At 31.5% G+C, this 72,089-nt stretch overlaps 3 protein-coding genes across 9 annotated transcripts; 2 read left to right on the forward strand and 1 right to left on the reverse strand.

Annotated features, from left to right (window-relative positions):
- The first annotated feature begins 6,732 nt into the window (after positions 1-6,732).
- On the forward strand, positions 6,733-10,367 carry LOC105785917 (protein kinase STUNTED). Of its 3 annotated transcripts, none has more exons than XM_012612117.2 (10): positions 6,733-7,428; positions 7,515-7,588; positions 7,680-7,798; positions 7,894-8,009; positions 8,107-8,667; positions 8,763-9,014; positions 9,101-9,264; positions 9,345-9,572; positions 9,657-9,806; positions 9,880-10,367. In XM_012612117.2, exons 1-10 carry the CDS (start codon positions 7,290-7,292, stop codon positions 10,129-10,131), a joined length of 2,055 nt encoding a protein of 684 aa, XP_012467571.1. In that variant the 5' UTR covers positions 6,733-7,289; the 3' UTR covers positions 10,132-10,367. The 3 variants fall into 3 exon arrangements, with proteins under 3 accessions (XP_012467571.1, XP_012467572.1, XP_052490034.1); XM_012612118.2 differs by having other exon boundaries at positions 6,736-7,428; positions 8,766-9,014; XM_052634074.1 differs by lacking the exons at positions 6,733-7,428; positions 7,515-7,588 and having other exon boundaries at positions 7,784-7,798; positions 7,881-8,009.
- A 323-nt stretch (positions 10,368-10,690) lies between these two features.
- Positions 10,691-15,764, forward strand: LOC105785918 (basic leucine zipper 23). Of its 5 annotated transcripts, none has more exons than XR_008198124.1 (5): positions 10,701-10,792; positions 11,012-11,035; positions 11,217-12,045; positions 12,756-12,844; positions 13,179-15,764. XR_008198124.1 is itself a non-coding variant. In XM_012612121.2 (3 exons), exons 2-3 carry the CDS (start codon positions 11,286-11,288, stop codon positions 12,767-12,769), a joined length of 774 nt encoding a protein of 257 aa, XP_012467575.1. In that variant the 5' UTR covers positions 10,799-11,035; positions 11,217-11,285; the 3' UTR covers positions 12,770-13,106. The 5 variants fall into 5 exon arrangements, 1 of the variants encoding a protein (XP_012467575.1); XR_008198122.1 differs by lacking the exon at positions 10,701-10,792 and having other exon boundaries at positions 10,799-11,035; positions 13,179-13,453; positions 13,821-15,764; XR_008198126.1 differs by lacking the exon at positions 11,012-11,035 and having other exon boundaries at positions 10,691-10,792.
- A 45,640-nt stretch (positions 15,765-61,404) lies between these two features.
- Positions 61,405-63,004, reverse strand: LOC105785919 (heavy metal-associated isoprenylated plant protein 26). Its single transcript, XM_012612122.2, has 2 exons — positions 62,692-63,004; positions 61,405-62,002 (listed from the first exon to the last, which is right to left on the reverse strand). The coding sequence occupies exons 1-2, from the start codon at positions 62,767-62,769 to the stop codon at positions 61,619-61,621; spliced, it is 462 nt and encodes a 153-aa protein (XP_012467576.1). The 5' UTR covers positions 62,770-63,004; the 3' UTR covers positions 61,405-61,618.
- Positions 63,005-72,089: the final 9,085 nt, after the last annotated feature.

The raw sequence follows: 72,089 nt of genomic DNA on the forward strand, positions 1-72,089 counted from the left end.
ATAATCCAATATAAAGCTAGAAATGTACCAATCTACATAAATAATGTAAGATTTGTGATACCCAAAATATTGGTAATTGGTAAAAATATTATAATGTAAGATTGATTGTTTTTAAAATTAATCTTATTTTAGATTTTTATCATATTTGTTTTTTTATACAATGCCTACAATTATTTACAGTCTCTCCCAATCCTTAAATAGGAGAATAACGTATTTTAGTACACTCGAACCCACGTCCTCCATAATCTTAATATTAGCCCTATAAAAATAAGACATTGACAGCCTCCGGACGTACTAATGTCTAGAGTATGAATACTACAACTAAAGATATGGAATTGAGGCGGTGTCCGCAAGTATACGAGTCAAGTTGTGATATAGTTTTTACAACCAAGTAAGTGAATACTCCGAGGATCGTACCCAAGGGAGGCGAGTACTAAATTAAAGTTAATCTAAACACAAATAGAATTAATTAGTAATTAAATAAATTATATTACGAGTAAATATAAATAAGAGATTTCTTTTTTGTTTTTATAAATAAAGAATTTAAAAGAACTAAAATCTAAACTCAATCAAATCTAAAAATAGGGGACTAGCTCACTTCGATGGTCATAACTAATTCCTATTTAGAGTTTTTATTCAATCAACTAGTCGTTACCCTAACAGGATCTCTCGGTCTTCCACTAAATTAATGAGTCGACAATAACTACTTATCTCTTAACCTCAAAACCTCACAGTCTAAACCGGTTCGAGGCTAAGGTATTCACGGATAGGCCATACCAAATTTGGGTTAATTCCCTAAGGTCGTCAAGCCTAAGGTTTAAGTTCTTCCTCTCCCAAACAGTTGGTCTGCTAAGAAAACCCTACATAGCAATTAGTTAATCACACCTCCACTCACTAATCCTCCATAAGAAGATTAGTTCCTTGTGGAATCCATAAACATGATGAACTTGATAATAAAGATATGTATGAAAAATAAATCAAGAATAAGGTTTAGAGAATCTTGATTGTATTCAATTGATGAAGTGCAGAAATCCTCAAACGTTTAATTGCGTTTACGAACCAAGTTCTCTAAAGAACGAAAAGAACTGAAAAGAAATTTAAAGCCTAAAATAAAAGAAAATTGAAAACTAAATTACAAGTAAAAACTGAGAATAGGAAAATTGTTCCTAAACAAGTGTTTGAAGAGCCTATTTATAGAGTTAGGGTTGGTTGTCATCCTCAATCGTAAGTTAGTTGACATTTTCGTGTTAATATCTATTATGCAGACCAAAATGCCCATCACTTGTAATTGTTCTCGTACAGGGCCAGTGTCGCGACACTAAAGGCAGTATGCTTGGTTTAGGTTTGGCTTCAGAGGTATGTCGTGACATCCTATGGCTGTGTTGCGACACCAAAGGCAAACTTGAAATTCTTGTATTCTGCTCCTTATGTTGTGACATTGAACTTCTCGAGTTGCAATACAGTGACCAACCTTGAGTTCCTATGCCTTTGAATGGTATCCTGTACACTCACTAAGCACGTTAGCTCACCCTTAGGCCTCATTCGACATCTAAAGTCATAAAAATACTCAAGATACACTTTTTATTTAATTCAAAGCAAAGATAGAAAATTTAACTAAAACAAAATAAAAATGCGTGTATTCAATCTTTTTAAATATGAAAATTAGTTTAATCTGTTATATCATATTATAGTAGGTCAAACACTTATTGTTCAAACTTTAGAGACGATAACATAAACCATAAAACGAACATAAAAAAATATAAAAAAGAATAGGAGACTTATCCAAATAAATTCACCCGATTTCTGACCAACCCGCCGGCTAAACAACTTTCCCAACACTTAAATTTTATTGTACATTGTCTTCACCTTACGACCCTGGATCTTATATCAACAAAAGTAAACATGAATTAAATAAGCATGGATGAATGTTTACTTTCTGATTTTATAGACATATATGTATTCTTATTTTCTACTTCATTCCTTTCGTCTTCTTCTTTCCATGGAGCCACCATGGTTGTCGGCCATGACTTTTCTCTTTTTTGCATATCATTATTAATATTATTATTACAATATCTTATAAAGAATCCTTGAGGACCGATACCTTGTTCGTGGTCTTCGCTTTCCACCTTTTCTTTTAGCCACCATTGTTAACAAAAATGGTTGTAAAGTCACTTTCTCTCTCAAATGCATCTTAATTTCTATATGTTTTGCTATTCAATTTAGTATTAAGAAATTTAAGTTCAGATTTTCTGAATGAAGAAAATAATTTTAAAAGTATTATCCAAAACACAATTCAATTTTAAATTTAATTCTGATACGTATAATAATTTTAGATAAAGAAAAGAAAGAGAAGAAAAGAACACAAAGCATAAAAAGGAACATTTTATGGTAGGACGCTAGCATAGCACCGTCATTCTTTTTCTTCTTAATACAACTTTGCAAATAATTGATTAAATTATTAAACCCCAATAAGATAACCATTCATTATTTTAAAATGGTGTGATCGAAAAATTAAAAATAATTGCGATTGTGAGAATCCACATTTAGACAAAATTTAAAATTTAACGCAACAAAAATAATATATATATATATTTCATATTAATTTAATATTTTAGAGAATAATCCATTACTTTGTGTCATTATTTTTCGATTAATTTCATTGATATGTAAAGTTATTATAAAAGAAAGGAGCAATAAAAATACTAATCATTAAAATAAAGTCAAGGTGTAGCCCTAAAATGAAAAAATTTCTATTTAAGCTCTTTAAAATTTTAAAATAATAAAGATAAATTTACACTTTAACCCCTAAAATAATAAAAATTGATTTAATCATTTTAAAATTATAAATATATAGGCTATTAAATAACGAAACTACGTAAAATTACAATTTAATTTCGATTCAAAATTTTTTCTTGAATAAAGCCCGAATAAATATGTAGCGAAGAAAAGGTATGAATACTAGATTAAAAGTTTAGTTAAATCATATGAAGAAAAATCTAACTCGATCAAAATTTTATATAAAAATATGAATATCACACATCATTAAACACGAGCACAACCTAATGAATTTGATATAACATCAACAATGCTTTTCTTGAAAGTCTATTAACTCATAAAATTTTACTCAATTAGAAAAGAATAATAGAACAAAAGACATGAAACCAATAAAGAATAACATCTACGTATATTGTAATTCATGAATTTTCAAATTTATGAATAACCACAAATCATGAATCTAAAAATAATATTTTCATGTTTAAATAGTATATAAATAGTAGTATATAGAGTAAAGTCGATCTTATAGAGATTGAGATATCTAAAATTGTCGTTCGGTTTAACCAGGTTATACGCCTAGGCAATTGTGCTCACAAAATGAGACGGTCCGTGTACAAAGAAGGAGATTTTAAATCCAATAAAAGTAAAAATACTAGAAATAACTTAAATTGAAATAACAGTAAAAATAAACAGAAACATAGCTAAATTGAATAAACTAATGGGATGAAATTCTAGCTTTAGGCTTGATTTTTGCTTCGGTTTCAAATTGATCCTTGATAATGAATCTTTTCCTTCAATCGATGAGTCAGCTATAATGATCGAGGACATCTCATACCAACAATCATTCTGTGTATAAATTAATTACGGGAACGCCCAACAACTAGCACTTATTGAACGAGCAACCATGAAACACGAGTCCATGATTTAATTTTCCAGTAGCCTTGCGAACTAGAAGGACCCAACTCGAACCAATGGGCTCAAATGCAGTGGTCGTTTAAATCTGATTGCTATTTTCCTTAACGGATCCAACCAACCACTTAATTGGACACGTCAATGTGTTCCTCGATAGTTCAAATGCAACATAAATCTTTTTAACTTGGCGTCAATACAACTTTATGAAACGACGATATCTAACTTCTAAACTAGAGAAATAACAAATACCAAAATAAAAGGTTTTTAAATGAGATTTCGAAAGCCACAGCTCAGATCTCATTACATATGAAAAGCAAGAAAAATAAATATGTTAATTAGTCACATTATCATTAATTTATGCATTGAAAATATTGATCCCTTAAAAACATTGGGTTTTTTACTAAACTAGGCTAAAATTTTTTTTTTGTACTGAAATAGGGTGTCAGAAAAATTATTTACGAAAATGGGTTACTTTTTTCATTGGTGCCTATCTCAGAGGCGCCAATGAATAAAAAACTATTAAATTTTTTTTCTTTTTTTTGAATAAAATATTATTTTTTTATTTTTTTTAAAATTTAAATAAAAATACGGGTCAAAATACGTCAACGGGTCAAAGGGGAAAATGGGTCGGGTGGCGCCTCATAGGCAGGCACCATTAAAAGTGCCTCATATGTAGGCGCCAATGGTAATTTTGTACGTATATTGTAACTTTTTGTGTGAATATTATAATTTTGTATGAATATTGTAATTATTTTATAATTTATTTTGTATTTATAGTTATTGATTAGTATTTTGTATGAATATTGTAATTTTGAATGAATATTGTAATTATTTTATAATTAATTTTGTATTTATAGTTTTGGATTAGTATTTTGTATGAATATTGTAATTTTTGTATGAATATTGTAATTTTGTATGAATATTGTAATTTTGTATAATTAATTTGTTAGTAATTTAAGATTATGCTATAAATTTTGTGTTTGTAATTATTTAAAATTTAATTTATTAGTAATTTAGGATTAAACTATAAATTGTTGTGTTTAGTTTAGTATTTGGTGAGTTTAACATAAAAGTTTATAAAAAATTAAAAATCATTTTATTAAAAGTTTAATTATAACTGACTTTTTTAATTATATAGTTGTTGTTAACTCATTTAATTTTTATATTATGTAACTTTTATTTGATTTTGTATTTATTTAACAGTATTTATTGATTTTTTGAAACAAATTTTTATATAAAATAATACCATTGGCGCCTCTCAGATAGGCACCACCATTGGCGCCTCTGAGATAGGCGCCAATACTATATATTATACGGGTCATATACTGACCCGGGAAAATATTTAATTATATTTTATAAATAAAAAAATTTAATATAAAATATTCATTGGCGCCTATCTAATAGGCGCCATTAAAAAAGAAAAAAAATTTAATATTTTTTTATTCATTGGCGCCTCTGAGATAGGCTCCAATGAAAAAAGTACCCCATTTTCGTAAATAAGTTTTCTGACACCCCATTTCAGTACATAAAATTTTTTTTAGCCTAGTTTAGTAAAAAACCCTTGCTTTTGTTTAAAGGACTTGTTTGTTTATTTTTTAAAAAGTTAAGGACTGCCCAAGTACTTTTTTACCTTTTAAGAAAATGACTTTTATGTTTTTTATCCAAAATATAACTACTTTTTAAAAGAATTTGTTTCACCTTAGCACCATGGATATAAAATCTTGGTAAAATTTTAATAAAGCAGATTTGCAGACGCATGAACTGGTAAGATAATGTAGACGTGGAATATTGTAGGGGGTTAGCCGGTGGATCCACACGTGTGATTGAAATGACAGCTGAACTAATAAAAGTTTAGAGGAGGAAAAAGGCCAATGGTATTTTCGAAATAAAAAATATGAATTAAATGGATTTTGTTTAATATGCTTATGTACAAAGTGGTTCTTTTTAATTTCCAATTTGCATTTTAAATTATTTTTTTAATTTTTGGTGTTACTTTTTTTGACAATTTAAAAAAGCATAAGGGCCAAGAAAATGAAGAATTAAATGGAGAAAAGAACATGTGATTTCACTTCATCTCACGTTGAAGATGTGAGTTGCCTTACCTTAAGTACAAAAATAGTAAGAGTCAAATCAACCTTTTGTATTTTTTTATTTACTATTATAACCTTTAAATAATAAAATAAAATTCATAATAAAGGAGAACCAAATCTGTAATTTACTTTTCTGAATAGCCCCTACAAATTTCGCTTTTTTCCTAATATTTACTTTCATTTATCATATTTTAATAAATTCACACATCACAGGGATCTCAAGCCCCAAGGTCAAAAACCACTTTCACATTAAAGATGAATAATCTTCAACGATCTTGAGAAGCAAAAAGAGCGTAGATGATTGCAATTGTCTATAAAATGTTGATAAACCCACGTGTATTTGATGATTAATGTAAGAAACACAAAATGAAAAAAGTAGTTAAATTAATGAAAATTAATTAAAGATGAATAAGTATATCCAAGAGATGATAAGATATATTTTTGACCCAAGCATGATGAGATTTAATCAAACAGATATTAAACTAAAATTCAAATTTGACCCAGAATCTACTATAATTTACAATTAAAGAAATTTAAACTTCCTTCCTTTAAGCTAACAATTACAAAATTAGCCGTTTGGCTTTAAAAATCAAAAACTAAATTAATTTTTTTATCTTTATAAAAAAAATAGAAAAACACGAGTCAATAGGATAAACCAGTGCCCAAAAGGGGTAGTACTCCTCAACCCGCAATAGCCGGTAAAAGCTTCGCTTCTGTCACTTCATTTCTCCCCCAAAACGACCTGAGACCATGGGTTTCGCGCGAAATTTGCCGGTTCTTTAACGAACTTAATTTTTTAATTAATTAATTATTTTTATATAACAAAAATGGAGTCCCTATTTTTCCTCTTTTAATTCAGCACTGAAATTCGTTGCCCACTCTTCGCGGGAATTCCCTTTTTTTTTTTTTTTGGTACTTTGCCGACACTTTTATCTCAAGGGTTTCTTCACTCATGAGCCATTTCCTAAAAAAAATTTTAAAAAATAAAAATCACAAATTTTTATTTTAAAAATAAAGTAGATTGAATATCTTTATCATCACCCCAACATTTTGTTTTTAAATTTTTTATTGCTCAATAATTTATATACACAAAAGTGTATTGAAACTGGTTGTAGCAGGTAGAGGGGGTGATGTTCTTTGGCGGCAATATAATTTTACAAAAAAAACCCGTTTTGGATTAAAAAAAAAAAACGTATACGTACAAAATTGGCGCACTGAATTCAATTGTCTTCTTCTGTTTATCTTTATTCTTTAATTCAAAGATTTTGGTAGATTTGTTTAGTCTATAAACAATCTGGGTTTCTTTTTTTTTTCTTTGAGTTTGGGTTTTCAAATCCAAATATGGTAATGGGGTTTCATTTATGATCACAAAGGGTTAAGTGCCTAGTGTTGTTGGGGTATTTTTAGATTTCTTTTTATGAACTAGAATGAAGATGGTGATGGTGGTTTCTATATGGAAGGACTAAATTGAATATTTCAGAAAGCTGGTAAGGTTCTAGATTTTCAGAAAACATGCCTTCTGATAAGAAGAAAAATGTATTGGTTGGGATTCGATTAGATAGTGAAAGCAGGGATTTGCTTAGTTGGGCTCTTGGAAAAGTTGCTGAACCTGGTGATTGTGTTGTAGCAATACATGTTACCCGGAATTCAGGTAAGGCATTTTTGATTTCTTGACAGCGAACTTTGATGTTTTGTACGAGGAATTTTTTGTGTATTCTAATCTGAATTTCAATGTAGATCATGCTTTGGGACAGAAATTGTTATTAGAGGGTTATTTAGAAGCATATGAAGGCCTGTGTTCTATAAAGAAGGTTGCTTTCATTACCAGTAGTTCTGGCATTTATGAATTTTCACATACCATGAATTAAAAAATTGATATTGATCATTATACATGGCTTGCAGGTTGATCTTAAAGGCCAGATTCATAAAGGAAATTCGATACGAAAGGTTTTAATTCGAGAAGCAATAAACTATGGTGCTGTAGCTCTAGTTGTGGGTATAGACAAGAGGAGTCCTCTTGGGTAAGTCAGCAGTTAACAGACTCAAAATCATTTTGGTTGTTCAAAATTGGTGTGATTCTTTGTCTGATTACTCAAAAAACAGACATCATTTTCAGGGGTTGGACTTCCACGGCTAGATACTGCACGAAGCGGCTGCCAACAACCACCAATGTTGTGGCCATCAACAAGGGAAAAATCGTTTTCGAAAGGTCCAACAAGAATGAACTATCAGGTTTGGTTCTACCTATCCTAGGAATAATAGAGAACTGGTTTCTGTTTTCTACTATGGTCTTTAGAAGTAATAGATGATGTATATGGGATTATGTCAGGTCTTAAAGGTGATCCAAGACCGAGTCTTTATCTGACCGAAAAGCTTGGTGCCAGAGAATGCCAATCAGAATATGGTGATTCTGAAGTAGGTTCTGAGATATCCAGTTTTGAAGGGATTCAAAGCTCCAAAGACGGATCAAGAACCAGTAGTGAAGATTCGAAGATTGAAATATTGAATGTTATTCATGAAGGGAAGAGAATCCCTTCGCGGTCCATTTCTCTTTTTGCAGGAGATAATATGGACTATAAGCCTGGTTGGCCCCTCCTCCTGAGGGCTAGTTCAGCACCACCACAAGCGAAGCATGCCAGGAGCATGTCGGTCGTGAAATGGGTAATGAACTTACCAAGTCGGTCTCCGCATGATCATTCTCCTCGAGGTTCAACAATCAAGGAAATAGAGCTGAATCAACTTGGAGATGACAATGATGGGAATGAGACCAATTCATCTATGCAATATGAGTTGCAAAAATGCTTGGAGGTGCTCCTGAATACGAATTCATCGGATTGCAGATGGTTTAGTTACGGAATTCTAAAAGCTGCAACTGATCAATTCTCCACAGGTTTTCATCCCAAACGTGCCTTGCAACCAGTGATGTATTCTTTATTACTTTATGTGTTTTTCTTTTATTTACTTTTCCAAGATTCTGTTTCATAGCAGAGAACTTGATTGGGGAAGGAGGGAGCAACCGCGTCTATAAAGGGATCCTTCCGGATAACAAAGCAGTGGCTGTGAAGATTCTGGAGTCATCAAAAGAGGCATGCAAGGATTTCGCAAACGAAATCGAAATAATCTCCTCACTGAAGCATAAACACATCATGCCTCTAATAGGTATCTGCATTAAAGGTCGTGATCTTATATCCGTCTACGATTTCTCGTCCAAGGGAAGCTTAGAAGAAATTCTGCATGGTACAACACTACAGCTTCGACAAGATCTGTGTTTTTTCCCATAAAAGTTGTCGTAAACCACTGATCCATGCTAACATATATTGTAGGGAAGAACAAAGGAAAACACGCCTTGCCATGGGAGCTCAGATATAATGTTGCTGTCGGGATTGCTGAAGGCCTAGATTACCTACATAATGAGCTTTCTCGACCTGTTATTCATAGGGATATCAAGTCTTCAAATATTCTTCTTTCAGATGGGTTCGAACCAAAGGTAACCCTGATGATACGTTATTCGAAAACAAAACATATCATAAATCAATCACATGATCATCATTTCTTTGGATGTGACAGTTATCTGACTTTGGGTTAGCAATATGGGGACCAACTGATTCGTCATTTCTGATTCAAGCTGATGTTGTTGGAACATTTGGGTATTTAGCTCCTGAATATTTTATGTACGGTAAACTTAGCGACAAGATTGACGTCTACGCTTTCGGTGTTGTTCTACTCGAGTTGCTATCGGGAAAAAGACCGATAAGCTTTGAGAATCTAAAAGGCCAGCAAAGCTTGGTCATGTGGGTAAGTGTCTTCTCCGAAACAAAGAGTTCCTTTCACTTGTACATCAACTATCAAACATACCATTAAGTACTTCAAAATTTGCAGGCAAAGCCTATAATAGAGAGTGGAGATGTGAAAGGCATATTGGACCCCAATTTGAATGGGAACATCAATGAGACTCAAATGCTTAGGATGGTTCGAGCTGCGACACTTTGCATCACACGTTCAGGTCGACTTCGGCCGACGATGAGACAGGTAATGAAGCCTTTGCATCTAGGTTATCAAATAACATTTACAAGTTGCATTGATCCTTAATAAATATGTGTAGATACTAGAGCTGTTAAGAGGGGAAAAAGAACTAGAAAAATGGGGAGAGACACCAAATGAGGAAATGGAAAGCCAAGAACAGCATGATGATGATGAAGTTTATCCAAATTCAAGGCCAGAGTTACATTTAAGTGTGGCAATGCTTGATGTTGATGAGGATTGTACATCATTTAGTAGCATGGAGCAAAGCAGTAACTTTTCTACTGATGAATATTTAAAAGAAAGATGGAGCAGATCATCAAGCTTCAATTAGATTCTCTTTTTTTTTGTTTGTTTGTTTGTTTGTATCGTTGGCATCTTTTGAAGTTGTTTAAAATCAAAGTTTGCCTCAAAAACCCAAATTTAGGATTTGTTTGTAATGTACAGTGAAGAGAGAAGAAAGAAAAAAGAAAATAGCAGCAGCCCCCTCTGTTTTTAGAGGTGTAATTTGGAGATGTTGATTCTTGTCAAAATAATGATATTGATTGAACCTGCTTAAAGTTGTCAAAAGGTTTTAGGATACTGTTTATACAAAAATGGGACCCAATTATATTTTTATGCTTTAATGGAATATATTCCTAGTAATTTAAATTAGAATAAAATCTAGATTTTATAGAATTAAATATAAATTTTAAAACAAATAAATATTAACATCTAAATCAATGTAACAAAATATTTGTAATTTGGGCCCAATAACTTAATGTTGATTCTAGTTAGGGCAAAACCAATTCTTTTTCATGATCTTGACCCATAATTATCAAAAAACAAAGAATTTTCTTTAGCTCATAAACAACAACAATACACCATAGCATCTGAAAAGACAGCATCTTTAAAAAAATTATTTTACAGTGAAGTAGCTTAAGTACCTATAAATTGAAATCCTTTGCAACTAAAGCGGATCTCTACTCTTTTTTTTCTTGTCTACTTTGTTTCTGGTACGTCCATTTTAAGAATCTTCAAAATGCCATAAAGGATGATGAATTTGCCATTTTTAATGACCTTATATTAAAAGTAGAGAATTTCTTCTTTTTTTCTTTTTCATAAAAAAAATAAATTTCTCTCTTGTAGAATCTTATATGATAACAATGTTCTTTTCCTGATTCTTTGTTCTTTTGGTTTCCTGTTGAACCTTAAATTGTATCGACTCGTTCAAGTTGCTGCGGTTTTCTTTTTCCCGAGTAAGACTTTTCTTCTTTTGTTGTTGGTGATAATTGTTTGCAATTTTCTCTTTACATTCTGCAATGATTGCTTCGGGAAAAAATTGTTTTGGGTTGTTACTGAATTGCTAATTTGGTTTACATAAAATCTTAATTTGCTACTTAGTGTTGCTAATTGAGCACGATTTATTATCTGGGTCAGGTTCAAAATCGTGAATTGATCTCTCCTTCACTAGAGAGTGTTTCCCCTTGGATTCTCGGGGGGATTTCAATGGACGACGGGGAGCTTGATTATTCGAACCAAGAAGTGTTTTCTGTCAATAACATGGGTGACATTCCTAGCAGTTGTTCAATGGACAGTTTTTTCGATGAATTACTCAATGATTCTCATGCATGTACCCATACACATACTTGCAACCCACCTGGACCTGATAACTCTCATACACACACCTGTTTTCATTTTCATACCAAGATTGTGCCTGCCTCAAGTGAAGATAAGGCTGCTATTGATGGCACCGCTGTGTCTGGGGAGAATAAATCGAAGAAACGTCCGTTAGGTAATCGAGAAGCTGTCAGGAAGTATAGGGAGAAGGTTAAGGCACGAGCTGCCTCTTTGGAGGACGAGGTTGTGAGACTGAGGGCATTGAACCAACAGCTTGTGAAAAGATTACAGGGTCAGGCTGCATTGGAGGCTGAGGTTGCAAGGCTAAAGTGTTTGCTTGTAGATATTAGAGGAAGAATCGAAGGGGAAATTGGGCCGTTTCCTTATCAGAAACCAGCAACTAATGTTAACATGATGAATGTGCCTGGTGCTTATGTGATGAATCCCTGCAATGTGCAATGCAATGATCAGATGTATTGCCTTCATCCTGGACTCGAAGATAAAACAGGAGAAGCCGCAGCACTGAATGGACAAGGATTTAATGGTTGTGACTTTGACAATATTCAGTGCTTGGCGAATCAGAACTCTACAGGTGGGATTGGAATTGCAGGGTTGAATGGCAATTATTCTGGCACAAAAAGGAGGAAAGGTAAAAGTTTAGGAGTCTTTCTTTTGATTTTTTCACATAATTTATGTCGATATTGGAATGTAAATCTCTGATTTGATTTATCTATTATGACTAGTATGTTGGCTTGGCTGTAGTTATTTAGTTCACTAGTTTCTGGCTTGGAACTCTACAAGGTGTAGTTATGTGCTTCTTTTACCTTGTTAGGACTGCTAATAACTAGTTTTTTCTCGTGTGTGTGTGTGTGTGTCTATTATGAAGTTATTCCATTTACTGCTTTGCTGCTACAACAATAAGGGTTCTTGATTGTTCTAAGTATACAAACCATCTGTAATTCTAGTTAGTAATCCATATTAACTATCGCAGTTTACGATGATTACTAGAAGAGTGACAGAGGATTTACGTGAAAAATAAGGACCAACATGAGTGGTGCGACATTATTTGAATATTTAGGTGCTGTTTTATAATCACATGAATTGTTAGAAAGTTAGAAAGTGGTGGTGACTTAGCTATGTTTAAAGTACTGAACATTTCCAAGTCCTTATGGTGTATGAACCATGCTTAGAGAGAGCCCTTTACACTGATGCTGGAACTTGTTCTTGCAATTGTCTGAATATTATGACCTATTTCTGACTGCTTTGAACTGAATATAGCTGTATAATGCGTAAACTCTGCTTTTGAATGTGTTGTGGCTGTGGTACTGATTTTTATTTTCCTGCGAGGTGTTCATTCAGCTACAGCTGGCTGAAAACTGTATGGAAGAGGGGTACATGTTTATGTTCCAACAAGCAATTTTCTTGGGATGCGTAGCCTCTTCCCCCAGGTTGCATTGCTTTTTTTTTTTTAATTTCCCATCTTTTGTTCTTTTTTTGGTTTTTTAGCATCTTCTTAGTTTATGCCAACATGCTTGGGAAGCTGAAACTTTTGGATTTATAATATGTAGCATTTATGAGTAGCGGTTTCTTACCAAGTATAATGCCATATCCCATCTTCTTGCCCACAATGTATGATATTCATCAGTAATATACTGTCACTGATGCTAAGCTTTGCAGACTTCATTACAAATTTATTAGTAATTGTGTGTAGTAGTGTTTTTCTTTCTTTATAAGTTCTAGTTCTTTCTAAGGTACATGAACTCTCTTATTGCTGAATGACAGAATTAGGGGAGATGGAATAACTTTGATGTTTTGGATAGTGTGAGCCCTTACCAGGTGAGTTACAAAGTTTCACTCCTTGCACTCAGGTTGTGGTTCACATTGGAAGCTACAAATTAGCTTGCAATGCTTTCAGCCATTCCTATTCCGGTTTTGCATGGCATCGACAAAAGCACATGAAGTTTGCTTTTGTCATTCCTATTGTTTAGGAAGGCCAGAGATGCAAAGTGGCCGTCTTTTGACCGAGATTTCTATCGTCAGATGTCTGATGAAAACTCGTAAGTTGTATAAAACATTTCTATGATATTCTCTTAAACTGATAATTAACCCCTGAGATTAACTGATTGCCTGCAATTGAAACAAAAAAGGAAAGGGAAATGTGGGTATATATGATAAGTTCAGAACATATGATGGCGTGAAAAAGTAAATAGCTAATGCTTACTAATAAGAAGAAAAATGATATGAATGTGTGACCTTTTTATCTTAATGCTGGTTTTCATCATTATCAAAGATTGTTATAGAAATATGGATGTCATTATCTTTGTGAAAACATTATTGTTTATCATGATTAAAAAAACCAGTTACGGTGTGAACGCTATAAGGACTGTTGACCCCTTTCGTGTGTGTGTGCATGTTTTTGGCAAGTTGGTGGATGGATGAAGTTTGGAAAGACGGGAAAAGGTATTGCAATCAGTTACAAGTTTACTTAATTTTGAAGAATGTGAAATGAAAAGTGATTTTGACAATTTTTAGTGTTCTTAAAACTAAATTACAATTCATGTATATTTGGATTGTTTTTGTTCATTTCGGAAAATATTTTATTCTGTTAAATAAATTGACTAGCTTTTTTTTTTTTAAAAAAACTGATGCGATTATATATATCTTGGCATCTTTTGTATAATATTATATTTTTCCTTTTCATTTATTTTTCTTAAAATATGCAAAAAGTTTGTCTAACTACACAAAAAAGAGAGTCAATGTGTATATGTTAAGTCTTTACAAAGATATACAAGACATGCTAATTTATTTGACAAAATTAACCTAAAAGTAGGGCATTTTTACGTTAATATTATTAAAAAAAATTTAATACTAAAATGGTATATCAATATAATTATATATAAATTTCATGGTATGTTTAGGGGTGGTGCCTTTCTCATAGGCGGCATCACCATTTTTTTAAATAAATTTTATTTTTTATTTTTTATTAAAAAATATTATTTTATTAGTGGTGTCATGTACATATGCGGCACCACTTGTAGAAATTGTTCGGGTCTAGTACACGACCCGTGTACAAATACAAAAATGGTATAAAAGGGGTGGTACTTATCTGATAGGCGGCACTTGTGACCCATATCTGGTAGGCAGCACTAGTGGTCCAATTTTAGGGCTATGTAATGGTCCCAGTGAAGATGAGATGAGAATAAGAGTTTTAAAAAAATAACAGAAGAGAAGGAAAGAGAAAGGGAGAAGAAAGAAAGAAAGAAAGAAAAAGAAAAAAAATGATAATGTATTTTTATTTTTATTTTTATTTTTAAAATAGAATGGATTATGATGAGGATAAATTATTTTGTTAGTATTGTGTAGTTTGTTTATTGTTATTTTTATGTTGTTTTTAATTTATTTTAAAGTTATTTTGTTAGTTACTATTATAAATTATTTGTTTAGTTTAATGTTTATTGTGATTTGTTAGGTTATGAATATAAATTTTATTAATTTTGTTAATAAGTCTTGTGATTAGGTTAATTGTTTGTTTAGGGTTAATTGTGATTTGTTAGATTACGAATGTAATATTTAATATTTTTAATTTATATGAAATTTATTTTGTTAGTAACTATTATAAATTAATTATTAGTTAGTGATGACATTAGAGGAAACTAGATAAAAGATGAAAATCGAGAAAAAAAAATTATTTTCTGTTATAGATATTGGAAGAAATGACAATAAACTTGATATTGTTTGATGAGATAACAACTTCAGCACAAAAGGGAGAAAGTTGATAAGATGATGAGAGAATTACAAGATTACAGAATGAAACCAGGAGAAGACATCGTTCAACACTTTGTTACCGTAAATCAAAAGATGCAAGAAGTGTTATGGAAGGGACATTAATAGAACGGGAGTATCAAATCATTTTAGACCAACTTTGGAAGACATTGGTACCACAAACCTATTGGAATATACTTATATACTTTGTGAAGTTTAGAATCTCTTATGGAGTAAGGAAAATAGCGAAACAAAGTGTAGGTTCATGAAAGTTGACTGGGAAGCAAAATGTATTTGACATGCCATGGATGGATAAATTAGTTGTTAGGAAATTATCAAGAGAATTTATAAATTCAATACTCGTTATAAAGGTTAAAGAGAAGAAGATCCTAAGGAATTTTCAAATTGGATTGTAGAAGATGAATTTGAAGAGAATTCAGAATTTAATATAGAGAATTTCCTGAATGAAGATACAGAATCGGAGATGGAAGAAAACGTAGAAATGAGTTTAAGTGGTTAAATGTAAGGATAAATGTTAGAGAGTAGAGAAAGTGAAAAAAATGAGTAAATATGGTTGTACATGTACGAAATGAGAACTGAAAAAGTCTGAGCTTATGAATGAAAAATTTTGTATATTGTTATTTTTTTGGTATCTTTTTATTCATTAAATTTTTTATGTAAGTATTTTTTTGCTATTCGAAATTGTTTTGAAAATTTTTATTTGTTTTTTTAATAGATTTAGTATTGGAGATGGATAATCAGTTTTTCGTATGTGTTTATTTCGATGGAGTAATTTTGACAACAACCGCGAGATGTATATTTGAATGTCACTAATAAATAGTAATGAGATTTAATAGAAAAGTCTCGTTTGATGATATAAAAGAAATGATTAGTGCAAAAATTGTTAGATGTTGTCGGAGAAGGATCTCGAAACTTCTCTACAAGTTTTCAGTTTCAACAGATCTCATAAAATCCACTGAAATGAAACTTGTAGACGTGGAGACAATGGTCGCTCTTTATTGTGGGAATCGGAGCAACCAAAATGCACTGATTCAGTTATTTGCTAAGTTAGCTGGTGTGGAGCCAACTAAAGATCCCACTCTATTAGGTGAAGAACATGGAGCTCAAGAGTCATGTATGGTGATTCCGATATTGTACGTTGATAGTCAATCAACTGTACGCGGTATCGACATTGATCTTAATGTTGCACCCGAGACTAATGTGGTTGGTGATGATGAATACAATAATAGTGGTCCTTCTGATCACGAGGTCGATAGTGATAGTGATTTTGATGTGGACAAGGTCCAGAATGATATTGACGATAAATGTGTGAATGACGATGGAAACGTTAACACGCTTTCAGTTGGGAACCGGATTCATCGTATTGTGATACACAATAATCCTAGGGCACATATGTCGCAAATAGAGATGCGGTGCAAGCAGCTGAGTTCCCAGAGTACCTTGAAATACTACCTACTCACCGGCTGGCCATAGATTCTGATCCTGAGGAGTTGTTCATGGGCTAGAGGTTCGAAAGTAAGAAAAAATACGTATTTGCCATTAAGCGGTGTAGGATAAATATATCAATAGACTATAAAGTTACTGTGTCTAAGCCGACATTATATATTGGGGAATGTTGAAGGTCGGCAAAAGGCTGCAATTGGCTGGTATGAGTTGTATTTATCCAGAAGTTGTAGATGTGAGAAATACGAAAAATTGTTGGGCCTTACACATGCACTTCAACACGTATAACAGAAGATCATCAAAAACTTGATTCCAAAACTATCCGTACGTGCATCATGCCAATGGTGAATGACATGCCGACTATTAAAGTTTCAGTAGTGATTGTCGAAATGCAGACACGATTCTAGTATCGAGTATCATATTGGAAGGCATGAATAGCTAAATAGATGGAATTGGAGCAATTGTACGGAGATTTCGATGCGTCGTACAATAAGGTACACAAATGGATAGCTGCTATGCGAGAGTAAGTACCGGAGACTGTCATTAAGTTGCAGACATGACTTTATTATAGCCCAGATGACCAACTACAACTGGGAAAAAGAATTTTCTAACAGATGTTCTGGATGTTTGGTCCATGCGTGCGCGCATTTCCCTACTGCAAGTTGTTTGTGCAAGTAGGTGGAACCTGACTATACAAAAAATATACACAAATCCTACTTCTTGCGGTTGCTCAAGACGGGAACAAGAATGTGCTCCCAATAGCGTTTGCCATCATAGATAAGGAGAACATGGAATCGTGGAAATTCTTCCTTACGGACCTGCGGAGGTATGTTATTAGTAATGATAATATTTGCATCATCTTCGATAGAGGGAAATGATTAATTGTTGTCATTAGGCGTTCCGGTGTACCATAGAGATCTATTTACTACATTCGGCACATTGCTGCTAACTTCCACCGATATTATAAGAATGCAGACTAGCGGAGACAAGTTGTGAGAATGGGTAAAGGACAATAGGCTCAAAGTTTCGACGAGGGTTTTCGTTATGATCATATGACCACTAACTTGGTAGAGGGGGTTAACTCTGTGTTGATGAAAACACGACATCTTTCGATTTCATCTATCTTCTCGACTACGTTCTACAGGTTGGTTACCTTGATGCCAAGAATGGGGCAGCAAACTGTCAGATGGAGAGGTCGATGAATGTAGAAGTATATTCATGACGTAATGAAATGCTTCAAGTTATAGAGACCATCTATCGTCGACCTAGTATACCACCTAGGTCCTACGGAGTTGATCTCCGAAACAGACGGTGTGATTGCAAGAGGTTCCAGACACTTCATTATCCCTGTGCACATATCGTGGCAGCTTGTGCTAAAGTCTCCCTTAATGTTGAACAATTTGTCGATGAGGTGTACACCTTTGAGTGCACGTTGCGTGTTTGGGAGAATGAGTTGCCCGTCCTGCCTGACCTGTCGAGGTGCCTTCGACGACTTTCGAGCTTGTCCCAGACAGAGGGTTGCGTAGAAATCTGAAAGGTCGTCTGCAATCATTCATATCCATAATGAAATGGACATTAGGGAGAAGTCCGACAAGAAGCTGTGTGGTGTATGCATATTAGTTGGTCATAATTGAAATAAATGCCTACACCAAAACTGCTATATTGGACAATCGTCACGATCGGGAAGGAATTGAGATGTTCACCAACCCCTATTAATCAGAGTAAATGCCCGCATTAATTACATTCACTATATGTAGAGAGGATTAGATCTAAAATTTGTTTAAAATTTATTGCAATTAATCCAATTTGAATTACAAAGTTAGTCTAAAGTTTGTTGCGTTTATATTTTTACAGAATTAAATAAGCCCTTCAACTCACTATATTGTGTTTAAATAAGCCCTTAACCTATTTTTGTAGTAAAATAAGCCTTTAACTTATGATTTTTACTCATAAAATCTCTTTATTTTAATATTAAAGTAAATATATTTTACCTAAATTAAAGCTATTTAAAAAATATAAATTAATTAGCATTTTATGTTGATATAAATTTGATGAGAATAGTTTATTAAATAAATAAAATAAAATTTGATGAAAAATCATGCGCCTCAAACGCCATCAATGAACTTGAGCTCGAAGGAGTGAAGTACTGCGGTGGATATAGGTCGGGAGGAGTGGAGTACTAAGGTGGATACGAGCTGAGAGGAGTGGAGTACTGTGATGGTAGTGGGCTGAAGATATCAAACTCTAAATGATATCTATGACCTGATGAGCCCAGGAAATAGTCATCGCCCTCAAGTCTAGATAAAAACTATCCTCAAAGTGTAGCTTCTGCTCTGGCTCGGGTGCAGGAGGCGGATGTAGAAGAGGGTGAGAGGGTTGCCTAAGTCATGTCATGTGCGGGGGACTACTATCGACTGCCCACCAAACAAAAATGGTTTTCTCATCTCAGAGTACCACTGTTTGTATTCTAACGAGGGCTACAGATCTAAAGCACGATCCATCTGAGGTACCCGCCCCAACCGATTGTTCCACATTACAATATATTCTTCATGCACTTTCGTCTAACCATTTCCATGTTTCCCTTTTGTTAATCTCGTAGATGTCCCCAACTGTATTGGCAGTGTCGGGATATATTATATGCAACTGAACTGCCGGAGTACTCGATCACTATGATACCACTCCATTGTCTGGAAATTGATAACGAGTGCATTAATGCACCATAGGTTTGAGTGAATATGGGCAAACGAGGGAATAACCACTATAATTTTTGGGACAGAATACGACATCCAAATGAACTGCACAATTAATAGCATGGTTATATCATGAATATTGGAAAAACTAACCCCCTCTCCAGCATGGTTCTTAATCATCAGATGATATATCAAAACCGTGTATAACCTCCCGATACTTAGATTAGTGCTCCATCAACGAAAACAAATTTTTAGAATAATATCATCTAAAAAAAGTCAACTAATTGTTATAATGAGTAAAAATTCATCTCCTATTCACGAGTGGAAATACATATGATTGGTGACTAATTGATGCCAAGAATGACATCCAGTAAAGCGCCCAAGACTGCAGCAATATGAGGCATCCGCCTATGTCTACTGCAGAAGGATTTGTCGTCTGACAAAGTTCGCGATACAACATAGTTATCACTGCGGACCCCCAACTATACGAATGAATGTTATGCAAATCAGATAATAGGGGCAAGTACATCAAGTAGACCTTGTTGTCGTTTGCATCCGACATGAGTACACCCCCTATAATGTGCATAATGTAATCTCAAACAACGTGCATCACCTCTCATTCACTGGCAGTACTCGGTAAATGCTCGAAATTGGCCTTTAGCCATGAAAACCTCAAACTTGTAAATTTTTCCTCACTGGGCAAGCGTCCAAGTAAGTTATAGCAAAAGACGATCGGCCTAGAGATCAAACTTACGCCCGTGACTGCATTCCTATCGATGGGGAGATCGAGCTACAGTGCAACATCCTATAGAGTGATGGTGCACTCCCTACACAACAAATGAAATGTGTGGGTCTTCGGACACCATTACTCGACCAAAACGGATATTAAGTCGTATCGCAGATCAAAGGTCCAGATCAATGCCGCTGATCCGAATCTGGCTAACTCCAAGTATGACATTAGGCGCTCATCTGACAGAAAACCTACACTATTTACATGATCCCTCAATGCGCGGTATGGATCCTGACATTATTAAATTGGTAAAATAGTTAATATAATCTAATTTAATTCCGTAAATGACGTGAGTAATAAATAACAATTTTATTACCATATCATTAATAGTACTTGATATGTGATCATCATTATTAATTAAAGAACCCATTTGTTGCAAATCGCAATTAAAAAATGAATTCATTTAGTTAGTTACAAAAAGCACAGTAAATAATTTGGAATTTGATAAACAAAAAACACAAGTGAAAACATAGTAAATACGTGAGTAACAAAGAACACGATAAAAACACAATAAAAATAGTAAATACGTGAGTAACAAAGAACACAATAAAAACACAATAAAAATATCTCATAAAAACATACTAATCGACAAAAATAAAATAGAAACACACATGTTTAGTTTCTTTCAAACAACCTATAAAATTATATAAAACAAATTTAATCATAAATAAAATTTACATTATAACAAATCACAATACACATTAAACTGTACAAATAATTTATAGCCTAATCATAAATTACTAACAAAATAACTTTAAAATAATTTAAAAAAACAAAAAAAATTCATAAAAATCACAATAAATACTAAACTAAACACAAACAATTTATAATCTAATCATAAATTACTAACAAAATAAATTTAAAATAATTTAAAAATAGAAAAATTTACATTTATAACAAGTCACAATAAACACTAAACTAAATACAAAAATTTATAATCTAATCATAAATTGCTAACAAAATAACTTTAAAATAATTTTAAAAACAAAAAATACATTCATAAAAGATCACAATAAACACTAAACTAAATACAAACAATTTATAACCTAATCATAAATTACTAACAAAACAACATTCAAATAATTAAGAAAACAAAAATAAATTTACATTAATAAAAATCACAATAAACATTAAACTAAAGACACAAACAATTTATAACCTAACCATAAATTACTAACAAAATGACTATAAAATAATTTAAAAATATAAAAAATTACATTCATAAAAATCACGAACACTAAACTAAACACAAACAATTTATAATCTAACCATAAATTACTAACAAAATAACTATAAAATAACTAAATTTTTTACATTAATAAAAATTCACAAAACGCTAAACTAAACACAAACAATTTAGAACCTAATCATAAATTACTAACAAAAAACTTTAAAATAATTTTAAAATATAAAAAATTTAAATTCATAACAAAGCACAAATCACTAAACTAAATACAAAAAAAAACTAATCCCTTTAAATTAAAAAAACACTAATTACTAAAATGATACATACATACATACATACATACATACATACATACATACATACATACATACATACATACATACATACATACATACATACATTCATTCATTCATTCTTTCTTTCTTTATTTCTTCTCCTTCCTCTCTTTTCTTTCCCTCTTTTTTTTCACTACTGACCAGCAATGGAGGGGATCAGTGATCTGCACCAGATCTGCTTTGTCGAGAACCTTGGTGCCGCCAGTCCAATAGGCGTCACCTGGGCGGGCTGGTCACGAGTCAACTTTGACCCTTATTTTGACCGTATAAAAGGGGTATAAAGTGGTGCCGTCTATGTACATGCCACCATTATTAAAATATTAATTTTAAAAAAAAATAAAAAAAAATATTTAAAAAAATGGTGGTGCCACCTATGAGAAAGACACCACCCCTAAACATACCATTTTCGTATATAATTATAGTGACATACTATTTTGATATTACTTTTTTTATAATATTAAGGTAGAAAAGCCTAAAAGTAAACTAGAATTGATGAAATTATAGTAAAAGAGAATGAGTTCCAAACACACAGCTTACTACTTTTAAAAGTGCTAATGTGCATATGGAGTTTGAAAAGTAAAAATATTTAAATGCCCTTATTCAATCTTCCATCTACCCCAACTAATAATTTCTTCAGGAATCAAAAGTACTCTTTAAATTATAAACATTATGTTATATATTTTTTGTATGCATTGTTATTATATTACTAAGAGTAATTGTTATCATATTATAATAATATTTAAAATTAAATATTGCAAATAATTTATGTTAATTATTTAAAAGATATTTAAAACCCATATTTCATTATATTAAATCATTTAAATTAATTATTTATATACTTTCCAACGTAACACCGTAATTTTTTTCAACAATATCAAACACTTAACAAATTATATATTTTCATAACACTTTTTAAATACAATTTTTTTTCAACTGTAACAATAATACCAAACTCACCCTGATCCACAAAAACGCATGCTACAAGAACCATAGAATTTGGCCTAAAACTTATGTTTCACTTCAGCTCAAATCTCAGTTTCAATATATTCGGATCCACTTAGTTTAACTTTTACATTTTTAACTAGTTTTTAGTATTTTATTTTTTAACAATTACATTGAAAATAAAATCTAATTTTGTTATTTAACTTAATTAATAACTTAAAATTTATACTTGCATATAAATATGGGGTGGGATCTACTTCCATAACTTTAAATTTATATTCTTATGTAATCTTTTATATGATTAATATTTTAAGAATTTAATTGTCATATTTTATGCTCCATTCATGCAAATCATATAAAATTTTATGATCTTGATCTTATGTATAAGCAATGATTTTAAGATCTTTAGAATAATATGATTTTCACAAATTTAAGAATTATGAAATTGGAGTTGATCATTGGGTTTGTTGAAAAAGAATATTAGATAAATTGCTTCCCCCTCTTAACCATTTCCCTTATATTACACAAACCTAAGCGAGGGAGGCTATATTTTTTAAAGTGAGTTTTTATGTGTAACCTTAATAGATGAAGGGAGAATCAATTTATAATGATCAACCTTTAACCTCGTACGTATATCAAGTAACCGGATAAACGGGTAGAATTTTAACTTCTATTAAACTAAAACTTTTATTCTCCTTAAATTAGGCTACACTATTTTAGACTTAATTGGGTCCACAAATAAAGCTAAAAAAAACTCTTACTAACCATAATGCATGTAAAGTTTATAAAAATTAAAATTTTTAACTATTTATTTTATGAAAAAATTTAACCCTATAAATGTAATATTATTGTGTAATTGAGATATATCTACATATATACAATAAAATTTTTATTTGATACACTGACAATATATAATTCTATACCATGTGAATTGTCATTGAAAATGAAGTGTTATATATATATATATATATATATATATATATATATATATATATAATTGAGGTGACATTTTCTAGTTCACTAACAGTGTATAAAATTGTACACTATTAGTGCATACAATATAAAGTTAATCTAATCTAATATTATTTGTATTAAAGAGCTAGAAATTAATCTATAAATATATACACAAAATACTTTAAAATGTTGATAAATTCAAAATTATACATCAAAATATATTAGTATTAATACAAGTAAGAAAATAAAAACATAGTAAGAACATTTGTGGTATGGCATTATAATTTAGATGGAATCCACCTCAACCCTCAATTATCATAATAAAAACAATATGTCCAATCAGTACAATAATGATATCTTTTCACAAATGAAACTATATAAAAGTCCGTTATGCTTGTAAATTAATGGTAAATTTACTACTGAATTTTGTGTTTAAAATTTTTTTATTAATTTTCATATCCAAATTTATTTTGGAAATAAAATAATATTTGAAATTAATAAACACGAATATTTTATAAAAATGAAATTCAAAATTTCACATCTTTCTTCCCTTAAATAAAAATTTTAAGTTAATTTATTAATTTTAATATTATAGATCAACTTATTATTACCCATTAAAATAAAATATTTTTCTTGTTAATTTTTTCAAATAAAATCAAAATAAATTATAACAACAAATTTCAACATTCACCTATAACATAGTATTAAATTAGTTTTATATTTATTAATAAAATAAATTAAATAATTTTGTAGTAAAAATTATTTATTTTATATTTAATACATATACTAAGATAGAGAAGTACAATTTAGAAAATACTTAACCTTAAATACATTTAAAAATAATGTAATTAGAGTACAAATAACTTAATCAAATAAAAATTTAACAAAAAAAAAACGCCATACATATAGTGAACAATTATATTGTTTGAATATATTATATTACAAACAACTAACATAATTATGTTAAAAAATGAGTTTTAGGATTTGTCAAAGTTATTATTTTTAGTATAAAATATAAAGATGAAAAACTACATAAATTAAAAATCGTTTTTATTTTTAAAATGTAAAAATAATCCGAAACCGTTTATAAAATGCAAGTTTAAAAATTATGGTTACTTAGAAATGAATCAAATTTTATTATTTTATTTTATTTATAATTAATTTTAATTTTTACGATATAAAATAAAAAATTTATATTTGAAATACTGAAAATAATTTAAAAGTTATTGAAAACTTATTATTATTTAGAAATGTTTATGAAAAAAGCTTTAAAATATTGTCAAATAATATTTAAAATTCATAAACCAAAGCTCATTTTGTCAAAACAAGTCTAAAAATTCAAAACCAAAATTAATATAAAAAAAATCGAGAAACGAATCGAGCAGAACTGAATTATGATGGACAATTCAAAAATCTAAAATCCGATTGAACCGAATCATTCTCACCCCTAGCCTATATAGGGTATAGTAAATAAATTTTAACAAATAAATGTAGAAAAGGAATGTGACATGTTGTTGGATTAAAATCCTCAATTATGGGCACATATGCATAATGTATAGTGCTATTATGAAGTGTCATACAAAATTAAGTGACCAATTATGTTATATAAGTGTCATAGGTATTAGAGTGTCATGGAAATAAAGTGTAGATACCGTAAGTTGTATTTATAACTTGATGAGGGGCCAAATTATAAATACCCAAAATTGATTTAATAATCAGTTATTTTAAAAAGAGGTAGTGGTCCCCAAGAAATAGATATAAAATTCATATTTCTTTTCATCCCCATTAGAGATAAATATACAAAAGAGAAAACCTATTTTCTTGGAAGAAAAAAAAAAAAACCCTTTTGGGCAATCTCCAATAATGGATTCAGGTATGCTTCTGCATATAGTTTTGTTCTTAATGATTTGACATGATAGTTCTTGATTTATATCAGATTCTTTTGGTTCTATCAAGTGGTATCCGAACATCGCCATGTTGAATCATTGAGAATGAATTGATTTTCTATTATTTTTAGATTAATCCATTCTCAAGAGTTTATGGATTTGATATATGGATTTAGTGTTTTGGTTGTACACACATTAAATCTTTAGAATTTAGGTTAAAATTTTAGGGTTGGATTTTCTTTTTTTAATTAGTTGATTTGGAATTAATTGATACGTGTATATATGATGGTTTTATTTTTTTGATAATTCGTGATTGAAAAAATACGATTATTGATAGATGGTTTGAAACGCCCTCAATCCGAACCGATTTGCCGAATTCAGATATCAAGTGTTACATTTTCCATTACAGGCTTTTACTAACTTATAAAATTTTACAACTCAATTGAATAATCTTCTAATTGAATTTGCATCTGGGGCACAGTATATAATTACATTGACCATGATGGGCTTTCCTTGATGATAGTATGACTTAGTTACATATGAAGGTGCTCATGGGTCAGGCTGGGCCCAACCAAAATTTTAGGTGAAATGGTAACAAAAAAGTGAAAAAAAAAACAAGAAGAAAATAGCAACAAAACAGTAGAAAAACTTTTTTTTTGCATATTCTTACCTAAGGCTCGACCTGTTTTCTAAATAGTCATTTTTTTCCAAACCCATTTTTCGAGCCTATATTTTAACCCAAACCCTCTTATTTTTTCGGGTAGGCCTTCAAGCTGGGTGGCCCGACCCATTAACAGGTCTAGCTACATAGTTCTAATCATTTACTTCTAGGTGCTATCACTGGCTCGATCGTACTACTAACATGGTCTGTATACAACAGTAAGCTTTATAAATGAATCTCTTAGTTGTTTACATTATTCCCATTAGATTTGATTACACCAACCCAAGCTCGTTTTGTATGCAAATGGCCCAACTTGCCACACCCTTGGTGTAGCCCTAGTGTCGTCCCTCCTGGAGTGGCTTTAAATCAGTTGACCTATGACATAAAAAACACAAAGGTAAGTTCATGAGAACTTAGTGAGTAAACCCTCTTTTACTTGTCTTGTTCGAGAATTCCATTTTCTATCTCCTTGTTCCCATTTTTCAATATGACTCAGGCGGATACCTCTAAGGTTTCATTTGTTATGCCATAGGTGTCACGCCTCACTCTGAGATAATAACTTGCTTTTCATAACTTCGATATCTCATTCACGTTCTTCGTTTTGTCCTTTTATGATTCCTTAACCGTTCTTATTACAGAGGGCCTTATAAACATAATACCTTTGGTTCGCCACTCATGCTAGCGCACTGTTCTTACTTTAATACTATAAGGGGTTCACCTTAACACCTCATACATAACTTTTCTTTCAGAGTTCTCTGTACACATGGTTTCCTACAAGGGTGTGCCGTAACCATTGTCTCTCAGAATGCCTTATAAGTCGTTTTATCAGAATCCGTCATGAGTTCTTTTCTTTCATTTAGGATCTGCTACACATGCATTCCCTTATATGATCACCACAAAGGTTGTTCTTTAGACTACACCACGTAGGCATTCTTTTTCAGAGATAGCCACAAAGGCTTCTATGTCTAGAGATGTTCCACAGAGGCATTTCCTTCCAGAGGTTCGTTGCATAAGCTTACCTTTCCTAAGCTTTGCCACAAAGACGTTCCTTAACATTCAGTACTCATCACAAAGGCTTTCTTGTCTAAAGCTTTGCCACAAAATCTTTCCTTCTCTTGGTAATTTAGGCGATAGGGATTTGCTAAGACTCACACTTAGTGAGGTTTGCCCCTCATCTTCCTAGAACACATAGAGAATCACATTAAGTAATAACTTTCATTAAGTTTTTCCATATAATGTCATAACCCACCAACTACGGCCTTACATGATATGGTCTTCTTTCAGTGGCCATGGACTTGTCCTTTCAAAGATTCATGTTTTTAGTCCCAATGGACCTCTTTGACGACTTCGAAGACAAACACAAACTCATCATACATTTACCCATCTATAACACCCCAAAACCCGGCCTAGAAGTTTCGACCGAATCCCGTAGGTCACATTGGCCACCGAAATGACTCAAAATGAAACACAATTTTAAGTACAAAAAATTTCTATCAAAAATATTTTTTTGTTTCATGTGTAACGAAAATCTGATATAAACTTAACTTACATGATAAAAAAATGATTTTAATTATCGTTAAAATTTAAAATGGATATTTTCTAAATAATTTTGAATACATTTCAGATATAACGAATTGTCTCTAAAAATTTAAAGAAAACATCGTTATAGCTAAAAGACCCGTCGTTTGAATGTGATTCAAAATTTTTAGATTTGACATTTCAAAATTGGAGCGTTTAAAACATCACAGTCTCAAAAATTCATATTATTTCCATTTCCGTAAAAACCATGCATGAACTTCCAAAATTTAGGTTCAGTGTAAAACCCGTTGTTTCTAAAGTCCAGTTTAAATAATACTTTACGTGGGTCCAAAATAAAATTTATACCACAGTTCATATAAAATATTTGCAGTCCAAAACAATTCAATTATTAAGAATTGAAGTGTAACGACCCGGAAGTCAATGAAATCGGAAACGATGGTTTCAGAATATTGTTTCCTATGATAGGATCAGTGAATATTATTTATTAATATTTGCGAGGAGATTATAGTATTATATTGAAGTTTGGTCTAATAATTTTAATTATTGGAAAGTTAGACAAGATACAAGTATATCAGTTCTAAAGTTGATGGTTTTGGAAATTGAGGTATCGGGACCTCGTTTCCCTAAACCGGACTCGAAAATATTTAATAAAAATATTTACAGAGTTATATTAGAAGTGAATTAAATTTTTGGTTATGTAATTTTGAAGAAAGAGTGTTTAATTAAAATAAATGGACTAAATCAAATAAGTGATAAAAGTAAGAATTAATACTAAATTATAAGGTGAATCTATATTGAAGGAAAATGTATAAGATGATAGTTATATTATATTTATTATTTTATTAATAAAATAAAGGAAAATGTTAATAGAGGGATATTAAATAAAATAAAGAGAAGAAGGTTAGTGGGGGAGATGAGGGCTTTTCTTCTTTCTTGTTGCTTCCGAAAACCATGGAAAGCTTTGGAAAAAGCTTTGCTATTTTGTTACTAACTTTGAATGCATATCAAGAAAGTAGTAGATCGATTATCAACCTTGGAAAAGAAAAAATCGCCAAGTAGTCATCTCCGAACCTTAGCTCTGTCATAATTTGGTAAGTTCGTAGTCTTTGAACTCAAACTCAATTTATTTAATTTAAATACTTAATTATTACTATGATATCTTAATTATATTTGCATATATGCAAATGAATAAATTATGAGATAATAAATTGTGTATTATATATATATATATGAAATGTGACATTATGAAATGAATCAATAAGTAATTAGAATTTAAGTCGATAGTATGGGAATGTTATATATGGAGATGTAATGTTGAATGATGAGATTGAAGTTGAATAATGTTGGTTAATGTATGGAGTTAAATAAAATCTCGTGTTTACATGCTACGTAAGTTCGTAGTCTTGAAACTCGAACGTCATTTACTTAATTTAATTAGTTAATTGTTAATTATTATTTAAGTATGTTTTTATTTGTGTTTGGTTAAGCTTTACTGAATGGATATTGACAAAATCATAAATAGATAGAAAGTGACTTTATGGAATAAATTAATGAATGATTAATAGATAATTGAAGTGAATATGATATTGAGTTGATTAATAGATAATTGAAGTGAATGTGATATTGAGTTATGAAATGCGATATGGAGATTATGAAATGTCATTTTATAGACTTACGAATGAGTAATTGATATTGTCGGTTCATCCGACTAGCGTTGGGCGCAATCATCGCTGTTCATCCAACTAGAGCTGGGCTCACAATTATAATCGTTGATATACTCAGCTAGCACTAGGTGCAAATATCATTGGTTTATCCAACTAGAGCTGGGCTCACTATTTATATCGTCAGTTTATCCGACTAGCGCTGGGCGCAAATATCATTGGTTTATCCAACCAGAGTTGGGCTCATTGATTATTCGTTGGTATATCTGACTAGCACTGGGCGCAACTTCCGTCAATTTATCTGACTAGTGGTGGGCACACATTTTTCGGTTTATCCGACTAGCGCTGGGCGCAAACACTTTTGGGGATTATCCGTTAGGCACCGAGTGTCATGTACCAAATGGACTATACAACAAGGTGTTATGAATCATCTAAGAAGGATGGTTAAAGGTATTACTAAAGATGATTATATTTACTTATGTATATACATTTATTCATTTGAAGATATGATATATTCTTGTGTTAGATTATTAAAGTTGTGAAATAAATTCAAATGCTTTAGATATACTTGTGTTTATTCAAATAAGTGACGTTGCTTAATGTGGATTACTTTGTGCCTTAATATAAGTAAATTGTTGATTGATCTATGCAATGCTATTCATATAGCAAGTGATGTGAATTGAGATATATGTTCAACCCAACTAAAGGTGAATACTTGTGAAAATTGAGTATACTATGAAATAAAGTGATGAAAGGCATGAAATTGAAATTGTGATATCTTGTAATTTTATGTTTAGATAGTAGCATGATGATATAATTCAATTTGAGCATTCATGTATCATATCATGTCTTAAAATGTTTGGATTATAGAAATATTATTGAATTTTACTCAACGTGCAATTTTGTTTTCCGTTTGCAGGTTAGTTACCCTCTTCTGATTGCCGACTCAGCATCCAACAACAACAATCCCGATCTCAATTGTGGTGATATTTTATTTTGTAATGACATGTACCTAGGATGTCTTTGGTTGTTAGTTATTTTGTGAATGTAATGTAAATTGAGTTATTAGTATATGTTTATGTTTGAAGCTAAATGTTAGTATGCGTTTTGACCAAAGGCTTGATATGTGTATGAAACTTAAAGCTTTGTGTCTTAAGTAGCTTTATGTTAGGCTAAATTGAGTGATTTTGGCACATTTTAGATCCACACGGCCAGACACACAGGCGTGTGACTTGGCCGTGTTAGACACATGGCTAGCACACGGGCATGCGAGGCCATTTCGAAGGGTACACGGTCTGGCACACGGGAGTGTGACATGGCCGTTTGACCCAAGTCAGTGAGTTACACTAGCACGAACACGGACTGGGACACGACCGTATGTCCCTAGTTCGAATACCCACACGACCTTAGACACGGGCGTGTGTCTTGGTCGTGTAATTTACACGGCCTAGCCACACGACCGTGTGAATCCTGTAGTAAAATTTTTTGCAAATTCTTCTTTAACTTTTCAAATGATTTCTATTAGTCCCCGTGTGAACCCTGTAGTAAAAATTTTTGCAAATTCTTCTTTAACTTTTCAAATGATTTCTATTAGTCCCAAAGTGTTTTTAAGCGAACTTTAAAGCTCAATTTAGGGATAATTTGCATAATTATGATTGAATTAGAATATGCTTATGATTACTTATGAATTGATTGTTAAATGCTTTGATTGGTTGGTAATATTCCGTAACCATACTCTAGCGTCGGATACGAGTTTGAGGTGTTACATTAAGTGGTATCAGAGCTACAGGTTTAGCCGATTATCGGACCAAATCAAACTATGAATTGAGTCTAGAGGTACATGCCATTGTCAAGTTAGAGTCGGGATTTAGATGCTGATCGTTAATTATTGTCTTATATTCGAAAATGTCTGATGAGTTGAGCTATGTTGTAGAGCAGAAATTAACAAAATAATTGTTTTGTAATAAGCGAATGTGGAAAGAAAGTAGCAGCATGATACCAATGTGGATCCCTAAAATATTTAGCTCGAGGTTACTCAAAAAATAATATGAATGTTCCTGCTATTATTCAAAAATATATCCTTGCAACTAGAGGTCGAGGAATTATTATTGATGAATTAGTAGTACAGGAACCCGGTACGTATATTTTTATGATTTAAGATCAATTTATGATGTCCATGTGATTGTGGAGTAAGATGAGTTATTATTATCGTATAAAATGAATTGTGATTATGGGTGATGAATATTGAGAAATAGACTGAAATGAATAAAATAGAAATTTCTTGATTCAATTAATAGTTGAGGATTAATTGGAAATTGAGATGTCGCATATGTGTTATTTGATAAATTAGTAACTTGATGATAAAGGAAGAATAAAATAATGTGAATTGATCTAGACATAATGAATCGAAAAATGGCTACCCTATTAACTTTTTCGGTATAGTTGAATATAGTCATATGCCTTAGGACCTAAATGCTACATGAAAGTCATCGTTTTCGGGCAAACCAGGGTGATGAATCTAGGTACCTGTACTGAGTCTGAATCTAAAAAAAATACATGAAACGACCAATTGGTGATGAAATGAAAGTAGCGAAATGTGAAACATAACATATTGTGATTTAAGCCGAAAACGAGCCCCAATGGCTATTTGAATACGAGTAAGTTTTTAGACTCGAAAACTGTTAAAATGTTATTATGGAGTTGAATATATATGTGTGTGAAATGTATATTAAATGATGAATTATTGCTTGTGATTTAAATGGTAGGTTTAATTATGTATATGATAAATAAAAAGTAGTACGATTTAACCGATATATGGTACTCAATGTTAAATTGAGTTGAAATATGTTATGTACTATATTGGGATAGTGAATAGATGAAATTGAGATTGATTAGATATGGATTGAGCTTATAATGGAATTGAAAATTAGTCGGTTTATCCGATGATGCACTCATGTGCCAGTATGATTATTTCTGTTCTAGATTGGGATACGAGTTGGTTAATTTAAGTATCTGGCTTAACTACTAAAAAGATTAATAAAATAATAACATGTGATTAGGTTAAATGAAATATGAATTGGGTTAGTACCGTGATTGATCATTTGAAGATAAATTACAATATATGAATATCAATAATATGCGAAAGACCATACGATGTAATCAAACTAGCTCGAGGACCGATAATGAAAGATAGCAATTGAATTTATTCCATTCAGAAATAAAATTTTAGTACTCAACCTCCTTCTAAGTAAATTTCAGGGACGAAATTTTTTAAAGGAGGGGATAATTGTAACGACCCGAAAGTCAATGAAGTCGGAAACGGTGGTTTCAAAATAATGTTTCATATGATAGGATCAGTGAATATTATTTATTAATATTTATGAGGAGATTATAGTATTATATTGAAGTTTGGTCTAATAATTTTAATTATTGGAAAGTTAGACAAGATACAAGTGTATTAGTTCTAAAGTCGATGGTTTTAGAAATTGAGGTATCGGGACCTCGTTTCCCTAAATCGGACTCGTAAATATTTAATAAAAATATTTGCAGAGTTATATTAGAAGTGAATTAAATTTTTGGTTATGTAATTTTGAAGAAAAAACGTTTAATTAAAATAAAGGGACTAAATCAAATAAGTGATAAAAGTAAGAATTAATACTAAATTATAAGGTGAATCTATATTGAAGGACTTATTAAATAAATAGACCGTAGTTTTTATAGATTTTGATAGTGGAAAAGTATGAGTATCATCATGTATAAGATGATAGTTATATGATATTTATTATTTTATTAATAAAACAAAGGAAAATGTTAATAAAGGGATATTAAATAAAATAAAGAAAAGAAGGTTAGTGGGGGAGAGGAGTGTTTTTCTTCATTCTTGTTGCTGCCGAAAACCATGGAAAGCTTCGGAGAAAGCTTTGCTATTTTGTTACTAACTTTGAATGCATATCAAGAAAATAGTAGATCGGGTATCAACCGTGGAAAACAAAAGATCGTTAAGTAGTCATCTCTGAATCATAGCTCTGTCATAATTTGGTAAGTTCGTAGTCTTTGAACTCGAACTCTATTTATTTAATTTAAATACTTAATTATTAGTTTGATATCTTAATTATATTTACATATATGCAAATGAAGAAGTTATGAGATGAGAAATTGTGTATTATATATATATGAAATGTGACGTTATGAAATGAATCAATAAGTAATTAGAATTTAAGTCGATAGTATGGGAATGTTATATATGGAGATGTAATGTTGAATGATGAGATTGAAGTTTAATAATGTTGGTTAATGTATGGAGTTAAATAAAATCTTGTGTTTACATGCTACGTAAGTTCGTAGTCTTGAAACTCAAACGTCATTTACTTAATTTAATTACTTAATTGTTAATTATTATTTAAGTATGTTTTTATTTGTGTTTGGTTAAGCTCTATTGAATGTATATTGAAAAAATCATAAATAGATAGAATGTGACATTATGGAATAAATTAATGAATGATTAATAGATAATTGAAGTGAATATGATATTGAGTTGATTAATAGATAATGGAAGTGAATGTGATATTGAGTTATGAAATGTGATTTTATGAACTTGCGAATGAGTAATTGATATTGTTAGTTCATCCGACTAGTGCTGAGCACAATCATCGTTGGTTCATCCAACTAGAGCTAGGCTCACAATTATAATCGTCGGAATACCTGACTAGAACTGGGTGCAAATATCGTTGGTTTATCCAACTAAAGCTGAGCTCACTATTTATATTCTTCACTTAGATAATTAAAGTTGTGAAATAAATTCAAATGCTTTAGATATACTTGTGTTTATTCAAATAAGTGAAGTTGCTTCATGTGGATTGGTTTGTGCCATAATATAAGTAAATTGTTGATTGATCTATGCAAAACTATTCATATAGCAAGTGATGTGAATTGAGATATATGTTCAAACCAACTAAAGGTGAATACTTGTGAAAGTTGAGTATAGTATGAAATTGAAATTGTGATATCTTGTAATTGTATGTTTAGATAGTAGTATGATGATATAATTCAATTTGAACATTCATGTATCATATCATGTCTTAAAATGTTTGTATTATAGAAATATCACTGAGTTTTACTCAGTGTGCGATTTTGTTTTCCATGCGCAGGTTAGGTACTCTCTTTTGATCGCCGACTCAGCATCCAACAACAACAATCCCGATCTCAAGTGTGGTGATGTTTAATTTTGTAATGGCATGTACCTAGGATGTCTTTGGTTGTTAGTTGTTTTGTGAATGTGATGTAAATTGAGTTATAAGTATATGTTTATGTCTAAAGCTAAATGTTAGTATGCGTTTTGACCAAAGGCTTGATATGTGTATGAAACATAAAGCTTGGTGTCTTAAGTAGCATTATGTTAGGCTAAATTTACTGATTTTGGCACATTTTAGATCCATACGGCCAGACACACGGACTTGTGACTTGGTCGTATGAGACACACGGCTAGCACACGGGCGTGCGAGGTTATTTCAAAGGGTACACGGCCTGGCACACGGGCGTGTGGCATGGCCGTATAACCCAAGTTAGTGAGTTACACGGGCACGGACATGGGCTGGGACACGGCCGTGTGTCCCTACTTCGAATGCCTACACGGCCTTAGACATGGGCGTGTGTCTTGGCTGTGTGATTTACACGGCCTAGCCACACGCCCGTGTGAACCTTGTAGTCAAAATTTTTGCAAATTCTTCTTTATGTTTTCAAATGATTTGTATTAGTCCCAAAGTGTTTTTAAGGGAACTTTAAAGCTCAATTTAGGGACAATTCGCATAATTATGATTGAATTAGAATGCTTATGATTTCTTATGAATTGGTTGTTAAATGCTTTGATTGGTTGGTAATATTTCGTAACCCCACTCCGGCGTCGGATACGGGTTTGTGGTGTTACATGAAGAAAAAATTTATTAGATTAATTTAAAACTTATGAATCCGAGACCTCCGACTGCGAAGTCTAGCTTCAAAACACAAAAATTACCTAAAAGGAAGAAAAACTAAGGGGATTAGCTATACAAGCTCAGTGTAAGTCCAAAACATAAGCAAATGGCAAAAGATGGAGTAACGCAACGAATATTCCAAAAAAGAATATGTTTACAAATAACATACGAAAATCTCAAATTAGTAATCCAATATACAGTTTTTTTACATTAACAACAGAACACAATTATATTATTCTCAAATTCCCTTAGAGAAACATATACTTAGTTATGTAATGAATGCAACGAACCAAAATCCCACCCAACCAACCAAACACCACTCCAACCACCTTGTACACTACAATTGGGCTATGATATACCCATCCACTCTACACACCACATATGCTTTGGTAAGCCCATCCACCTTACACAGCATGATACAGAACTAAGCCACTCAAATGATAATATGCAGCTGAGTTGACATATGTATATACATTGTGGTATTACCGTTATAACAAAATTTTGCAGTTAAACTGCCAGATCAAACTTCTTTCTCTCCATAACCAAATCCCAAAATTTTAATGCAAATGCAAAAATGCACACTGCATGCAGACAAACATGCAGAACAGAAATACACATATTCAGTCGATCAAATTCAGAATCCGTTATAATTGTATTCAATTACTCGGTAACATCTCAAATTCATTTATCACATCACATTAACACTTAAACAAATAGTTAAATTTAATCATATAATCACAAATACACACACGAGTCCAAGCTGAAACAGAGTCCTAAACACACTTACAGAGGCCTCAACTGGCGTTGGATTACATAGGAACTAAAACGAGTTAATTTATAAACAAATAATAAAAACTGCAAAAACAAGGCCACACAGACGTGTGACTCTGAAACCACACCAAAAATGGCTGTAAATGGTGAAATCTAGCATAAATTCAATCTCTAAATAATTTAGTTTCAAAAACACATCTTAGAACGCGATTCCAACACTAGAAACCAGTCGATTCGACTAAACTCAACTAATTTGAAACTCAATTTTGAAAACGCACAATAAATTTAATAATTCCAATCGAAAACCAACAAAGAAACCAAAGCAAACAATTTAAATCACAAAAGAGACTATACTTACTCTAATTTGTTTCAACACTACGACAAGAGAATAAATCGAAGAACTACCACTAGGGTGAGTAAAGCAATAGAGAAAATAAAAGCAGAAAACCAAAAACACATTTACAAATGGGATAAATAAATGGATGCATAAACAAGAAAAAATCCCAAAAATCCAAATTGACAGAATAACACTAAAACTGTTGTGAGAAGGAGAGAAAGAATGCGAGAGAAAGAAAGTAAGTGGAATGCGAGAGAAAGAAAGTAAGTGGGGAAAAACATGGAAATAAATTTTGGGATATATATATTTTTATTTTTAATTTAAAACTTAACTAACAAATAAATAAAAATAAGGAATTAATAATTTAGTTAATATCTCACAAAACCAATCAAATTTATTTATTATTACTATTAAACTAGATTTCAAAACAAAATAATCAATATCCAACTTGTCAAAACCCCTTCCAAAATTTAACTACCAAAAATACAAAAAAAAATCCCTCATTGCATACACATGGACTCGAACCCAAGACAAAGGTAAGCTACCAAAGAGTTAGGCATTAAACCAACATACTTATTTTTCTCCTAAAGCGTGAAAACAAACTTAACAGTCCCACTGAACCACTGATCCAATCGACTAACCTGAATAATTTTAACCCCAATTTTGGGGCGTTACAACTCACTCCTCCTTAAAAAATTTTGTCAAACAGTCAACTTCAACTATTTCTACAGAACATGAAGACTCATCAAGGTCATTTACAAACCCCTATTTCCATCATTTTTTACACTTAAAATCCCCTATATAGAGCCTTATGTCCTTATCATTACCCGAACCTACTATTTTACAACATAGCGTAGAGGTCATGGACCTTATTTTGGCATGAAGCCCTCATAGGTGGAGATCTAGATTAGCACCTCAACTTTCGTGAAGGAATGAAGCACTCCAGATTGCTTCAGATCTAGACCAATAAAATACTTCCTGAAGAAGGAGGAAAAACTCCCCTTCTTTCCATTCCTAATTACCTAATATACAACCTTTATCCCTATAAGAACTTGACATGTGTCAAAGTCCTAATCTATCTGCCATATGGGTGGTTTACAACTGTAAGAAAATGTGTACAACAATCCACAGTTATATGTATAAATAAATGTTTTTGGGTTAAACCCATCGTTCGTTCCTAACCATCTTATTAGAATATAACCAACACCTTAACTAGCCAAACTTGGCTTATAACACCTTTTGACGATATTGTAACACCCTAAACTCGTATCCATCACTAGAGTAGGGTTATGGAGTATTACCAACTAATAGAAAAATTTAACATACATATCATCAATGCATCATTCAAATCAAAGTTTAAAACATACCAAAATCACTCTATTTAACCTAGTTTATAACCACTTATACATCAATAGAAAATTTGACATACACCTAACCATCTTAGGTTCAAATCAACATGCCCAATTATAGCTCCAACACAACATATGATCATATACATACCAAATCAACATTATACTCAAACTTAACTTAGGTAAATCATCAAAATGATCAAATCATTTAAGCAAACATTACTTTTAAGTAATGCATAAAACTTCAAACATGTATTTACAATAATTTAATCTTATAAATTCATATTCCCCAGGACTTACTAACAAAAGGAACATTATCACCAAATTTTTTTCCTAGGTACATGCCAAAAAGAAACACAAAAGACAACATCACCAGCATTGAGTATTGGATACTTGAAGGATGCTGAGTTTGGTTCTACTATCTATCTAACCTACAAACATACAAATCAAATTACATTCAATAGATTTCATTTATTTAGCTAAGAACAATCGACAATAATATAAAATTTTAACTTAACCAAATGAAACTTCAATTATTTCGATAACTCAAGTAACCTTGTTGTATGATCTATTAGCTATGTGGCACCCGGTGCCTAGCGGATAAACGGTAGAGGAGTTTGCGCCTAGCGTTAGTTGGGTTAACTGACAATATTGAAAGTGAGCCCTGATAAACCAACAATGTTTGCGCCCAGCGCTAGTTGAATATACCGACAATTGAAAGTGAGCCCAGCTCTAGTTGGATAAATCGACAATGTTTGCGCCCAGCGCTAGTCGGATATACCAACGATAATAAAAGTGAGTCTAGCTCTAGTTGGATGAAACAACGGTGTTTGCGCCCAGCGTTAATCGGATAAACCGATAGTTGTATGCCTAGCACTAGTCAGACAAGCTGACAAAGATTGCGCCCAGCGCTAGTCGAATATATCGACAAAAATCCACAGTGAGCCTAGCTCTAGTCGAATATATCGACGATTGTACAATTATTTACTTCCACAATTTCCTCATTCATTTTCCTTAACATTAAATCGATAATATACATACATTTTATATCAATAGCTAATTTAGCATTAATTAATTAAATAGTAATTAGAAAAATTAAGTTCGAGTCCACGAACTTACTGGAATTATGCTTGTGAACAATTATTCAGTAGCTTTCTCTTTTTCACGATTGGCAACGGAAGCTCTCGTATCTTGATCTAGAAATATTAATTTAATTAAATCAATTACTCAACAATTATAGTTACACATTTAACCATTAACAATTGTTATTCAATCAACTTAACCCTTGCCACAAATATAACTAGACATCCGATTTCTACAATAATGTCCTCATACAACCGAGTATATTTATATACTTATGTATATATATATATATATATCTAATTCTCAACAATCCTTATACTCTTGGAATTTATCACTCATTACCATGCCATCTAAAAATTTAACAGCAGCTACATGCTTAACCATTAATCCCAATCAAATCATCATACAATCACATTAAAATGACAATTGAAATTAACATCTCTACTTCATTTAATTTTGTTTTTCCAGCTCATAAACATTCAAAGCAAAACAGCCTTTGCATGCCAAATTTCTCCCAACAACATTAAACTCAATCTCACTATTCAATATATTACCAATGTGCAAATTATAAGATTATCCTTAACAAGTTTTTTTTTTCCTAAAACATCCATGCATTTAAGCTCACCATTAAATCCAAAAGAAAATTTAAACTACATCTATGGCATTATCCACTACTTCCAAAAATTCTCCATTCTAGCACAAAGATTAGCTAAATTAATCTATTCCCAACTCAAAAATATAACAAAAATGAAACTCCATTTGAGAAATACTTACATGCATTCAAAGATAGCAAATAAAATAACCAAGCTTTTCCCTTTTGCCTTCTATGGTTTTTCGGCAGTGACGAGGAAGAAGAAAAACAGCTCCCCCCACTCAATTACTTTTCTTTATTATTTTCTTTTTCCTATAATCATTAATATTTTCTTTTGCTTTTATTTATTTCTCTTACATATAATAATTATCCTATTATAATTATTAATGATATCACCTATATATATATTATTCTCATACTCATCCACTAACCCCATATGACTAAAAAAATGGACTATTTCATTAAATAGTCCTTGCAACTATTTCTTTTCTTATTAAACCATCTCTTTTATTTTTTATAATTTATTATATATTCTAATTACCAATTGTTTCAATAATTTATATATATATTTAGTATATATATACCATCATAAACTTCCACTATGAAAACCTATATAACTAATGGCCTATTTATTGAATAAGTCCTTTAATCAAGTCCTACTTTGCCATTTAATAATAACTATTATTTCTTTCTCATAATTAATTTAGTCCCTAACAATTACACTTATCAATTTAATATTTAATTAACTTCTAAAGTAACTCCTGAAATTATAATATTAATATTTTAAACTCGATACGCGAAGGCAGGGCCCCGGAAGTATATTTTCCGACACCTCTGACTTACGGGACGTTACAGATATCCCGATTTTCTCGTAATTTCTTAACACTTCTAGAGATGTCTCAATTTTTGAGACATTTTCACTCGTTACCCCAATGTTAACGGTTCGCCTAATATATCTGCCAAAGTATCATTTGGCGGATAGGACTACACTACTACTTACTTCTGATTCGTTCGCCTAACCAAGACTTCGCCTAATGGTGCACCCGTAGACTTCAACCTTTTGGTTAGGTCCAATACTTAACTTACTCAAAACCTATTCCGGAAATTCTTACTCCTAAAAGAACACTCAAGCACTATGGCTTCGCCGGGCAGGATGCTACATGGTTTATAACTTTAATCGTTTTGTTGGATTAAAAGAAAATCAAAACTGCCAAAGCCACTTGTTGATCTTGATTGTCTTAGGGTTAACGTTCTTATTTCACATAAAAGAAGATACGCATAGAATTATTATTTTGATAATGGATGAGTATTATCCTTATATTAATATCCATAGGATTATTACTCTGCTAACTTTTCATGGCTGGAGTTCGAATGAATTCGTTGATATTTAGTAAATTTAATTGTGTTGTTTTGGTATTTGTTTATTAAAATATATATTATTTTGTATTTTGGTATGTAAATTTAGACAAGCTTGCAAAAGGTTAATTGAAATTTCAAATTCCTATGTTTTTTAGTTGAATCCACGTTAAACTCTTGGGTAAAGCATTAATACCATTTTTTTCTTTTTAATTCTTTATATTTGATTAAATTATGATGATATGATTTATGGTATGAGTTGTGGGATATTCAACTATGATTTTGCATTTTGAGATATTTGGTTTAATGGTTTTAATTTTTGGTGAAAAAGAGTTTTAGTTGCATAGGGTTTTAGTTTTATTAAATAAAATTAGTTAAAGATTAAGGTTTTTTATTTTTTTATTACAACAATAAGAAAACATTATTTTAGGTTATTTCGAAATAGTAGCACAATAAAAAGAATCTTAGTTTTGACTTTTGACAGTTATGGAATATTAAATATTTTAAATAAATAAATTTAGATTATGACTTTGGGTTATACTTAAGGATGTCTAATATTTTAAATAGACTAGTTGAAACAAAATGCTACCAAAGTGACCTCTTTTGGCGTAGATTTGTTTATTCAAAATATTAAGATAATTATATGTATTTGTGATTCGTACGTTTATTGATTGACCCAAAGATAAGTTAATATTTAGCAGAATTTCAATGACATTTGTGGTGATAAATGTCTGACAATCTATGAAGTATGGGCATATACACGCAATACAGGTACGACACAATGAGGACACGACGACACGGTAATTTTTATAAATTGAGGACACGAATACTGCAGGATACGATAATAAAAAAATATTTTAAATATTTTTATTTTTTTCATGTTAAAATACGTAATGTAAATGAAAATATTGATATTTTTCATTAATATATAATCAATACTTTTCCATTAAGCTCTCTTGCAATTACATAAAGTATGGCAAAACATAGTAAGACCTTTTCCAAGTTCATTACACAAAACATGTCATATCAAATCCCTAAGAAGGCTTGTACAAAAAGAAGAAAAAGGAAAGCAATTTTCTAGTTCAATTCATAGTATTAGCATTTTCCATATCTTCTTGTTCATTAGCAAAAATTATCATCTCCATATCCGATTCATCAAGAGATAAGCTAGCAACTTCAAGAGCTCCAACTCCTTCAAATGAGTCAAATACATCACCTCCAATATCCCACATATTGTTCTCTCCTTCTTTATAATGAATAATATTTCTTGAAAGTGATCGAAGATTAGTATGCACAAATACTAAATCTTCGGTACGTTGAGGATTAATCTTGTTTCTCCTCAAGGAATGGATAAACGAATATGTATTTCAATTCCTCTCACACCAAGAAGATGAAGAAGGTTGTCCAAGAAGTTTCAAAGCTAAGTTTTGGAGTAAAGGTATTGAAGCCTCATGAACTAACCTCCAAGACTTGGGATCCAAAAACCATCTATCTTATAGTGAATCAAATGAACCAAAAGCATCTAGTGCTCCTGAAAATCTTACAAACTCTTGGAAAGCCATCTTCCTTTCTTCAGTAGAAGGAAAATATCTTCTAAAGCATTTATTCCTTTCATTTGATACTTCTACATTTTTTAATTGATAATAAATAAAACAAGCATAAAAGAATAAAACAAGGAATATATGTTATCTAAGTTTACCTTGGATTTAAAGAATGAGCCATACAATGAAGTGTTGTACTACTTTTAGTCCATCGATCAATAATAATATTATATACCATTTCATAAAAGATTGATCTCTCGTCTCCTTTCTTCCTTTCATGCCTATAAATGCTTGTCTTCACTTTTTCAATCATTTTATCCCACATCTCATAAACCAAGTGATGAATAAGCCTAACCGTGTCGATAATTCAAAGCATATCATATATAGGTCCCGTAAAAGAAAGGATATAATCAACCCTATCCCACCAAAAGTCATCCAAATTTTTTTCCTTCACTAAAGAGGCTTTGGAAATGTCATCTTCTATATAAGTAGGTTATTCATCACTAATAACCATATTTTGGAGACCTCATTTAATAAGCTTGAGACTTTTTAACATCACAATCATAGAAGCAAATAGAGTATCCGTAAGGACAAGTAATTTCAAAGGTACAAAAAAAATAAATATTGCCAACCTCATAAAGTGATTCATTATGAAATTTCTTATAAAGATGCATCATCACCAACATTATTTATCCAACACAAAATATCATATGTAACCTCATTATTTTCGGTGTTTTTTGTAGCACATATATTTTTAAGAGCAAGATTAAGAGTATGTGCCACACAAGATGTCCAAAAGATATGAGAATGTTGTCTCTACTAATGGTCTCGCGGCTTTACAGACCGGTGCATTGTCAGTTATCACTTGAACAACATTTTGTGCCCCAACCTCACTTATTACATCTTTAACTAAAGTTGCCACATAAACTTATCCTTGTACTCCTTTTCACAATTGACGGCTTTCAAGAAAACAACTCCACCTTCAGAAATAGCCATAAAGTTAATCAATAGTCGTCTTTGTGCATTCGTCCATCCATCACATACAAGACTAATACCTTTTTCCCTCAACATTCCCTTTATAGGTTGTAACAACCTATATGTGTTTACTCGTTCTTTTTGCAACAATGTAGTCCTTAAAGCATTATACCCCTAAGGTATGTAACTCGAAATTGAATTCTTGCTAGCTAAGGTGAATCCATTCACATAATGAGGGCTCCTAGATAGATGAAAAGGCAATCCACCTAAATAAAATATTTGAGCAATTTCACTATCTAAATTCTCTCGAGCAGTAAGGTTTAACGATTGTTTTAAAAGGCCTTTTCTTCTTTCAGAACCTAAACTATGCACTTGAAGTGAGGTTATGTTTGGCCCAAAGGAAGATGCTAGTATTTGAGAACTAGGTGACAATGAGACTATTTTTTGTTGCAACTTGAGTTTCGCATCTTCAATTATTTTTTTGCATTTCAGCAAGATGTTGTAGTGTTACTTTAGGACACACTCGAATTCATTGCCCATTTAGTTTCAACAAATGTGTTTTAACCCTAGAGTATGAGCCCTTAAATGTATCATTGTAAAAATTACACACAAAACTAACATTCCCACCTCCTTTAACAGCTTTTGGTAATTTAGTAACATATCTCCAGAGAGGAGTGTTACTAATATAATCTTGAGAGATACTAGTATTAGTAACATTATTTGATGAGCCAACATTTCCACTACCACTTTGAGATGTCATAATTAAAAACCTAAAGTATTAACAAAATAAAAAAATCAATGTATACTACAAGAGTGATCATCACAAATAAATTATTTAACATAAAAATATAAAAAAAAAAAAAAGAAGTAACTAAACAAATTAAATAATGCAACCCATTCAAACTTATCCCAAAAAATGTAACCCATTCAAATCATAAACAAAATAAAATATTAGACTTACCTTCAATTGCTTCAAACTTCCATATTCGTTGAAAGTAGGAAAATGGAATAAGAGCGACAATGTTTAAAATATTTGTTGAAATGTGGAAATGGAAACATCAAAGGTAGCAAAGTAAGCAAAAAGCTTGAAAGCTTCTCAAATAATCTATTTTTTTAATTTTTATTTTATTTTTTTGATTGGCTATTTAATGTTTTAACTTTTAAGTCTTTCCAACGTTTACATAGGCTGATAATAAAACTTAACATTTCATTAATAGGAAACCCTAAATTTTACATTTCTTCTTTACATCATCTTCTTCCTGTCGCTGACTCTTTATTTGCTACTTTTGAAAGCCAAAATTTCAGCCGTTGTCCATCAACTACCATCTACTTTTCCTGCGTCTGTCACATATCTATTTTTACATACTCGAGTTGTGACCGTGTCGGGACCATGTCTGACCTTTTCTTTTTTGATATTTTTCAGTGTGTTCTGTACGTATCCGGACGTGTTCGATGAGTGTTCGTGTTGGACACACATACGATACCAATATGAGGAGGGATGAGCTGCTTCCGTGCTTCTTAGGTGACAATTATAAGGTACTTTATGTGAGTAATATGTAAGTTCAAGGATTGATTTATTGTTTGACATAATTTATTGTCAGTGTTTGATTGCTACAACAAGAGTATCGCTTAATGTTAATATTAATGTCCAAATACTTGATATTAATGTTCTATTTGGTATCTTAATATGGAATTAGTCATTATTTTGAATTTTTGTTTACTTATGAAAATTGATGTGAACTTTTTTATTATTTAATTTTGTTCTATATTCAACTAGTTTATTTTTGCTACCACAATATTGTTGGGAAATGTGCTCATATTGTAGTAAACATGTAACTATTTTCTATTTATTTGAACAATGAATAAATAAATAAATAAAGTTAATTTTACATTTCACTATTATGTCTTTTGTATTTTTGTCTTTTATATTTTGCATGCATAGCAAAATTATGATAAGTAAATATTAGCTCATTGATTGTCTAAAGTTCAAATTGAAGATAAGTGGCATTGTAAAGAACATTTACATTGCGAGAAAGATAACTTACTTCAGTAGATAATTTAAATGAGTCTGTGATCCCATAAAAGAATCAAAAAGAGCATTTGATTCAAATACTGAGAATGATTATTATGTCGTCTACAATTCCAATTTGGGAGATGGCTAGTCTTGGCTATCAGAGCAGTTGACTTCACGAGTAGAGAAATAGATGTATTCATTGGTAGAATGATACATTGAACTGGACCCAAGATGAATTGTTTATGAATCCGTTTGTGAATTAATTCACTAGTGACGTTCATTGTGTGATTTACCTAAATCCTGAGTTAGTCACTGACCATGCGTATGCAACTCATGTGCTTTGATATAAGTGAAAGCTTATGCTCTAAAGATGATCGAGCCCATAGCCGGTATGTTGGGTACATGACTTGTGTATGGCATGGCTTTACTAGCAACAGTTGCATTCATAGCTCAATTAAAGAGTTAATGATATCCTTTCATTGTCATTATGTGGATTGATAAATATGGAACATGGTTACGGGTTGTTTGTTCTCGAACGAGTAATTTATCACAGTCATTTGTTGACAGTAATCATATTAATCATTAAGAAGACATAATGGTGACAATGAGATAAAATAGGATTGTATTGGGTGAACGAATTTAACTTAGAGGAATCAGGAATATCATACGAGGGTAACATATACATGACGAGGTCATTAGACAAAGAAGTTAAATGAATTGCTTTCGTAAAGTGTATACAATAAGGCCTTTTCAATCATGGTACTTTTTGTGGATTGACTCCATGATAAGTCAATGCGAATTATTGGAACGATACTTGTGGACATCATTGGAATCAGTAGAGTCTAATTGTATATGTCAGATTGGTCCTTCTACTAGCTCAAAAAAAGCTCAATCAGACTGCATTTGAATCAGAAGAAAATTCTACGACTTTGGGAATAATTTAATTGAGTCGATTTATTCAATGTGGAATTAAATTAGGTGGTCGTTAGAATTTTTCAAGTAGAGAATTTGATTAAAGAAATTTCTTGAAAAATTAATTTGGAAAATCTAAGTATTTTTGGAAAAATTAATTTTGATCAAGTAAAATTAAATTAATCAAATAAATTAAAATTAATATAATATTTTTGGAAGTTAATTTTCAGGTCAAACAATTGGCCCAATGGGTAATTGAACTTGAAAATTGGACCTAAGATCCTAAATTGAACCCGAGAGCCCAAAACCGAGACCAAGACCCAAAAACTAGTTGAACCGGACCCAATATGTGAAATCGAGTCTACGATCCAATTGGTGGCTAGACTGGACCAGTTGGGTTCGCATTGACCCAGACGGAACTGGCAGTAGCAAAATCAGCTCAGGGTGCCGTAAGGTGTTGCACCTGCATCACGAGACATGACAGTGCTGGTGGCTGCGATGATGGCGTCCCAGTGGCCGGCGGCAGATGGTCGTCGGTAGTTAAGCAGTGGAAGAGTTACACTCTACTAGGACTCTGCCAGAGAATTTGATTTCAGATTAATTATTCCAAAAATATTATTATTTTAATAGTTTAATATTAAATTAAATTAAATACTTATCTTAATAGTATTTTATTAATTTAATATTAAAGTGATTAAGTTTAATCATAGTTGAGCTCTATAAACTCTCCCTGTATAAAAAGAGTCTTGGATCATTATTTACACACACTTGAATTCAAGAGAAAGTTGTAAAAGAAAATTCTCTAAAGAGATTATTCCAAAAAATTTCTAGAGATATTTTTCTGATTTACAATTTGACCTAAAGTTTAGAGAAATCGACAAGGTACAAGTTTGATTAAGTGTTTATTACTTTTAGATATCACAACCAAGGTCTTGTTTTAAAAAAAAATTAAAACTCTGATTTTTTGCTAAATTTATTTTCTGCTACGTTTTCCAAACCCATTTTTCCAACAAATATATACTAATATCAATTCTATACTCATGCTTAAAGGAACCAATTTCAAGGAATGGAAAAGACACTACTTATAGTGCTTGGTTGTATTTACATAAACATTGCATTAAGGGAAGAATTAACTACACCTCTCACTGTGCCAAACACCCCTGATGCTAAAAGGGATTTTGAGATGTGGAATCGTTCAAACCGTATGAGTCTAATGATCATGAAGTACAACATTCCTGAAACCTTTAGGGGTACAGAGTCTGAATAGATTACTTAGGTCAAAGGTTTCCTCAACGAAATTGAGAAATGTTTTGCCAAAAATGATAAGATTGAGATGACATCACTTCTGACTTCTTTGATGTCTATAAATTATAAGGGTCAAGGAAATGTAAGGGAGTACATTATAGAGATGTTCCATGTTGCTTCAAGACTTAAGGCACTTAAAATCGAGCTTTCTGAAGAATTGTTTGTTCTTATTGTTTTGGTATCGTTTCCTGCACAGTTTAATCAATTCAAAATTAGTTACAATTTTCAAAAGGAGAAACGGACTCCAAATGAGCTCATTTCGTATTGTATGCAAGAGGAAGAAATGTTGAAGCATGATAAGTCTGAAAGTTTGCATTTGGCTTGTGCTTCTAAAGACAATTGTAAGAAAATAAAATATCATAATGAAGTTGCTAAAAGTCCAACTCAAAAGAAACAACAACAGGTTAGACAGAGTTATTTTTTTTGTAACAAGTCTAAACACGTGAAGAAAAAATGTGCCAAGTATCACACCTGGCATGCAAAGAAAGGTATAAGTTCTAGTGCTACTACTCATATAAGTGTTTCTATGTAGGGTTTCTTGAGCTACCGAAAGCCAAGTGATGGTGAAAGACACATCTTCGTAGGCAATGGAAAATTGATGGAAGTAGAAGTAATTGGGCATTTTAGGTTATTATTAGGAATTGATTTTTATTTGGATTTAAAAGACATTTTTGTAGTATCGTCTCTTAGACGAAATTTAGTTTCTATTTCTTTGTTGGAAAAATTTGGATATTGTTGTTCATTTGGAAAAAAAAATCAATTTAGTTTGTCTTTAAACTCGAATGTTGTTAGAACTAGTTATTTAAATGCTTATGACAACCTTTATTTTCTAGAAACAGTTGCATTCTATAATGAAACCTTACATATTGACTCACATGGTATTAAACACAAATTAAATAAGGAAAATTTGGAATCATTATGGCATAATCGCTTAGGTCATGTCTCAAAAGGTAGAATTGAGTGCCTTGTGTCTTATAGCATTTTAGAGACCCTTAACTTCACAGACTTTGATGCATATGTCGATTGCATCAAGGGAAATTAGAGCAAAACCAAGAGATTGTGTGCCAATATATCTTCAGAAATCTACAACATCCATGAATGGTCAACAATATTTCATAACATTCATTAACACATAATCATGTTATGAGTATCTATATCTCATTCATGAGAAATCTTAGTCTCTGGAAGTGTTCAAAGCTTATAAAGTCAAAGTTGGAAATCAACTCAGCAAAATGATTAAGAACATCATATCCAATCATATTGATAAGTACTATAGTAGATATGATAGCTCAGGTGAACAACATTCAAGATCATTTGCGAAATTCCTAGAGGAATGCAGTATTGTCCCACACTACACCTTGCCAAGGTCACCTAGTACAGATAGTGTAGCTGAAAGATGAAATAGGACTCTTAAGGATATGGTAAGGAGCATAATTGTTCATTTTATCTTACCTAAGTCCCTCTAGGGAGAAGCATTAAAGACAACAAGTTACATTATGAATAGAGCACCCACTAAAGCAACTGCAAAAATACCTTATGAGCTTTGTACAAGTCGAAAGCTAGTCTAAAACACTTTCACGTTTGGGGATGTCCAATTGAGGCAAGGCCTTATAAGGAACAATGAGCAACTACTTTATTGGTTATTTTGAGCAATCTAAGGGTTATAAATTTTATGATCCCACAATTAGGAATATTTTTTAGACGAAAACTATGACATTTTTTGATAATGTTGAGTTTCAAGGTAGAAATAATTGTAGAGACATTGCTTTTCAAGAGGAATTAGATTCTAACTAAGTTCATGCTATCGCTTTTGATGATATTCAAGTTCTCATACCTATTATTGATCAAGAAATGAATCTAGAACCTCAACAAGACAATGTTGAACAACTCCCTATTCAAGATAAGGTAATTGTTCTAGAAGAACAAACTCAACAACCTCAAGAACAAGTGTCGTTAAGGAGGTCTACAAGTGAGACGATAAATATTATTTCAAATAATTATGTTGTATTTCTCCTAGAACATGAAGATGAAAATGAAATGATTGAAGATGATCCAATTAACTTTGTCAGTCCATGAAAATTTCTAAATCTCAAAAGTAGATTGATGTCATGCAAGAATAGTCTAAGTCTATGCAAGATCATAAAGTTTGGAAACTTTCTCCATTACCTGAAGGTGCAAAATCAATTAGTTGTAAATGAATATTTAAAGCCAAGAGGGATGCAAATGGTAATGTGGAGAGGTATAAGGTGCGTCTTATAGCTAAATGATATACTTAGAAAAAAAGATATTAATTTTATAGAGATTTACTCTCCAATTTCATCGAAAGACTGTTTCAAGACAATAATGGTGCTTGTTGCTTATCTTGATCTTGAGTTACATTAGATGGATGTTAAGATTGTTTTTCTAAATGGCAACATTGAAGAAATAATTTATATAGTGCAACTAGAAAACTTTGAGTCGGGAGACCCAAAGAATATGGTTTGCGAATTAACAAAATTCATTTATGGACCTAAACAAGCTTCACGTTAATGGTACCACAAGTTTCATCAAGAAATTGTTTCGTTTGGTTTTGAGATGAATATAAGTCTTAAACTTGATTATCAAGTGTAAGACTGATTGAACGGTTTTAGTACCCATACAAGGGGAATTATAAATAGATGTTCATCATTCTACTGGATGAACTCTCTTATATTTGTTCTTTCTTTCATCTTCTTTTTCTTTGTTAGTTTGTTTTACAAGAGGAAAGCTTAAAAGATCGGTTTTCTTGGAGGAAAGAAACTTAAGTTCATGTATAAGAAAGTAAAAATTCAATAAGCTAGATGAAAGCTGGAATGACAGAACCAAAAGTGTAGTAAGTTTCTGAACTCCGAACCCTACTATTTGACTGGCTTGATTTAAGTGTTTTTTGTGTCTTAGATACATTTAATGCATATTCTTTTGTTGTTAAGGATCATTATATTTCTGGATTTCTATGGTAAGATTATGTATGCAAGACAATTGTGTGTAAATGCATAATTGTTTGCAATCATATGCTCTGCTTATATAACTAAAACTAGTTTAGTTAAAAGAATGGAATGATGGTGTGGTTAATGTCATGTTATTGAATAGTATGATATTGAATGTTTATGATATAATGATTGAGAAAATAAACCACATGCTAAGTAGAAGGCTTTAATCTCAGATATATAAAAACATGACTGGATTGTGACATTATCCAAATAGGTTGCGAGGTAATTCGTGTATATATATAAATATATGAAAGTCTGCCATCAAGGCATATATGGGAGTGTTAAACCACTAGTCGATGTAAAGACTCTTCCAAGATGCGTATGCAAGAAAGATATGTGAAAATACTTCGTATATGGACATTTGATTCTAAAGGGATTTCTCTCATGGAATTCACAAATATTGAATCTGCCAAAATATACTGTATGAAAATTATATAAAGAGTGGTAGTCTTCGAGACGTCTATATCTAAAAGTTTCTTAATGGAGTAATGAGAGTTTCTGTTTCAAGAAACAACCGTGATGTAGTTCGTGTATCTGATGAAAGGGAAGTCCGATAAGGACCATATGTTTTAGGAAGTCTACCAAGGATGATCTTTTATTGGGAAATCTGTAAAGGACGATCTTGAGGATTGAAAGTCCATCGAGACTATCTTTCAGTTATGGTTTCGCAAAGAAAAGGGGTTCATTCTTACGAAAATTCGCCAAATCCTTTATACAAGGGTTTCCTTCTAAGAAAGTACTCACGAAAGCTGAGTTATGTGAAAGAAGCTATCTAAATAATATTGCAAGTCGATATTAGGGTCGACATGGAAGGAAGATTAACAGACAAGAGTCCAACATTCTGGCGAAGTGTCTATGATTCCGCTAAAGCTAGACGACAATCTGTGTGTCCACATAAGTGGCAATGTGCTAATAAGTCTATCAAGTAAGAAATATTATAAGTTGAGGATAAACGTTGACCAGAAGTCAAGCCTCTTATATGAGTTGTTAGAAAGCATATGATGGTCTAATTCGCAATCGATTTATCCGCAAAGGAAGTGATTCAAGATGAATGTCAAACATCACCCACACCAACAAAGAGCAAAATCCGCCAGAAATATTGGAAGCTTAATACATATTTTAAATTCTTGATTCCTGTGATGGAAAGGGTTATTTATAATTGTTGAGGCATGGATTCTCACTAAGCTCATTTGAACTTATCAGTGTTTTGCCTTGACTGTGGGATCATAGGTTGATACAAGGTTTTAGAAAGGGACTAAGCTAGGCTTCGTCAAGTTCAGGAGGGCAGAGTAGTTGCAATATCATGCTTATAGAGGTGTAACCTTTGAGGCTAAGTCTCAGGGTAAATGTAGCTATGTCTAAGCAAGGATTTCAAAAATTTTAGTTTTGGGAGACAGAATACCATGTTATAGCTTAAGCAATTTTTAATGTGAGCTAGTTACTTTTGACAAAGACTCATATGAGTTGTTAAAGTCCTATAACGAACATGGTATTTGATAATTTGATATAAACTTGTATGTGGGAAAAATTTTAAATTCTATCGAAAAGATACATAATTTGCATAAGTTTGAAATTAGACAACAATTGTTAAATTAGCTTTATTTGATAAATTGCTTTGATATAACAAACAAAATGTTTTTGAATAAATTTTGTATTTTAATAAAGAAATTATAAAGTTGAAAGCATAAAAGTCATTTCAAGACTTTTCCAAGCATCTTAGAAAATGTTTTGAACACTTAGAAAAAGTTTTGACAAAGTTAAAAATGGTTTAAATTGAAACATTTTAAATCGATTGAAAAATTGCTCCTACAAAAATATCAATACCTTTGATAACATATTGATACCCATACAATTTTCATTGACACCAATCTTGATCACTAGCTCAAAACAAAAATAGAACAATCAAGCATTGATACCTATTCAAAAAGTATCGATACTTATTATATTTTTATCGATATCATCTTTGATATCGATACCATTTTTGCATTCTGACTTGATGGTTTTTCAATCAATTACAAAAGGTATCAATACCTTTTCAAAAATTATCGATACCTTTTACCAGGTATTAATAAAATGTCTTTGGTATCGTTGTAAACTAACTTTAATGGCCACTGAATCAAACATTAAATGCTAATAGTGTCGATACTTGTAGAAATAGTATCGGTACATTTTATTGCAGGTGAATTTAATGATTTGGTATTTTCATTATCAATGGCTCTATTCAATTCCTCAACAACCACAACAGTTGGAAAATAATTAGAAGGTATAAATATCAACTTTTAAAGGTCCTACAACAACAAGTGAGATTACAATTGATCAAGTGCTTCAAGATACATCAAAAATCCATTACCAATCACTTTGTGCTTCAATTCTTTATCTTATTCTTTTAAATACTTGTGAGCATTCATTGTATTTTCTACCAACTCAAGTAACAACGGAGCCAAGTAGAGGCCCAGGGGGCCATGACCCTCCTATAGTTTAATTTTTTTCAATTTAGTCCTTTGTAAATATACTATAGCCCTCCTAAAAAATAAGTAGGCCCTCCAAGGTTTAAGATTTTTGCAATTTCCCCCTTTGTATATATATTATAGCCCTCCTAAAAATAGAAGTAGGCCCCTCCAATATTTTTATAATATTAAAAAATTTATTCTTGATAAAAACAAAGGAAAAATCTTCATGAAGAAGCTAAATTACTCGTGATGACTTTTGATTGATATTTTGTTAAATAATAATTTATTATTTATTTAATATTTTACTTAAAATAACAATATTTTATATGTAATACAATATATATATATATATATATATATATATATATATAAAGAAAAGAAAAGATGATAGATGACCGTAAAAGAAAAGATGATAGATGACGGACTTTTTCATCTTTCTTCTTTATATCGGTGCTAAGCAATAAAAGAAGAAAAAGTTTTCTTCATCATTTTTCCTCCAAATTTTAAGAATAAGGTATGTTTTTCTTCAAATTTTTCACTGATTTTGAATATTTGAAGCTTGTTTTACATATATGTGTCAGCTTTTTTTTTTTTAGTTTTTATCAAGTGTATTAGAAGTTGCCATTAAAGGTTATTGAGAAGTTTATAAAATTAAGTGAAATGTGTATGTTTTTGGATGGAAAATGCTTATGAGATAGTTTCTAAATTGTTAGAAGTGTAAACACGAAACAAAAATAACTAGATAATGTTATAGTAAGTTTTGACCAAAGTGAAGGGTTGAAAGAAAACCTTGGTCACTTTGTTTAAAATTATGTCAAATGATAGCTTGTGAGAAGTGAGTATTTTGGTGAAAACAGAATAAAAAATGGTTAACCGAGTCGAAAGTTATGTGAATTTCGGATTAGGAAACTTAAGTTGTCAACTTGATAAACCATGTACATTCAAGCTTGTCATTAGTAGTTGATTTACTATATTTAGTTATATTAATTTTTTATGAATTTTGAATGATTTAGTTAGTATTTAAAAGATTATGTTTCAAATTGAAAACTATGGTTTCAATTATAAAATTAGTAAATTCTTGATTTTAAGTTGAATTTGAATATTATGATTATTTAAATGGTTAAACAAGCATAACCATGAGTATGTTTGATTAAAAGTAAAAATTTTATATTATGCGATTTATGATTTGAATATGAAATGAAATTAAAATGAGAATGATATGAAAATGGAAATGGATTATAGAATTTGATTTTACCCCGTTACACAAAGTTAGACTAAATTGGACACAGTTGGCATATCATAGAGTCTTTACATTTTTTCTGACTTGCTACACCTTGTTTCACTTGTTCTCGGTGAAATCTTCTCATTTTCTAGAATTCTCATTGTTGCAGGTTGTTACAGTCATTTTACTTTTTTATAATTTTATAAAATTAAATTTCAAGTCAATTACAAAAAAATGAAGAAGGTAAAGACAACTGATACTTTTTTAAAGAGGAAAAGTAGTGATACTTGTGATGCTAGTCGACCAGCGAACAATGAAGATTCCTCAACTATCGAAGTTAATACTTCTAAATGTCCAAGAGTTGAAAGTGAAGATCATCCAAATCTTTCTTTTGATATTAATAATCTAGAGCAGGATGCGAGTTTACGTCCTCAAATATGGGAATATCTTATTAATTAGCGAGATGAAGTTATTTGAGCATATTTAGAAATAGGGCTATATCAAATACGTAGTCTGAGTACCCACTTTCTAGTGACAAGCATCCTCGAAGATTTCAGTCTTCTTGGTTTTGTAAATTTCCCTGGTTGGAGTATTCCCCTACTAAAGATGCAATATATTGTTTCTCATGCTATCTTTTCTCAAAACATATTGTTCGTCATGAAACAGATGCATTCACTGTGAAAGGTTTTAATAATTGGAAAAAAGTTAATGATGGAAAAATGCGTGCTTTCTTGAATCATGTTGGCAAATATCCAAGCTCTCCACATAATAATGCTAAGAAAAGTTGTCAAGATTTGTTAAATCAATCTTGGCACATTGACAAGGTTATCAATGCATAAAGTTTAGATAAAAATAGAAGGTAACCGCTTATGAGTCAAGACTTCATTTGATGTTGTTCGATGGTTAACTTTGCAAGGATGTGCTTTTAGAGGTCATGATGAAACCTCTAATTCAAGAAATCAAGGTAATTTTCTTGAATTGATGACATTGTTAGCTTCCTACAATGATAAAGTTTCCAAAGTTGTTTTGGAAAATGCTCCAAGAAATGCTAAATATACTTCTCATATGATCCAAAAGGAGACTTTACATATTCTTGCAAATAAAGTGTGTCATAAGATTTGTGAAGACATTGGAAATTCTAAATTTTGTATCATTATTGATTAGGCACATGATGAATCTAAAAGAAAGCAAATGATTATTGTTTTGAGAGATGAGAAAGGATTTATAAAAGAGCATTTATTTGATCTTGTACATGTCCAAGATATTGCAACAATAACTTTAAAAGAGGAAATATGTGTTGTTCTTTTTTGGCATTGTCTTGATGCTCAAAATATCCGAGGTCAAGGATATGATGGTGCTAGCAACATGAGGGGTGAATGGAACAGTTTGCAATCATTGTTTTTAAATGATTGGCCCTATATATGTTATGTTCATTGCTTGGCTCATTGACTCTAGTTGGCATTAGTTGCTGCTTCTTGAGAGGTGATTCCTGTTCATAATTTTTTCTCTAATTTGAACTTTATTGTTAATATAATTAGTGCCTTTTGCAAACGCCATGATCAATTACTGGTTGCCCAAGCAATTGAAATTGCAAATATGTTGGAAATTGATGAACTTGAAAATGGTAAAAGACTTCACCAAAGTGGCATTGTGAAACGAGCTAGAGAAACTCGTTGAAGCTCTCACTTTAGTTCTGTTTGTAGCTTGATAAGGATGTTTGATGCTACTTGTTCTATTCTAAAAAATGTTATTGAAAGTGGCTCTAATTATTTTGTTTTTATAAGAAGATTACAATTTTGATTTTGTTTTTATTTTATATCTAGTGAGAGAGATAATTGGTATTATAGATATTCTTTGTCAACATCTACAAAAAAAAAATCCCAAGATAAAGTAAATTTTATGTACTTAATATCAAGCACCAAAAATTTAATATAAAAGTTGAGAGAAGATGATTGGGACAATTTGCTGGAAGTTGTGAAAGCATTTTGTGAAAAGCGCAATATTGAGGTTCTTGATATGGATTCTCCATATGTGATAAAATGTTGTCGTCACCATGTTGATTTCAATTTGGAGCACCATTATGGGGTTGAGGTATTCAATGCTGCTATAGATTCTCAACTTCTTGAGCTAAATAGTAGATTTAATGAACGGACAATTAGTCTTCTTATCCTTAGCTCCGCTTTGGATCCTAAGGACGCTTATAAATCCTTCAATATGGGTGATATTTTTTTTTATTCTGGAAAACTTTCAGCCTTTTGATTTCACTGAGCAAGAGAAAGTAATCTTGGAGTATCAGCAGCAACAGCATTATAAGCAAAATGTTCCAAATCATCCAAAATTGCAGAATCTGTCCATAATTTCTGATATTTGTCAAGGGTTAGAAAAGACACAGATGTCAAAGATATATTCTCTTGTTGATAGATTAATCTGTCTTTTTTTTTTACTCTTCTTGTTTCAAATGCAACTATAGAAAGTGCATTTTCGGCAATGAAAATTGTCAAAACAAGGCTTCTCAATAAAATGGAGGATGAGTTTCTGACAAATAATCTTGTTTATATTGAGAGAGAGATTGTTGAAACTTTTGATTCAGATTCTATATTTAGTGATTTTATTTCCTTGAAAGAACGTCGTGCACAATTTTAAGTAACGATATGCTATTTCTTCTTAATTGTTGGAATATTGCTTCTTTTGAATCGATTGTTTATATGTTTAAATCGATTATTATGTTGGAATATTACTTCTTTTGAATCGATTGTTTATATGTTTACATTGATTGTTATGTAGCACATCTAATTTTAGCTTGGCCCCCCAATATTAAAATCCTGGCTCCACCATTAAACTTAAGTGTTTTTCTTATATTTGTGCCTAATTGGCAAACATCCTAATCTTGTGAGAATTATTTCTTTGTTTGCTTCTTTGTTATTTTTGTTAAGAGAGTTTGTGTCTTAAGGTTTGTGGTAAAAACCTTAAGGAAGTTTGTAAGGTTAAACCTTGTCTTCAAAGGTTATATCAAATTAGTGAATTTGGGAAAATCCTTAGTAGTGGAAAGCTAAGGTAGTGGAGTAGGCAATTGGGGTCAAACCACTCTAAATTTTTGTGTTCATTTTTCTATCATTTCTCTCTAGCATCCACAAATTTTTTAAAAGCAAATTCACCCCCTCTTGGCAATTTCAATTTGATTATTTGAGCTAACAACAATGTTAGTTGATTCGGGTTAAGTGTGACATTCGAAACTCGATCTCGATGATCGGGTCGAGTGAAGGGTGTTACAACTGGGTGCTAAGATAGCAGGAAATCTACATCAGGCTATATTTACCTATTTGTTGGAGCATCTATATCCTGGAAAAGTGACAAAAAGACACTTGTAGCTTCTTCTATTATGGCAGCAGAGTTTGTAGTATGGTATGAGGCATCAAACCATGGAATATGACTGCGAAACTTCTGTCATTAGGCTACGCATTTTGGAGAATGTAGAAAGACCACTCAAATTATTTTGTGAAATGAGTCAGCGGTACTGTATTCCAACAGCAATAGGAGCTCATCTAAGTCAAAGCATACTAACATAAAGTTCCTAGTTGTGAAAGAGAGTGCAAAGTGGACAAATATCCATAGAGGATATTAGAACAAACTCCATGATAGCAGATCCGTTCACAAAAGATTTACCACCTAAGGTCTTTCATGAGCACATTGCTCATACGGGTATTATATTATTTGAGGACATCATGGTTTAGTGGGTGTTTGTATTTTATTTGCTTTATGTTTAATGGTTATTTTCTGATTATAAATGAACTATTCAGTTTATTTTTTACTGACCTCACTTAAATTTAAGGAGGACCAGTTGGAAATAGGCATGTTTGGTTTACATTGCATGTAATTTCCATGCTATGTATCTATGATTGATCTATGTCGTTTAACTATATTTGTATATGTGACCATTGATGAGTTTAGTCATGATTAGATGTCAATTGTATGTATTTAAATAAATAAATATATTAGTTTATTTTTATGTTGGATAGGTATAATTATTTATGTATGTAATATGTAAATATAAAATAATATTATATCAAATAACAATATTAATAATTTGTGAAATTTGAATCAGATCAACATATCGTATATAAAAATGTATAAAATAAAAACTTATATATAATGTTATAGATTATATTAGTTTTGAAATTTATTAGAAAATAATTAGGGGATGGATTTTCAATATTATAAGTAATTACGCCAAGGAAAAATTTGGAGGGATTATCAACTTTAATGAGTTGATTGAGCAACAAAGTTTGAATAGAAACCGAGATTCTTTGTCTGAACCGCGAATCAGACAGTTGGATGAATGCAGCGTTTGTATCAACGCGGTGCATTTTGCTTTTTCGTTGGGCGGTGTTAGTGTTTATCCGTTTCACCGACCATTTTCTCATTACTTTTTCATTTTTGGAAATTGATGAATAATTGGATGTACGTTATGTTGGATTTTACCCTTTTACTTTATCACAAATTTCTTCCAAAATATCACTTTTTATCCTGGGGTTTCCTTCGAAAATGTAAACTTCACTTGGATTAACACTATGGATACAATTTTAAATTTTAATAATAAAAATTTAATTAGGTTAAAGTATCATGGAGACGCCTGTATTACGAGTTCGATTACATTTTGTTCTTTTATTTAAAAAATGCGTAAATTAGTCACCATACGTTAGATAAAGAGCAAACGGGTCTTTTTGTTAAAAGTTTTATTTATTTCTACCATTAAAAATCAATCCATGTACGTCAATATGAGGTAGCCAATTTTTAATAGTACAAATAGATGAAATTTTAAACAGAAGTAACTAATTTGCTCTTTGATCGAATGTATAGGGATTAACTTACCCATTTTTTGAGTAGAAATGACAAAATACAATTTGACTTTTAGTACAATGACCTTCATAGTACTGTTACCTTCTTTTCATGACTTAAATCTATACAATCTCTACTCGAATTTAATGTCATTTGATTTAGTGAGACCGACTCAATAATAATCGATATTTAAATATAATAAGCTTAAAATAAAGTTACTTATTATTACAAATAAAGAAACTATTTAATTTATATTTTTCCTTTTATGTATACTAATAAATTAAGAATGGTGATTACAAAAGTTTGATGTCTCTACATTTCCTTGCAACAAATTTGCCTTTTCTTTCATTGCTCATTGTAAAATGGTGATTATAATTTAAATATCATAAAATTTGAAGTATTTAAATAAAATGAAAGCCAAAATCATTTCAATGGAACACCTAACCCAACTTCCAAAGTTTGCTTCAAAATCAAAATTTTAAAACTGCAAACTTAGTTTCTTAAAAATAGGTTGTTGATCCAAACTGGTCGAAATCTAATTTTAAAAAATTTTCAAATGTAAACTTAATTTTGGGTTAAAGATTAATAAAATATTAAAAATCATAATTTTAATTGATATTTTATAACTAAATTTAAATCCATTAATTTGGATTCAAGTAAGATGGAGTGAATTTGTGGACAGATCCACTTGCAAGCTACCAAATAAAAATAAAAATAGAGATGGTTGAAATTGATACTTACAAGAATCTCACGTATTGAATTACTTTTGGGATCACATGAACAGCATTGTAAGAGTCATTATGGTTGTCACCTTTCGCAAACTAAAATTAGTTAGAAAAGAATACATGCGTTTTGACGTTACAATTTCTCTAATGCTTCTGTTGAGTTACATTAATTTAATTAAGAAATCTAAAAATCATTTTTTCATAAAAGGTGAATGTATAATTTTTATAATTTCTTTTAAGTAAAACAACTAAAAATATTATTTTAAATAGTCAAGAGTTCAAGAATTGTACATCATTCAATAAATAAATTTTTTTATAAATATAGTTTTATATAAAAATTTGCTTTTACCCTTTGGGTGCCACATAATCTAGTACTTAAATAATACAAGAATTTTAAAGGGTAGATTATCTAAATGGTCACCTTACTTTTAGGCCACTTTTATTTCGGTCACTAAAAATAAAAATCTCAATTTCGTCACCTACCTTTAGGCTGTTTTCATTTTAGTCACCCAAGCGTTAAATCCTTAACGATGACTGACTGTATACGTCAAATCATGTCCACATCATGTTTACTCTTTCATTTTGGTCACCAAAAAGAAATTATTTTTAAAGTCTTGATTCGGGGGAAAAAACATTTAAGGATTAAAGTGAAAAGGCGATAGAAACTAAATAATGCATTAAAAATTTAAGGATCAAAGTGAAAAACTAGTAGAACTTTCAGCAAGAGGATAAACAATTTGACAATTATTTTTAATGCATTGTTTTAGCATCTACCATTTTTTTCACTTTTGTTGATGAGAGGTGTCAACAAGTAAGGAGACAAGAAGGAGAAGGTGGTTGTCCTAAGGAGGTCGATTCACCTAGACAATCAAAAAGCCGAAGAAGGATAAGAGGAGTAAGGTTGCTATGAAGGTAGAGAAGACTATGTGCAACAAGTAAGTGCTCAATGTTGCTCAAGTTGAAGAAGATCCCTTTCCTTTATCTTGGAGGATATTTGTAGGAGATACCCCTTTGTTTAATTGTGGCAACATGGCAAGGTGAATATCATCATAGAGTGTGTGGGGATGTACATGGTGAGACCCATTATGTTATTCCTTTTGAGGTAGTATAATGTTGATGTCGAGGTGGACCCCAATAGTCCCTAAAAGGAATGCTCACACTAGGATGAGTGTTCACATTGAGGGGCAGGTAGCCTAACCATATTAGCGAGTGGCTTGATGTTGGATACATTCCTGGAGGGTGAGCAGTGGAGAACCATTTGCAGATGTCTTTCCAGTGCTCTCTCGCGGTGCCATGTGTCCAGCCTAAGTGGGGTATAACAACTTTAATTATTAATATTTCTTTTACCTCAATCAATACTTAAATATTTTTTTGTCTAGATGACCAAAATGAAAGTGTAAATATAATGTGGCAGTATAGATAACCTGTTAAAGATTTAACGCTAAAGTGGCTAAAATTAAAGCGCCCTAAAAATTGTGTGACCAATTGAAATAGTTATCCAATTTAAAACATTTTTAAAACATTATTCGTAATAAAAACTCAATTATTTAAAGGTTTAATATGCATTTATTTTTTTATTTAAGAGTTTAAAAGTTATCATGAGTAGTGATAGATATTATATAGATATTTGAATGAAAAGATAGTATGTTAAGAAAGCTAAAATTGGAGAGCTAAGACTCTAGCTACAAGGTAGTTTTACTTCCAAATGTTATCCACTAGAAAACATTATGATACAGTCCAAAATACACAAATAGAAATGTAGATAAAAACCCAAGATAGCAAATTTTACAACCAAATCCTTAAACTAATACAAATTTACCAACACACAAAATCAATTCACTGCTACCACAAAATATCTTGGTATCACCTTTTTCTTTTTTGTGGGGTTTAATCATATTCTCAATCAATCACATAACCGAACAAGCAGCAGGGTTTTCGTCGCTGAAAGCTGTGGTGTACCTAACTTCAGTGGAGCTAGCACGTGCGAGATGCGACACTTGCGGGTCCTCGGCGTTGCGGACGTACCCAGCCGGAGCCTTCTTATCGTAAACCCCGGGGGCGTATGGGTGAGCCACCACGTCGTACGGCACATAGGGCCATAGCTCCACCTTCTTCCCCGTCCGATGCGCCACTCGTGCCACGACCTTCTTCGGGTCCACATATCCGACGACCGTCAACTTGCTGGCCTTCCGCTCCACGTCCACTTGTGTCACCCCTTTCATCCCTTCCACTGATTTTTTCACTTTCCGTTCGCATCCTTCGCAGTCCATTTTCACCTTGATTTCCACCGTCTAAAAAATAAAGAAAAAAGTAACAACTCTTAGGTTGACAAATGTTTGGTCTAATTCTGGTTTTAGTCCCTCCACTATGTTAAAAGCTGAAACTAAGTACTTGGATTAAAATAGCAGGGTAATTAATATGATCAAATTCAGGAAAATTCACAAATAATAGTGTAAATAGTATGAACAGATTCATGAAAATAACTGGTCGTTTGTCTGACATTTTAAGTAAATAGACCAAAGTTACTTTTCAACCCTTTTTTCCTACTTTTACATAGTGTTAATACCCTAATTAATTTAGTAAGTTTTCTAATCAACAATAAGTATACTGACAGATGAACGGAGACAGAAACAATAATGCAGCAATAAATAAATACTTATAATAGATAGACCCAGTTGGCATTAAAGTAAACCAAGAAGATGATTATTATTATTCAAATAAAATCTGGGTTTTCGACCTTCCACCATTTTTAGAACAATCAAGCTTAGATCAACAAAGAAAACGCCATTAAACATAAAATCTTAGCAATATTGACGGCCAGATCCGAACCCTAAACCACCTAAATCTAACCATCTTATAACGACAAAAAATAAAATTAAAGAAAACAATAGAAACAATTTGGTTAACTTAATAAAAACATCCACTAAATATCTTGATCTACACCCAAAGGGAAATCTACGGCATAGGTAAAGAGATGTACCTGCAACTGCTTACGTTTCTTGTGCTTGGAACTGTGAGAACAGTCAAACAGATCTGAAACATGATCCAGAACACCCATTTTTCTTGTTTTCTCTCTTGTCTGGTTTTTCACTTAAGTGTATGGGCTTTTTGTTGTTGTTGTTGATGCTTTTCTTTCTTTTGATAATTGAAGTACCAAAAGGATAAAGATACAAAAGAAGTTGGATTTCTCAGTATATAACCAAAATATCCTTTTTAAAATTAAAGGGTTTTTCAACTGTGTAGGAGTGAATGAGTGAGAATGATACAGGTGAGGTGAAGTCCAAATTCCTCCTCTGCTGAACTAAATATATATAGAAAGAAAGGATGGTTTTATGGTAAAATTTTGTTATCAGTCCTCATAATTTAGTACTTTACTTCATTTACTTTTTGAATCCTAATTAAATGATAAATTTTATTTTTATTCAGTTAAGTTTTTGTTATTTTCAAACACTTCTGCGAGGTGAGGTGAAGTCCAAATTCCTCCTCCGCTGGGCTAAATATATATAGAAAGAAAGGAGGGTTTCATGGTAAAACTTTTACATAATACTAATAAAAATCGAGGGATGATCCACTTCCCAATTTAACTAGTTGAAATGTTAGTTTAATAATAATTAAAAATTCATAAACGGATATAATCAATTTAACCATCAAATTTTTTGTCTAAATTTTCCTTTTAATTGATTCGCAAACGGTATGTTCTATATCTAATTTTACGTCACCAGATCATCAATACTCGATTCAATTAGTTGTTTGGTTCGATTAACATAACAGTTTGAATCAAGGGTGAAGTTTTAAAATTTAAGGGCTAAAATTGAATAAATTATAATATGTGGACTAAGACAACTATTTTCATGTAATACAAAGATTGACAAAAAGGGAGTATTTTACCATACGAGTAGTGGCTTCGTGGAAATCTACGTGGTTGGATATTTTTATTGTGATATACCTAATTTAGCGCCGCGTGTCTAGGTTTTACTTAGCTGAGGGGCATGGAAGAAAGTAACAAAACACCGACCCTGGATAGTAAGTAATGTGTCGCGAGATCAGATGACGAGTCCACGCGCTTGTGTCTCGGTTTTCTGGTCCCACCCTCAACTGTCAACCTCACCTCACCCCCCTACCCTTATCAATAATGGGTTGAGGAGCTTTATATACAATATGGGACCCATGAGTTTGCCCTTTTCTTTCAATCCAGCCCATATTATACAGTAAAGAAAGTAATAAAGCCTAGTATTAAATTAGATTGGACCTCCAATAAGTAAAGTTCTCTCATTAATATTTTCTTTATTCACATTATTTAAATTCGATCTAACATGCATGAGCATTATATTGTCTTTTGTTTTTTAGTACAAATAAACATACAGATTATTGAACCATACGTACGTACTCTGTGGCAAGCTAGATTTGATGTTGGGGCGTTGGGGCCTATGTGTTGGGACGATCTTCAGCCATCGAGTTAGTACTTGGAAGAAAAGGAAAGCAAGGTAGAGGACGAAAATGGAGAAATAGAGTAGAGATGAAAGCTCATGCCTTTGGTAAAGTCAAGGCTTAGTATTTATAATTGATTTACAAACTGTTCGTTGATTATATCAATTTAGTATTGTTTACGCATATAATCTTAATTTTACTAGTGATTTTAAGAATAATTTTGTTGTCGTCCTCTCTAGTTTAATTAGTGTTCGATTCTTTTGTCAATTTTTGTTCTCTGCTTTGGACAATTCGAGGATGATTTTATTATCTTATTAACTGCTTCCAATCACTCCAGATATGTCATGTTTGAGTTGTGACAAAGTCAATTGTCAACGTGTCATAATGTTCTATTGATGTTGAGGTTAAAACTTTTGTTGTGTTGATGAAACTTGTCATTTATCATCTACAACGAATGTTTGTTATTTTTTTCTCTGTGATTTTATTTATTGAATAAATTAATGAATTTACCTTTTTTTAAAAAATTTATGTAAAAGCTTCTCTCGTTGTTAGGAGAGAATCTCTTTTTGCACCACTCAACTCTATCATGCTAGTAAATAAACTCTTGAACCTTGAATAATTCGAGCTCAGTATTATGCCCCACTAAAGCTAGAGTCCGCCGAGATTTTTCTTTTAATTTTTATTTAAATCTTTTAAAAAATTAAAAAAATTATATTTTAACCCTTAAATTTATTTTTTACCTTCAGCCCTATTTAGTCTGTATACAAAGAACAAAAATGTGGTTATTAAAATACAAAAATTAAATCATTAACATACCATCTGATAGCAGGCTTCGACCTTTCACCGTAATATGTTAGTTGAAAAGTTGAGAGCCAAGTTTGGGTAGTTTTAAATATATTTAGCTCAATTTAAGCCTACTTGACCCAATTTTTTAAAGTGAAAAAGTGTTGAAGATTGGTGCAATATCCCATGGATTTCAAAGCAAAACATTTCCTCGTTATTGTATGTAAGTTTATACGATGTTATTATGTTAGTCAATAAATAAATTAATTTTTAAATATTAAAAGTAAATACATTAAATATATATTTTAAAGATTAAATTATTTGTCAATTCTTTTTAAATAATTAAATCTTTCATTATAAAATTGAGCTATTATTTGTTTATGAAGAGGTTGAATTTTAAATAAGATATGATGCAACATTAAAAATTATTAATAGGTAATGACCTAAAAATAAAATCCCACAACCCCTGGGATTAAATTTTTTGGTTTGCTCTTTAAGAAAAAGAATTGCACCATGTTTGCTGCCATTACACCCATATTTCGTGGGCTCCACTTAATCTTGTGTTTGGTTCGGTGTAATGCCCTAATACAGGCTTATTACGTTATGGATGTATTCTCAAAATTCTCTGTTTCAGCGCCGATTTGTATTCCCTTCCAAAAGCAAGGATTAGCTATTCAGTCTCTGTTTTACCCTCCCAAGCCGAAATCAACCTCCACCCTCTCCCTCCCAACATCAACAGAAGTTGCTAGCGAACTAAACCTCCATCCGCTCCCGTTTCACTTTCATCTTGGCATCTTTCGCCGACTCCACCGTCTCAGATCTCCGGTCCAATTGAAGCGGCAATTGAAGCTGCAATTTCTTGTAGCTTCTATTTTCTCCTGTAAAGGAAGTGTGGTTGTAGTGGCTTCCCAAATATATAGGCCTGTGAGTAATCTCTATTTCTTTCCTCTCTGCATGCATTTTTAATGGGTGTTATTGCAATTTTTTTTTATAAATACGATTAGTTTTTGGTGCGATTGTTTTAGTTCATTAGTTTCTTGGTAAATCAGCATTTCGTTTCTTGCTGGTTATGATTTTTTTCATTACCGAAGCTAGGATAGAGAAAAGTTTAGGCTGGAAATGTATTTACTATTTTTTATGCTTTATTTTGTTCGTATTTGTGCTTTTTGAGAGAAACGGGGGCTTTCTTGTATAAATACTTTGTCCAGCCAAATAAGGTACTTTTTTTAAACCCTCGTTTTGTGGTGTCAAGTTTTGTGTTAACTAAATACTTTATACTTTTGCTCTTGAGGAACAGAAAGTGCAGCACTCTCCTAGACCATATTTGGACCATTATCAGGTTATTTGTTTGCATTTTATGATACTGTATTACTTATCAAAGTGTTTTGAATCATGTTTGTAAACTTATGTCTCTGCATTATCATTCTATCTTGTATCTGTTATTGTATTTCTCCTCGTTGTTTACTTCCTACAATATTACCTTTTTTATTCTTTTCTGGTGTTATTCTTTGTTCATGATTCACATATTACTAGCTAGTGTTTTCTTTTTAATGGAGAAGCAATTATTTTTCTCTAAGGATTAAATACTTTCTGAACTTCATTAGTCTGATATTTGAACATTCTATCATTTTTTTAAAGCCCCCTGGATCTTAATTTAAATGTGACCGATGCCATGTCATTCAATCCTTATTTGGTCCTTTTTTAAGAAAAATATGTTAACTAAAATACAGAGAGGTGCACTTTACAGACAACAGCTGGACATGATTTTGCTTATTGGTTCACTTGTAGTTTTGTGGACTTCTGGTTATAAAAGAAAAACTTTGATTTAGGATTAATGATGATCTTAAAAATAATTTTCTTTGTGCATCCGATATTATTTAGGTTGATGCAAGTAGTGGAGTGGGTAATGGTATTGTGCAGGTTGGAAAATGTTCCACATAGGAATGTTTAGGAGCTAAACATTTCCAAAAGAAATTGATTTTGATGTATGGGTTTAGATAATATCTTGATGACTAAGTGGAGTATTAATTTTGATTTACTTGTGTGCTGATTTAAAAAGTCTCAGGGCCATTAATTATTGATTGGATGATTGGTCAGCATACTCACATACTGGAATGGACAAGAAGAGCATTGGAACTTGAGGTTAGTTCTATAGTAGGATTATGTTAATTTATTCTTTTTCTGTATAGTAGCATGGTATCAATTCATACTGAGACTGTATAGATTTGTACCTGTACATGGTTATGAATTTTTTGAGACAAAAGTGAGAAAAATGAAACATTTGATAGACTCATATTGACAACTGAAGTTGTTGACTTATTTTTTTTCTTGGTCTGTAGCTCTTATTTGTTGTGTCTTTGATGTTGTTTAATTTTCCTCTTTTTTTGTGTTCATTGCACAGACTCACACATATTTTCTTTCTTCTTGCCTCTGTTCTTTGCTTTCTCCCTCTAAAAATATTGGTCACAAATCCCTTTGGTTCTATTTTCTTGAGCTACTTTTGTCAATGAGTGCCAGGAGATGATGATTTTGACCTACCTTTCAAGCCAAGGTAGGTTGTTTGTATCCTTAATTGGATTTGATGCTGATATATGATAACATGTTTGAATATATGAAATATAAGTATCCTGTGTTTGTCTTACTAACAGACAGTTATCATGAGTTGTTTCAAATTAAAATTGTCGGAACTCTGGAACAATGGTTAAACCACATCTTACTTTTTGTAATGTGCGGATTGGGAGCCGTTGTCATTTCATCAAAGGCAAAAGACATCAATAGTTGAAGTTTTTAGGATATTGGAGAAGGTAAGCCATCTCTGGATTTAGGGCCTGTAATTCTATTATGTGTTTTTTATATGTGGGAATTTCCATACCCATAGATTGCTCTTTGATGCAATAGATATCCTTGCCTTAGGAATCTCACCCTTACTAAGTTTCATGAGTGCTAAATAAAAGTTGTAAATGCACCTTCAACCAGGAAAGATAGTAATAACTTTTTTCATATATTTGAATTCTATTATTTTATATTTAAATTGTAATAATTGAATCTCATTTGCTTAGTTGTATTTACGGTTTATGGTTAATTGTAACGACAGGTACTATTAAATCCATAGTTATCTGTTAAATCGATTCCCTCTATTCTTTATGTATCTTGTTGGCGTTTTGTCTATATTTGGGTCATAGATCTTGACTTGCTGACAATACCTTTTTAATGCTGTTTACAGTGATTGATTTTGCTTTTACATCTACTCCTGTTTGTGCAAAGTACTGTGTGAAGTGTATATGTTGGTGCTTTTAATTAAATAAGTTGGTTCTTTCACATGCCATATTCAATATCTTGAATGGGAGTCTTCAAATGGTATGGGAGACTGCTTTGGGGAAATATATGAAGATTTAAGACAAAAATTCAATTGTGATGTCGTAGTTGATGCACGGCTTTCCTCTACATAACAGACTTTCAAAGTTAAACTATTTTATCTAGTTTTCATTTGGAAACCATGATATCTTTTTAAAATTATTTCACAATATTTTTATACAATGTAATTTTAAAGATAACTTATTATTGTTATTTAAATACTCGTTCTATTATTATTATTTGAATAAACTTAACATTTTTGTCTGTTGATATACTATTTTCAGGCTCTAGTGCATTTTAAAGGGTAATTATATTATTATAGATAATCTGCTCCAAATAATTTATAAAGATGTTGTAACACCCCTTACCCGTATCCAACGCCGGAATAGGGTATGAGGCATTACCAGAACACTTACACATGTAAACCTATTAAACCGAGTTACAAAATTTCATTCAAATTTAAAACTTTCAAAATTATTAACATGCTTTTATAACTCTTCACAATATATATATAATGCAACATTTTCTGCCAACCACACTATCAAATAATGGATTTACTCAATCGAGCTCAATATCAGATGTCAACTTATAATCTAACATTTAACTTCAATTGCACTTTCAAATACTTGTTAAATTAAGGATCGATTACGGATTTGAGTACATTGTTTGCCGGTGTCACGATTTGCTTGAATTTTTCACAATGCTATAACTTATAAATTTAACGTGGCATGGTCTAGCCACTACTTGGCCAAAGCCTAAGCATGTATACCAAATATGTACGCCAAATATATATATATATAACATAAGCATTATAAGTATGGATGAGCACAACATTTATTCATGTATCGGGCTTGCCAACATGTTTTAATTCATAAACTATTCATAGTCTTACTTCATGCCAAATCATGTACCGAATAATTTAGCTTTCTTAACACATTTATTTGCTTTTAGTATTGCTCACATAAGATTTATAGAGCATAGAGCCTTGTATATAACACCGGCATAAAGCCTGCTAGGCACCAAGCTCGATACATTTCACCGGCACAAAGCCTGCTAGACATAAAATCTGATATAATTCACCGGCATAAAGCCTGCTAGGCATAAAGCCTGAACTTACAAAATCAGTCTTTCACATAATTCACATCTAATTTAAATCATTCTCGAAATATAATCAAATCACAATATTACATTCGACACTAGCTTATATAACTTCAAATAATTCATTTCATACATTTTATTGTCCTCCTCCTCCTCTCCAATCCACATCCGTTACGTATAAAACATGCTTAAATAGCATTATACATTATTTCACTATTCACTTATATTAAAATTTAAAGTTGTCTATTTAAGTCAGAGTCACTAAATTATTTTTATCCGGAGCTACAGAGCTCCAAATTAAGATCTATAAATTTTCTTCACATGATTTCACAGCAATATAAATTTAATCACACATAAATTTTAAGGTTTGCTTAATTTCCAGCAAGCTATCTTTCTGCGTCACAGACGTTAATTTATTTTTATCTAGAGCTACAGGGCTCCAAATTAAGTTTCGTAAATTTTTCCCGAAACTAGACTCATATACCTTTCCACCATAAAAATTTCAGAATTTTTTACTCATCCAATCAGTACAGTTTATTCTTTAAAGTTTCCCCTATTTCTCTGCTCAACAACTCTGACCTCTCTTCACTAAAAATTAAATATCTCATTGTACAGAATTCAAATGATGTTTCCATTTCTTTCCTTTGAAAATAGACTCATCAAGGATTCTAATCATATAAATTATAACTCATAACTATTTTTGTACAATTTTAATTATTTTCCAAAGTCAGAACAGGGGATTCCGAAATCAATCCAACCTTGCCTCACTAAAATTCAAATATCTCAAAATGTATAACTCTTTTGCTTTCTATGTTTCTTTCATATGAAAATATACTTCTTAAGCTTTCATTTCATATCTTATTCACTCTCTAATTCAATTTCCACTATTTTTGGTGATTTTCAAAGTTACATTGTTGTTACTATCTAAAACTGTTTTGTTGTACATTTTACTTTTCATAATTTCATTACTTCTTTTCATCTTACTCAAGGGTCAATTAAATATCGAACCCAATATTCGTCACGTAAACTTATTCAATTCACACATATTTTCACTTATCCAATTTTCCCAATGAACACTTGAATATTAACTGTTACACGTGGAATCAAGACTTTCCTCAATACACATATACATTAAAGGCGAATACATATATATTCAAATATGCAATCACATAATTCATATTTCACATAACTTCATATCATCAATTCAAGTATACAACTTACCTTATTTTCAAATAGATAATTCAATTATCACATACCTGGTCACTTAGCCTGATTTAAACATTCGTACACAACTTATCTTTACCCGTTGAACCATTCGGAATTAAAAAGGATACTCGGATAGTCGGAAGGCTCAGACAATGCCAACGCCCCCACGTGGTCTTACATGTAATCACATATGATGCCACTGTCCCAGACAGGGTCTTACACAAATCAAATACGATGCCAATGTCCCGGACATGGTCTTACACGTATACACAAGTCGATGCCAACGTCCCAGACGTGGTCTTACACGAAAATACATATCAAAATCCTATGTCATGACATATGTATCCTAACTATTCTTAAGGCTCATACGGGGCTTTCGAATGTCGTAACTCAGTCGAAACGAACTCATAAACATAGCTGCCAGGCTTGTACACATTCAACTAATATATATTTATTTACATATTCATTTTAGCACATATAATTCACATTTAAAAAAATTATAACATCTATTTGCTTATAAACTTACCATCATGCTTTCAAGTTCAATTCCTCATCTTTCTTGGTTTATAATAACATTTTTAACTTATTTAACACTCACATTATTCAAAACAGTCCTTGACTCAACCTTTGGAAAAATTACAATTTTGCCCCTAAACTTTTGCATATTTCCAATTCCGTCCCTAGGCTTGAAAATTAAATTTCACACCTTATTCTTATATTTTACAGCATACTAAACACTTTTCCCTTCTATGGCAACATCAAATTCTCACTCTAACATACACTTATGAACAATAAATATTTTTGTAATTTAGCTCTAATTACTCAAATTCATCAAAATTTCCAATACAAAACATACTAACCCAAAACATATCTTCAATAATTCATCATCAAACATCACAAAACACAATTATTCATCAATGGCATAACTCAAAATATTCATCAAAATCAGAAATTGAAGCATGGGTCGAGTAGTATTAGAAACAACGATCTCAAAAACATAAAAATCATCAAAAACCAAAACCAAAACATACCTTAATTTGCTTGAGGAAGGGCCGAATACCCAGCTGGTTTTCTTCTTTTCTTCCCCTTTTCATTCGGCAGAAAGATAATCCCTCCCCCCCACTTTCTTATGCCTTTCCTTTTTATTATAATAACATTATAATACATAAATTATTATTATAACTTTTATAAATGGTATAAAAACTATATATTTTAAACATAGTGCCGTCCACTATCTTTTCAATGGTCAAATTGCAACATAAAACCCCCATATTTAAAGAACAACCACTATTCGACCCCTTTTTGAAATAACCACTAAATTTTCATTTTATGCAATTTAATCCTTTTATTTAATCGGACACTCAAACGACAAAATTAAAGCACAAAATTTTCACACAAGTAAATTTATACATAATAAACACAGAAAATAATTTTAAAATATTTTTCTAACTTGGATTCGTTGTCCCGAAACTACTATTCTGACTAGGGTCAAAATCGGGTTGTTACAGA

The sequence above is a fragment of the Gossypium raimondii genome, chromosome 1 (genome assembly GCF_025698545.1).
Source record: "Gossypium raimondii isolate GPD5lz chromosome 1, ASM2569854v1, whole genome shotgun sequence".
Lineage (NCBI taxonomy): Eukaryota > Viridiplantae > Streptophyta > Magnoliopsida > Malvales > Malvaceae > Gossypium > Gossypium raimondii.

Excerpts from the sequence above, each read along its gene's own strand:
- LOC105785917 (XM_012612117.2), top strand. The coding sequence starts at position 7,290 with ATGCCTTCTGATAAGAAGAAAAATGTATTGGTTGGGATTCGATTAGAT. Across the intron at positions 8,010-8,106 it reads CAACAAGAATGAACTATCAG|GTCTTAAAGGTGATCCAAGA; the intron begins GTTTGGTTCTAC and ends GGATTATGTCAG. Across the intron at positions 9,015-9,100 it reads CTTAGAAGAAATTCTGCATG|GGAAGAACAAAGGAAAACAC; the intron begins GTACAACACTAC and ends CATATATTGTAG.
- LOC105785918 (XM_012612121.2), top strand. The coding sequence starts at position 11,286 with ATGGACGACGGGGAGCTTGATTATTCGAACCAAGAAGTGTTTTCTGTC.
- LOC105785919 (XM_012612122.2), bottom strand. The coding sequence starts at position 62,769 with ATGGGTGTTCTGGATCATGTTTCAGATCTGTTTGACTGTTCTCACAGT. Across the intron at positions 62,003-62,691 it reads AGAAACGTAAGCAGTTGCAG|ACGGTGGAAATCAAGGTGAA; the intron begins GTACATCTCTTT and ends TTTATTTTTTAG.